This window comes from Mauremys mutica, chromosome 1 (assembly GCF_020497125.1).
Source record: "Mauremys mutica isolate MM-2020 ecotype Southern chromosome 1, ASM2049712v1, whole genome shotgun sequence".
Classification (NCBI taxonomy): domain Eukaryota; kingdom Metazoa; phylum Chordata; order Testudines; family Geoemydidae; genus Mauremys; species Mauremys mutica.
In genome coordinates this window covers 36033178-36105266 of record NC_059072.1, presented here as the reverse complement: position 1 = coordinate 36105266, position 72089 = coordinate 36033178, and positions in this window count along the sequence as shown.

Genomic DNA, 72089 nt, shown 5'->3' with positions numbered 1-72089 from the left:
TATTTATTGCTGCTCTGCCAGCAGCACTCGGCTTTCTTTTTTTTCCCCTCCGCTGGCAGACCCCCCCATCCCATGTGTCCCCATATTTTCTCCCACTCATCTGGTCACCCTAGTCTTGGTCTCTGGGGAGCTTGCTTCTGATGATGAGCATGGAGACATTGGGGGGTTGTTTGAAGACTGGAGGAGGGGATTCAGGAAAATATTTTCGGGATATGGTCCCCATAGAGTATGGGGTGTTATTGTTTAATGATACTCCATAGGATTCCATTGTGGGGTGGTAGGTGATAACTAGAGTGTGTGATTAGAGAAGATTTTACTTCTGTATTGAAGCAGATTCTCTCTGGGTATTTGGATGGCCTGTTCCATGATGCAATCTGCTTCTCTGGTCCCTTGAAATATGTGTAATCTACTTATGCTAAACAATCATTCCACCTTGTATTTAGCTCTGACACTCTGAGTCCCTTTCCCAGACCTGAAGAAGAGTTCTGTATAAGCTCACAAGCTTTTCTCTCTCACCAACAGAAATTGGTGCAAGAAAAGATATTATCTCACCTCCTTGTCTCTAATAAAAGAGCTAGATATTACTATTAAAAGGATGTCAATACATTACAATGGGTCCAGAAAAGTGCTACATGATTTGAGGTTTGGAAACCTGCCTTACAGTTAAAGATTAAAGAAAATCAATCAATTTCCTTTATCAAAAAAGGTGAGATGATATGATCAGTCTATAAGTACCTTAATAGGGAGAAGTTCTTGTAGTAAATTAAATTAAATTACAAAAGCACAACAATATCCAGTCTCTGAAACTTGAAGCTAGAGACATTCAGACTTGAAATAAGGTACAAATTTTTAACAGAGAGGGTAACTGACCGCTGGAACAATTTATCTAGGAATGGGTGGATTTTTTCCATCACTCAGTCTTTAAATCAAGAAAGGATTTCTTTCTGGAAGATATGTTGTAGCAAAGATTATGGGGTTGATGCAGGAATTACTGGGTGAAATTATATGGTCTGTGATATGCAGGAGGTCAGACTACACAATCTTCATAGTCCTTTTTTGGCTTTAAAATGTATTAATAGGAATAACTTTTTAATAATTGAAGTAGGGAATTCAACTCTTTCCTAAGGGCCTCAACCTGAACGCTGCTAAATAGACTTCTCTGAAGATATGCTTAGTGCTGCTGTTTCCATTGGGAACAGTTTCCCAGGTCTTAACAGACAGTCCTGAAACAAGAGTGACTGTTCAGAAATTATTATAGTTTATATAGGTAATTTTAAGGGGCAGGTACATGATACAATGTTATCAACACTGACAGTCAGAGAGAAAAGGTGCTGTTTAAGTTCCAACAAATATGTATTTTAAAAGCAATCATATTTATGATTTTAATGGGAATTCATATAATGCAATTACCTGCACCTTAAATCAACAAATGGTATATGTTAATGTCAGTAAACTGAATTTGAAGTTCATACTCTGTGCAGTATCAGAAAAAAATCAATATTACATTACCCAAAGGCACTGATGAATACATTACATTTGCTAGAGGTAGGTAAAAACAGATTTTACAAGGCAACATCTGTGCTTATTAGTTTACCTGATTGAATTGCTGGGCCTGATAACATGAGTCCATCCAATATGAGCTACCCAAAAACCCATGGGACAAAGCATGGAATGGATAAGAAAGTGAGCCAAAATACATTTTCAAAATTAAGATAATAAGGTCCTCAAATCTCAGATGATATAAAAGAAAACAGAAAGGGACTAAGACATCTTTCTCTTCATTCTAATATGCAATTATCTTGAATAGTTATAGGCAGTAAGTATACAACTAACCACTTCAAACTCTTTAGAATTAATACACACCTGCTATACCTAGGCAAATTTAGAATTGTAACACAATACAGCTAAAGGAAAGCACTTCAAGGATGTGTCAGCATTAACTCTTAAGTGAACCCATTGTGCACATGTGCATTTTGTGCATATTTTAACACGTGGCACATGAATAAAAAATGATAATGTTAAATATTAAAACAGGCTTGATGAGGATGCAGTTTTCATGAGCTATGAAAAGCTTATATTTGTTTTGTCATAACACTTGAATTTTCCCCCTAATTACAGAACATTTTGTATAGGTTAATTATATTCATTCTTTAACCTTAGTACTTTTTGATCATTTTATGTTCAGCATTTCTAAAGTGTCTGACAGTCTAATAGTCATGCTCTTAATTTATCTAGAGCACACTGAAAAATATAGACAAGCAAACATCTTGCTTGTAATCAGTTTATTTTTAATAAATATAAACATGTGGACGACAGAGGTTAATACTGTAATAAAAGAGAGCATATCACCAGCTCATTTTGGGGGAATCGCACAAGCAACATTCTATGTGAAAAGATATAAATCATTTAAAGTTTGCATTGAGTAGGAGAAATTTCAGCAATGGAGATATCAAATCTGTGTAAAGTATAAATCCACAGAAAATTTAGTAACAATTTCTTGGATTAATGGAGACTTGGCTTGATTAGGCAGATTCTAAAACTATTCTGTTCTGCAAATGAAATTGTCACTCTCTGGATGACTGTTAGAATTAAACTGGAAAAGCAAAAGACCTGAAATGAAGTGATCCATAGATTATAAAGGCAGAAGGAACCGCTGTGATTAATCTAGTCTGACCTTCTGGTATGACACAAACCATAGGATTTCCTTGAGTTAATTCCTATTTGAATGAAAGGATACCTTTTAGAAAAACATCCAATCTTGATATAAAAATTGCCAGTGATGGAGACTCTACCTTAACGCTTGGTAACTTGTTCCAGTGGTTAATCTCCCTTCCTGTTAATAAATAAATATTTTAAATTATTATTTTTAGTCTGTATTTGTCTAGGTGCAACTTCGAGCCATTGGATCTTGGTTATACCTTTGTATGCTGCACTGAAGAGTCCTCTGTTACCAGATTACTGTTTGCCATGTAGATAATTCTAGAATGTGACCAGGTTACCCCTTAACCTTCTCTTTGTTAAACTACATGGACCTGAGCTCTTTGAGTCTATCACTATAAGGCAAGTTTTCCAATCGTTTAATCATTTTCATCGCTGTTCTCTGAATGCTCTCTCTCTCTAATTTATCAACAAACTTCTTGAATTGTGGACATCAGAACTGGACTTAGTATTACAGTTCCAAATACAAAGATAATATAATCTTACATTTGACCCCACTGTAGTACTAGGAGCCTCATGTTCAGCTGCTTCTCCATCATGACCCCCAGGTCTTTTTTCAGGCTTAATGGAGAGGCCTCAAATGCATCCGACGAAGTGGGCATTCACCCACGAAAGCTCATGCTGCAAAACGTCTGTTAGTCTATAAGGTGCCACAGGATTCTTTGCTGCTTTTACAGAACCAGACTAACATGGCTACCTCTCTGATACTAAAACTTAATGGTAACTTATATACAAGTGATCATGACATGATCACATTTGTAACGTGCAAACAGAATAAAGTCCCTCTCAGTTGTATATATAGTTGGTGCTTTAAAATAGACAATATCACAAAACTGAAAAAAATTATGGTTAAGATCAGGTGGGAGGAAGACTTTAATCAGAAAAAATGCTTAACAATACCTTATTATGTATATATGTGTGTGTATGTTGTGACAAAGTTCTGTCTTTGACTCCGTGGATGCTGCGTTTCCTGGCAGATTTTGCTAGCCTCAGAGGCTCACTGTGACCCTCCACATAGCCGTTCTCTCTCTAGAGGCAGGGGTCACAGCTTACTGAGCCATTTTCATCATAAGTCAACAACAGAGGTGAGGAGAAGCAATCCTCCCTCGCACAGTCTCTGTTGTCTCCTAGGTCTGGTCTACACTACGGGGGGTGGGGGGTGTTGAACTAAGGTATGCGACTTCAGCTACGCGAATAGCTATTCGCGTAGCTGAAGTCGAACTGACTTACCCGTCCAGACGCGGCGGGGTCGAACTCCGCGGCTCCAAGGTAGACTCCGCCACTGCCGTTCGCGGTAGTGGAGTTCTGGAGTTGACCGGAGCACGTGGGGAGTTCGAACTATCGCGTCTTGATTAGACGCGATAGTTCGAACTCCGAGAAGTCGAACTCACCGCGTCGACCCGCGCGGTAAGTATGGACCTACCCCTAGTCTCAGTGATTAATCAGGGAGGGGAGAGGGGAGTCCAGGCCTGCTCTCTACTTCAGGCTCCAGCTCAGGGACCCTAAAATTAGCAGCTATAGTAGCTGCCTTTTTGGAAATAGGATGTGTACAATTCCCTGGGCCACTTCCCCACAGCGGCCCCACTCAATATCTTCTTCACCGTTAACTCAGGGCCTCCTTTCTTGCACCTGATATGGATTAGTACTGCTTTGTTCCTCCAACAGCACAGCTCCCTCCTATAGCTCCTGACACCCACACCTCATTGACTAACTGGGAGGCTTTTAACTAGTTCCAGCCAGCCCTTGATTGGCTTCACGTGTCCCAATCAATCTAGCTATCTCCACTACCTTTTAGAAGGATCTTAATTGGTCCCAGGTATCTTGATTAACCTGGAGCAACTGCCATTTGATTACCATGGTACCAGGGATTTGTTTAGCCTGGGGCTAAAATACCTCTTCCTCACTACTTTACTGTAGCCATCTGGCCTTGCCCCATCACAGTGTGCATACATACACACATAACAAATGAATCAAAGCAGAGGTTGATAGTAATTAATATAAATCAGTAGCTAGGAATTGTAGTAAATTAATAAGGGAAGCAAAGGGAGACAAAGAGAAACCTATGACCAGCAGAGTTAAGGTCAATCAAAAGGAGTTTTTAAAGTATATTAGGAACAAAAATAATCCTAACAATGTCATTGGTTTATTACTAGATGGAAATGGTAGAATTATAAATAATAATGCAGAAAAGGCAGAAATATTCAATAAATACTTCTGTTCTGTATTTGGGAAAAACAGATGATGTAGTCATATGATATGACAAAACTCTTCCATTCCCCTAATATCTCAAGATGATATTAAAAGGCAGCTACTGAAGTTAAACATTTTTAAATCATCAGGTTTGGATAACAACTGTCTGAGGAGCTCACTAAATAACTAATGCTGATTTTCAATAAGTCTTGAAACACCGAGAAATTCCAAAAGACAATAAGAAAGCTAATATTGTGCCAATATTTAAAATAGAATAGAATTACCTGGCTAGCTATAGCCCCATCAATCTAACATCAATCCTGGGAAAGATAATTGAACGGCTGATACAGGATTCGATTTATGAAGAATTCAAGGAGATTGATATAATTAATGCCAATCAGCATGAGTTTATGGAAAATAGATCCTGTCTAACTTTAGATCCAATCTTGAGAAGATTATAAGAATGGTTGATAAAGGTACTAGTGTTTGATGTAATAGACTTCTGTAAGGCTTTTGACTTGGGACTGCATGACATTTTGATTTAAAAAAATAGAAAGATATAAAATTAACATGGCACATTAAAAAAAGGCTAACTAATAGATCTCAAAATGTAATTGTAAACAGGGAATCATCATCATACAGGTGTGTTTCTAGGGGATCCTGTAGGGATCAGTTCTTGGACCCTATGCTATTTAACATTTTCACTAATATCCTGGAAAAATATAAAATCATATTGATGAATATTGCAGATGACACAACAATTAAACAATGAAGAGGACAGGTAAATAATGGTACATTTGGTAAATAACAAAGAGGACAGATGACTGATACAGAACCATCTGGATCACTTATTATGCTGGGTGCAATCCAATACGTAAGAAAATTAGTATGGCTAAATGTATACATCTAGGAACAGAGAATGAAGTTCATACTTACATGATGGTGGACTGTATCCTGGGAAGCAGTGACTCTGAAAAAGATTTGGAGTGTTGTGGTGGATGATCAGCAGAACATGAGCTCCCAGTGCAACACTATGGTAAAAAAGGGCTAATGCAATCCTTGGATGCATAAAAAAGGGAATCTTGAGTAGGAATAAAGAGGTTATTTTACCAGTGCCATTTATCAAATGAGGAAGAGTTGATGAGCACCTCATCTTCTTATACGAGTGCATTTTTATTCTGTGGCACGTTCAACAAGCAACTGCCATATTTGCCATAAGGATGTTATGGGATTATGAATGGAAGGGATGATCTCCACGCAATTATAAAGAGGCAGCCCGTGGGGCAAAGTTTCATAATGTCAATCCTATATATTTCAAATAAAGTTTCCTTTAACACTTTAAATAACTGTCTTATTTTTAATTTTGACTTTTGTCTATCTTATTTGTTTTCTATTTTATTTTTTAAAAAGAAAGCATTCAACCCTTCCAAAGTATGCAGTCAGGTATGACCAAAGCCTACGGGCCTGATCCAAAGCCTACTGAATTAAATGGACAGTATTCTATTAACTTCAAATCAGGTCCTTTTGTTCTAGTGATAAATGGAAAAGTCACATGTGAGCAGCAGTAAATCAGCTCTGCTTTAACAAAGACTTTCTCAGACCAATATGTGTGAATTATTTTGTATTACATTTTCTCTTCCTTTTTCTGAACTGTAGGTCTGACTTTTTTTATCATGCCTTCCCATTCCCACTGTCATATTTATGTCTCATTTCAAGAGATGAAAACAACATTCAGTACTTATCGTTAGTTACCAGTTAAATAACAATGACTTGACTTGATTTAATAAACCTTTGTCTTAGTCTTTAAATTCCATCAAAGCAGTAGATTGCTTACTCTAAATTCTATTGAAATAGCTAATTCAAATAGTTATTGCTTTACAGTCCTATTCAAATAATGTACTTTAGAAGGGTCTGGAGCCATTTCCTGTTCTGAGACCCATCTGAAAATCTCATTCAAATCATTATCTCCAGACTTGCCTCAGGTTACTCTTTAATGATTCATTCTTTACGAAGACCAGAGACTTGATCTATCTTTTAAAGTTTTTAACCCAAATTCATAATTAGAAATCTTGTACAACTCTCAGAGCTCTTCCATAGTATTATAGTAGTCATTATGTGCCTGAATGTCCACTGTTATACTGGCATAAAAACAGTGTGACTCTATTATCATCATCAAGGTAAAACTAGTGCAAGGGAGCGGAGGATAAAACTGTGCAGTGGAATATCTTGGGGTATTATGAGTAGGCCAGGCACGGCTAATGAATCTGTGCATTTTATGCCTGTAGCCTAAAAACCTTAGTGTGAGATGTAGTAGGAGATGCAAGACTAGAGTGGACTACATCAGTTTCTCCTCTCTGTGGGCTTTTCCCAACTCTCTAGGAAAACAGATTTTTTTTGCGCCGGGGGGCGGCGGCAGGTGACGATGCAGTTCTGGCAGGACCCAACTGAGGGAGCCAATTCAGGACAAATCACTTAAACAGGGCAGTTACAGCCCAAGGCTGGGGTTTTTCCACCTCTAAGGGAAACCAAACCAGCCAGACAAAGAGGACTTTGGTGTCACTCCACTGGCTAACAACAAGTCACATAAGCAATTCCCTTAGACACTCCAGTTTCCCAGTATCACCACCAGTGCCACTCGTCCTGGGGATGAATGGTTATGAAAACCAACACCCCAGTAAAAGAAAATGGTTCTCTCAATCACAAAGAATCAAGCCCCATACCCAGAGCAATATATAAATCAGATCTTACCCACAATTCACGCTGTTGCCAATCCTTTAGAATCTAAAATCTAAAGGTTTATTCATAAAAGGAAAAAGATATAGATGAGAGCTAGAATTGGTTACATGGAATTAATTACGTTCAGTAATGGCAAAGTTCTTAGTTCAGGCTTGTAGCAGTGATGGAGTAAACTGCAGGTTCAAATCAAGTCTCTGGAGTACATCCACAGCTGGGATGGGTCATCAGTTCTTTGTTCAGAGCTTCAGTTTGTAGCAAAGTCCCTCCAGAGGTAAGAAGCAGGACTGAAGACAAGATGGAGATGAGGCATCATCCTTTTATAGGCTTTTCCAGGTGTAAGAACACCTCTCTGTTCTTACTGTGGAAAATTACAGCAAAATAGACTCTGCAGTCACATGGGCAAGTTCCTGCATATTTTGCTGAGTTACAAGGTGTATCTGCCTTCTCTCAATGGGTCAATTGTGTAGCTGATGGTCCTTAATGGGCCATCAAGCAGGCTAGGCAGAGCTAACACCAACTTGTCTGGGATGTTTCCCAGAAGCACAGCACAAATTTGAAATACAGACAGTATAGATCCAATACTCATAACTTTAACTACAAAATGATACATACCTATAGACACTATAATTATAACCAGAAACCCATAACCTGGTCTTAGACACCTTATATGACCCCCTTTACATAAGATTTGGTGCCACTGCAGGACCTTGGTTGCAACCATGTTCTATATGGCCCCAGATTATATCAATAACGTCACAGGGGATGATGAGGTGAAAATGTGAATTATGTCAGCTTTCCCTTCAAATGTTTCAACAAAGTGGTTTTGACTAGTTCTACTTTTGTTTTTCTGACCAAAGAGGATGACATGTTAGAGATGAGCCAAGTTTGTGTTCACAATAATGTCTTCAATATAAGAAGGGGGGAAGCCTGTTGGCAGTGATTCTTTCAAAAAAGAAAAGATGTGCAAAGTATTGTCATCCCAAGTGACTTTCAATGACGCACCTAGAAATGTGGAGCACTACTGTTTTATTTCTTGTGCAATTGTCTCTATTATAAGAAACTACTTTAGAAATTATTCTTTTGAAATGCATAAACTGTACTGTAATGATTTACATTTTTTAGTTAAAGCAAGTGCATCATTTTAAATCTTTATCTTAGTTTCTAATATCTTTAGAAGACATGATAGTCACTGCATATCTGTTTAAGCTTAATTAATTTCTTTGTTGCAGTCAAGATATATGCATAAGATTCCTAAGTAAGTTCATTGTCATATTGTTCTTTCCTTCATCCTTCCCCTCTCCCATCCCTTCCTGTGTTATCCTCTCTTCTTCTTGTTCTCATCTTAATGTATGGGATATTGTCTTACAAATGCTTTCTGTTTGTCTTGGACCAGTTATAATGGTTGTCCCAGAGAGAAATCTTGACTCCAATTAGTTCAGTAGGAGCTTTACCATTGACTTCAATGGAACCAGGATTTCATGTAATAATGGGTATGTGCAAAGTACTATGGTGCTATTTTGAAAAGAATATAAAGCTCTTTGGGGCAGGGGCCAGTGGTACCTGAACCTGAAGCGGGATTTGGATGCTATCACAATACAAAGTATTAATAATAGACAGTGTCTGTCCTGCCATTAGTTCCTTTGGCAAATATTCTAATTTACAGTAATCCTTTTACAGGGCACGCTTTTAATCTTTCATTACAAAATTAGAATTGTAAATACCATAGTGGAACAGCAAAAAGTGATACTTGCAGCTTTCTTTATTGCTACAATTTCCAGAGGACAATCTTTGCTCTTTTAGACAGACTACCAACATATTGTATTAGTGAAAGGAAATCAAGTACCATGACTGCTTCTTCCTGTTAAGGTTGTGACACAGAAAGAAGGAAAGTCATACCCTAATTGGAAAAAATGGTACAGTTAAGGACAGTTTCAGTCTACATTTTGAATTTCATTGCTTTTGTTTGTATCACACAAAGCTTAGGGCTTGATTCTGATCTTGCTTACAATGGCTTAAATCAAAAGTAACTACAATGATGTAGGTCTGAGATAAAACAGTTGTGTGGTCAGAATTCAGTTAATAATGCTTTGTATGTATGCTAATTGAATTTGCTGTTTGGAACTTTTAAAATTAAATCTTTAGACAGTAGATAAATATATCCATGAGGCCAAAATAGTTCCTTTAGGTCATAAACTATCCAGGGGCATGGGCAAGAGGGAGAGGGGGGCAAGCAGGGGCAAGCCCCCCCCCAGTAATCAGTGCAGGATGCAGAACTCCTTCTACCCTGGGGCTGCAGATGGCAGAATGAGAGAGCTCCTCTCCCCTGGGGCTGTGGTGGGCAGAGTGGAACTCCTCCAGCCCTGGGGCTGCAGTGGGGAGAGTGCATCCCCCACCAGGGCCGAAGTGCAGGTGGAGCTCACTCTCTCCACTGCAGCCCCGGGGTGGGAGGAGTTCTGGGCCCCCTGCCTGAGCCCCGGGTCTGGAGGAGCTCTCTCCCCCACCCCCAGCTTTTCTACTATTTCCTCCTAGCATGCAGTGCTTACTTGGTTTGCACATGTTCCCCCCATAACATTAAGGAGCCTGTATTCGAGGTGGAGTAAAGGTACAGTTTCTTGAAATGGTGAGTGCACTGCTGTTTATTTCTTTACATATGAATATGTGCGTGTGTTGATATGGTTTAATGTGTATAATATGTGTGTGATTAATGTGCCCCCCCGCCCAAAGCAGTAACATTTAAATTCCTGGACATGCTCCTAAGACTATCCATAATGCCCCCAATCTCAAAAGATTCCCACATAGTTCCTGGCTCTGTTGGAGGCCCAAAGCCATCTGTGCAGATACTCTGTGACTCTCCACCTCTGTTCTAGGGCTTTCCCAAGCTCCTTGACACCGTGACTCCCCTTTGGCATCTCCTAAGAACTCCATTTAAGGGTGCATTACCCAGCATGTAGTACCTTTCCTGTGGAATTCTTGCAGGTTGGCTGAAGGGTGGTTGATGCAGATTATCCTCAATCCATCCCTGTACCTCCCTAGGACATGGGGCTAACTATCTCCTCTTTTCACACACTTAGATTCAGATCCACATATGGAAAGTCTTACTCTATGCACAGAACTAGGGGGCTCCATCTGGTCCAACATAACCATCATTATTGAAATGAGTAAAACTATTCAAAAGTACTATATTATTTGGCGTAGTTACTCCATAATCTACTAGTGCAGCCCTCCCGTGTCTTGGAGGGTGGGTGGATGGGTGGCAGAGAAAAGACAATCTCTGAGGTCCTAGGAGGAGGGGCAGACTTGGCTTCTCTGGAACCTTCCTCCTGCCCAGACTGCATGTGGAAATTATGCCTGCCCATAGACTGGGGCAGGGGAGTAGAGAGTTCTCTCCCTCTCCCTGATGCTGTTTGCAGCGGTGGGTGAGTTGACTGTCTCTTGCTCCCTCCCTTTCCTGTATGTGAAGCTCTCAGGGCATGCATGCTGCTGGAGTTTCTGCCCTGCCTATGATGGACATATTGTTTGAACTGTCTCTGAGATGCTGTGGATTTGACTGCCAGAGTTTGAGATCAGGAAGGAATTTTTCCCTCAAGACAAGATTGACAAGGAATCCAGTGGTTGGTGTGGTTTTTTGTTTGTTTTTTTTTGTTTGTTTTTTTGTCCCCCCCCCCCATCCTGGAAGTCTGTTGTAAGAGCGTGAAATAGGCAGCAGAGGGTTAAGGGTGACCTGCCTGTCACCGGTCTTAATTGGGGATTTAAGGAAAGATGTGTCCTCTTTCTAGGGCTGAGAGCAGCCTGCTTGGAGCAGGGGAATCACTGGTGTTACTTTGTGAGTTTTTGTGCTTTGAAAAGTAAAGCAGGCACTAAAGCAAGGACAGGAACAAATACAGGTTTAGTCCTGGTCCTTTCCTGGGCTGGTGAGAAAGCCATTCAGTCTACATCCAGTTTTAGGACAATAAGGAGGCAGGTCAAGTCTATAAGAGTTGGCTGGTAAATAGAAATTGGATTTTTTTGTCACCAAGTAGTGGCCAGTGCAGATGAGAGGCTCAAAAGGCCAGCTTCTGGGGTTAAACATGAGACCTAGGTAGTAACTGGTGGACCTTTTGCCTCAAAAGAGAGAGGAGACCTGAAATCTTCAGAGAATGAGTTACCCTTCTTGGTACCCTCAGACCTCCTCACAGGGGAAACAGCAAGAGCATTCAGAATTGGGCTGTATCCTAGGGGCTAGGCTGAAGAGGGTGGATCCCAAGTATTTGGTTGTATGGTTTGTGGCCATTAACCTGCACTGCACTCAATTAAATACCTGATGTGAGAGGGGGTAAGTTGATAATGCCCCTCCTTGGTTAAGTTAATAACATTTGGTGTCCACTAGCGAAAGTGAGAGACTCAAGGGGGCCAGGTTCCAACAGTAGATATGTGATAGGGAGATAACAGGTAGACCCCATTAGCCTGGAAGAAGATGGAGGCACTTTAAGACTATGCAGACTGCAGTGCCCTTCACATCTGTATCCTCATTATCCCTCACTGAGGGAGGGCTAGGGTTAGAATGAAGGAGCCAACCCAGACTATTGGTTTTGGTATGGAGACCATTTAACACCACACTGGAGACCTCCCCTCTTCCCACTCCCCCGCCCACATTAACATTAATTAAGCTATAGCCTTCGGCATCAAAATCCATATCTGTGTCAATGTCTCATTCTTCTGCATATCCTGGTCAATGACCATAAAGAAAAGTTGTAACACTATACTAAAAAAAAAGGCATAAGTGTCCTATTTTGGTTTAGATCAATTCCATATTTTACCAAATTATAAGACACTCCTTATTTTGGAGTAAGAGTATCTATGCAGATGTGTAGAAATAACAAAAAGGTGTGAATTAAAACCAATGTAGATATTTTGGTATAAGTTTGTGTCTACACCAGTCCTAACATAATTCTCTAGAGGCTTTCTGCCCAGAACAGCTGAACATAAGAAGGTGGATGTGCTTCCACCTTCACATCCAGTGATCACTCTCAGACAAACACAATAACACCGGAGAAGGGTAAGGGAGAAGGTGCTAAGTAGCTAATTGTGATTCTGATGAGGTTCTGGCACATTCAGTAGTGTATAAGCAAGTAAATGACTTTGTATTGTGTATTACAGCTTTTATCATCAGCATGCCAAAGAGACAGACAAATTGTCCAGCTGTCTCTGTCATATTCCCAAGTGTGCCTTTAGTAAAGGAAATTGTGTATGACTTTTTATTTGATTTGCTTCTAGCAGTCCTTAATTATACTCTCTATCATTTTCATTTAAAAATCCATGATCCAGAGCTCAAAAATGAACTACTGAAAAGTTAAATTTAGTTGCAGAGGGTGTAAAATTAAAACAGACAAAGTTTTTCTAGCTGAAACTCATTTCCTTTACAATTTTGGTTTATATACTAATTTCATGATTATTGGTGTTATAGAAGCTGAAAAGAGCATAGCTAGCCTGGCTCATAAATTGTTGATCAGATTCAAATGTGATCAATTAAAGTCACTAACCTGAAAATGCCCTCCTTTATTTCTGCAGAACATAGTATCAATGTTTAATTTTCTGTTGTTACATGCAATATACAGTAGCAGAGGAAATGAGCTGGAGGTTTGGAGGAAATTACTTTTTTTTCCATTGGAATTGTATCATTTGGTTTATCTTGAAACGTTAAAACCATTTCACAATACACTGGTGACCTTGAAACTACATTTTGGTATTTCTGCGCTATAAGTGGATAACAAGTAATGTGATCCTACAGCTTACCGGAAATAATGAGACACTGCAGTCAGAGACCCAACATGACATAAAGCTTGTACCTCATCTGCCAGCTTTGGGCCAGATTTCTCCTCTGTAAGGATGGCTTAAGCATCACACCTTCGTGCAAAGCTGCCATAGAAACAGCTCAAGAAGCTACAAGAGAATGGAATCTCTATATACTGGTTCCAGTTTGCACTGGGAGACTGAACAACCATAGAGCTGCACAGGGATCTCTAGCACAAGAGTTACCTCTTTGCACCTCTCTTTATCCAAATTGTCCCAAACACCCCTTGGCTGCAGCCGAGGTTATGAGCCTTTTGTGTTAATAAAATTTTAATTAGAGCAGAGAGAATAAATTGCAACAGATAATTTACTTGCCAAATTTAACCTTTCTTTTTTTCTCACAGAACTCATAGATGTTAAGGCCACTATGATCATCCTGTCTGACTTCCAGCATAACAGGCCCTAGAATTTCACCTGGGAATTCTTGCATAATGATTGCCTCAAATTTACTAGTTAATCGAAATACTCAGATTTCCTGCATTTTTTTTAAATATAGGATGAATGGATCATAAAGGGTGGATTGTACTTGAATGATATTTAAATTTTGAGCTCTATTGGTGTCTTGTGACAAATCACAAGCCACGAAGTATCTCATTTTTACTGGATGATCACTATCTAAACAGGAGTTGGGTTTGAGGAAGCTACTCAACCTTTGAATTACTTAGGGCAGTGCTTCCCCAAATGTGGGGAGTACCATGTTGAGGGTGCAAAGGATAACAAGGGAGGTCCGGATACAGTTCTCCACACTTTCAGCTTCACTTATTTCTTTATATATTTATTTTTAAAATATCTCGCTGTTATGATTGTGAATAAAACAGTTGAACCATGTAGCAAAAGTAGACACCTGCCTGTGTTTGTGTAGTACCTGGAACAATAGCTTTGAGGTGTGAACTGCTTCACTCACTTCAGTGGGTGCCAAATCAGATGCCAATGATGTTACAAACATCAATCATTTCATCAGTCATCAAACTGTGTACTAAAGGGGAAGAGGTATATTTATGGAGAATTACAGCTGCATTTCCTAAAGGGTTGGTTGCCCATGGTTGCTTTCGGGGTACAAATGTATACATTTAAGTTCTGGGGGCTTTTAACTCATGCTTGGGTTGTAGATTTTGGAGGGTGCAACTGGTTTCATTTTCAAATGAACACATGCTTAGCTTTCAAAAGTTTGGGAAATAGTGACCTAGGGAAAGATTGTAGTTATGAAGGGGAGAAACCTTTTCCTCCATAGCTCACTTATATGCCAACACTGTGTTCAGCACTATGCAAAATGGAGATGCTGTCGGCTGCAGAAAACCAATATATAAGGTCCCAGTACTAGAAGCTGCTTCACATGGGTGGATTTCTGAATCCACGTGTGTTCACGTCGACTTCACTATGGCTCACACAGGCACAGGGGGCTGCTTACATGGAACAGATGCAGCATGCATCTGGGGCTGAAAAAAAAATATTGATGGGTTGGGAAGACCAAAGCAACAGTTAACTATAAACACTGAAATATTCAAAATAAGCTATTCTTGTGAGCATCAGAAATTCAAATTTGCTTAAGCAGCAAAACACACACTATACTTGTGGAACTAACAAACTATCATTTATAGCAAATTGTTATATTTAGGTGACACCTGTGGAAAAAGTAGATATTTAAATCTTAGCACATTATATGGTCTTATTTGCCTACCTTTCAGGTTTCAGTCTCCTCCCTGGGATCTATAGGATTGGGAGTCCCTAACCTATACCTGCACCACAGACTCCTTAATCTCTCCTCCCTTGAAAGTTTATTTTCTCGGTAACCCTTATGTGGAGTTTGCCAGTTCCTGGGGCTCTGGACTGAGCCTCTAGGGAGTCCTACCCAAAGGATGATGGCTTCCAGGGACCCTGACCACATTTCCCAGCATTCTTGGCAGGGACAGAAGGACCTAGAAATCCCTTCTGGGCTAATAGGGAGGCTTCTGCATAGGGTAATCTGGACGAGCAGTCCTCTGGACCAATGAAAAACCAGGGTTGCACATCCCCAGATTGGGGATAGCCTGATTTTACACAAAAACATCCAGTATTATAGACGTGTTGTTTCTCCGTGCTCTTTCCTTAGGCCTCTCCTATGCTAGCAGCCAACCTGGACCTGTGCAATATGCTGCACATTAGAGTTTGTAGGCTGAGAGCCATAAGTAAATGCTATTTGAAGCAAAGCTCTGCTGGAACATTTGCCACTTAGCTGAGACAACAGTTCCTTTCCCTCCTAAACCAGAGTTCCAGGAGAGGGGCTTGAATTTGTTTCCTAGGAAAGGCAATGAGGTCATTAAGGGGTCACTCCACTTTCCATGCCCCACAGGAAAGATCCATTGGAGTCTCCTCCACTCACACTAGTGGTGGGGCATTTGGAGTCCTATTAAATCGAACACTATTACTTTTGGGGAACTGAAGGTGATTCAGAAGAGAAAAAAGTGTTCACTTTGGTAATATAACACTTCGGTCTCTGCCTCATTAAAAATATGCTTTCACCTTCTTGGTTACAACGATCACTGTTTGTACAAAGAGAAAAGTAGCTGTCTGAAGTTGCTTAATTAAAGGCAATTAGAGGACAAATGAGAGGGGATATGTAAGATGACAAGAAGGGAGGTGTTGATCATTGTGTGAATGTAAGCACAAAAGTTTCTCCCTGCATTTATTGATGCTCTGATATTAGATCTCATTTTCAGCTATGAGAGGAGTCACTATGCACGCAATGTTAGATGTGCAATTGGGCAGCGCATCTCATTTTCACTTCTGAAATGAATTTTACTTCTTTGGGGTTTACATATCACTGCCCCTAATTGTATGCTGAAAAACATACTGTAAAAATCTAGCCACATTACTGTAGCGAGACTTCATTCATTTTTAACTGGATTGCATTGCTGTGCAATGTATACTCCCAGCATGTGTTTGTGAATAAAATATACACTGTATACACATAACGTGTAATGTAAGTATCTCTTTCAAATGAAATGGCACATAGTGTCCTACATTGGAGAAATTGAAGGACTTTCTCTGAAGTCAGTTGCAAAACTCCCACTAACTTTAATGGTAGAAGATCAAGCCCTTAGAGGAGAAGAAAAGTATGGGTCAAGTATGTGTGCAGTAGAGTGTGAAATTGGTCCTCTGTTAAAGCAGCAAAGAGTCTTGTGGCACCTTATAGACTAACAGACGTTTGGGAGCATGAGCTTTCGTGGGTGAATACCCACTTTGTCGGATGCATGTAGTGGAAATTTCCAGGGGCAGGTATATATAAGCAAGCAAGAAGCAGGCTAGAGATAACGAGGTTAGTTCAATCAGGGAGGATGAGGCCCTCTTCTAGCAGCTGAAGTGTGAAAACCAAGAGAGGAGAAACTGGTTCTGTAGTTGGCAAGCCATTCACAGTCTTTGTTTAATCCTGAGCTGATGGTGTCAAATTTGCAGATGAACTGAAGCTCAGCAGTTTCTCTTTGAAGCCTGGTCCTGGTCCTCTGTTGTGACTCTTTTCTAATGTGCAATACCCGTTATTCTGTCAAGGGTTGACTTTTCTTTATCCTTAAACACAATGGGGGTAAGTTATGACTTGGTTTATGGCCCCCCACAATAGAACAAGAAGAGGTAAGAACCCCTCTTACACCCGCTCTCATGCATGGGCTTCCTGGACCTGGAGTTTGGGGGTGTAAGAGGTGGGGGACCATATGTCCCATTTCAGTCGATATAGTCCCTTTTTTAAGCCCTGTTCCATCCATCCCGACTTATATGGCAAAAATGGGCATTTGTCCCTGATCAAGTTGGCAAGAGCAAACATGCCAAATGCAGTGTGGGAGGCAGGTAGGGCTCGAATGAGCAGTGATACCAGTGTTGGCCCCATGCAGAGTGGGAGGCAGGACTTGGGCAGGGGGCTGGCAGAGATCAAGCAAGCAGTAACGCTGGTCCCACATGGGGAGGAGGGCTTGGGCAAGCAGCTTGGGCGAGCCCAGCGTGGGGAAGGGGCTTGGGCCAGTCCCACACATTGTCCCGTTTCCCTTTGGGAAATATGGTCACCCAGCTTGCCTTCCCCAAATTCTCTCCTTCACTACTGGGCAAGGATGGGCAGGGACTGGGCAGAATTCTGGCAGAGCCCCTTCTCTGTTGCTTTCACAGCTAAGCTGCCAAGAGGGTGTCATAACTTGCTGCTGGTAAAGGTCCACAGCAAATTAGTACACTCAACCCAAACCCACATAAAAAGAGGGATGCAGGGAAGAATTGTGACTCAGAGATATGTATATCAGAGTCACCATGCCTCCCAGGGCTTTACCTAGAGTGATGCAGTTTGCAAACCACCCCTTTCTCAGAGCTATGCTTAAAGTGCACATAAGGACTAGAGTGTGAATTTGTTGGTTGATATTCTGAGTTTTTCTTTAAACTTTGTTTGACACGTATGGAGCTGAGGCATTAAGACAAAAGAGCAATGGAGTCCAAGATTAATGTATAAGCTGAATGTATCTTGGAAATCTGTATTAGTCTGATTAGCTTGAAGTGTATTGATGTAGCTCCAGTAAAAAGCCACATTATGAAAAAGTGCCTTTTATAACAAGAGGCATAGTTGCAGATATGAAGTAAGTAAATCTCAGGTTATAATAAAACCGATATATTGGTAGCAAGGGTATGTAATAAGAAATGATGGAGCTTCTTTTTTTAATTTGACTACCAAATAGAGCTACAGTGAACTTATTGCTGAGTTTCTGCTCACTGTATCATGGAAGGAGCATTGGATCACGTTTAGGATTCTCATGTGTGGCAGGACTGGTAAGCTGATACTGCACCCTTTATGCATATCTAACTCTGATTGAAGTCAATGGAATTATTAGTATTAGTATTTTATTATTTTATTTATTTTAGTTTGTGTAAGTGAAGGCTCACTTTGGCCTCAGAACAAATAATAAAATGGAAAGAACATATATTTTAAAGGGAAAGTTTCAAAGGTTGCACATATCAGTATTTTTCACTGAAGTTTCAAATTCTTATTTGTTTTAGTGGACTGTTCAGCATAGGGTGACCAGGCATCCCAATATTATTGGGACTGTCCCAGTATTAGGGGCTTTGTCTTATATAGGCAACTATTACTACCTGCTGAAAAATAAAAGTGTCCTGATTTTTCATACTGGTCACCCTACTTCAGCAGTGGGTGAAAATCATCACTGTGTAGGGGAATAGCATGAGGCCTAGACATTACTAAGTCCCACTGAAGCCTTATGCATGTTAGCATAGGTGCCTCTAAGGGCACAGGACTGAATTTCACCCTAATTTATTGTTGATAAATGCACAGAGCCCCAGCCAATCATGCAAGGGCTTATTGGGAGCCAATCAAATGGAGGCTTGAAAGCAGCCAATCAGGGCCAGGCTGGACCCTATAAGAAGACTGGAGGGCAGAGAGGAGTGCAGTCCCTCCCTGGAGGGCAAAGGAAGAAGAAGTGGCTCTTAGAGAGAGAAGCACGTAAGACAGAGCAGGTCGGGTCGGGTCAGGGTCAGCGTCAGCGTCAGGGTCAGCGTCCGGAGAGGCTGGGAGAGCTCTAGGCTGATGACTGCCAGACTGGGGCCCTGACACAAAGGGGCAGAGAAGGTGGTAAGGCTATGGGGAAGAGGCCCAGGGAAGCAGGCAGGAAAGGAGAGTCGGAGGAGGGCACTAAGTGGCTGCTGCTAGAGAGTCACTGGGTCAGGGCCTAGAGTAGTGGGCAGGCCTCCCTCATCCCATTCCCCCTGCTCCCCACTTGCCAGTGATGAGTGCTTAAGCCAGACTGCAGTTTCCCCTTGGAGGAAGGGGCTAGACTGAGGACTTCAGTGAGCCACTGAGGCGAGTGATAGAACCAGAAGCTGCCAGCCCCCCGGAAAGGGGGAAGAGCCGGCGGAGCAGGCACAGCTGGAGGGCAGTGTCCAGAAGTGGAGGCTGCGGTCCAGGATTCACGTGGATCCGACTGTGAGGACGGGGGAGACCGAGAAAGTAATGGTGGGCGAGACACCACTAGTGATGGTGCGCTGCTGAAAGAGCTAATTCCCAATGAACCAACCGGAGGCACCTCTGTGGTGAGCCCGACACCATTACATATAGAAATGTATTCCCCTAAAAATGATCTTCCTGTTTCTGTTACACTCTGTCGTTTACAACAGAAATTATTGAAATACAAATGCGTTTGCACCAATTTAGTTTTAAGATATTCATTGATCCAGCCAGGGCTTGAAGTGGGATGGCTCTCAACAGTTTGCCAAGCCAGTACCCTTTCTGAAGCTGCCATCATCTGTTCTTTAATTCTCAGTTTTCATTTTTTTTAAACTAGTCTCTACCCTTTATGATTGAAGAAAACCTTAGAAAAGTTAACTGACCATAGCAATAATATCTGCTTCAGGGTTCAGAGAGCCTAAAACAGAAAGGTTGAGTGGTGTGAATGGTCTGTTCATCTCCATAGTATGTTAAAGCTGATAAATTAAAATGGCAACATTGTTAACTGTTTCAGTGCTGATCAAAACAGACAGAAGAATAGAGGGAGAAACTTATGAAAATCTTCACTATTTATTGAAAAAACAGAATACTTGTGACACCTGATAGACTAACAAATGTATTTGGGCATAAGCTTTCATGGGCTAAAACCCACTTCATCAGATGCATAGAATGGAAAATACAGTAGGAAGATATATATAGGAGTACATGAAAAGATGGGAGTTGCCTTACCCAATGGAGGGGCCGAAACAAATCAATTAAAGTGGGCTATTATCAACAGGATGAAAAATCACTTTTGTATTGGTGATCAGAGTGGCTCATTTCAAACAGTTAACAAGAAGATGTGAGTAACAGTAGGGGCAAATTAGCATGGGGAAATTAGGGTTTTTTTTAGTTTTTGTAGTGACTCATCTCTCCCAATCATTATTTAGGCCTAATTTGATGGTGTCCAGTTTGCAAATTAATTCCAGTTCTGCAGTTTCTTGTTGGAGTCTGTTTTTGATGTTTTTTGTTGAAGAATTGTGACTTTTAAATCTGTTATTGAGTGCCCAGGGAGGCTGAAGTGTTCTCCAATTGGTTTTTGAATCTTATAATTCTTGACGTCTGATTTGTGTCCATTTATTCTTTTGCATAGAGACTGTCCGGTTTAAATGATTTCTGGGTTTGGCATCAGAATGGCAGTTGGGAGATGATCAACTTCTCCTCTCCTCCGCCTGCCCCACTTAACCTCCTCCCAATCTGACCCATTGAGCCAATCAGCCATGAAGACAGAGTGGAGCAGAGCTTGAAAATATGTCTGAAATCCAAGGTCCCACCTGCTGCTCACTTCTCTCTTCCTGCATACACGCTTTTTGCTCCTTTCTGCCCCTTCCCCTTCCTCCCTGTGCGAGCGGCAGGTGGTCTGGGTGCCAGGCCCACAAAAGGTTGATCCGGCCCTGGTGGAGTCTAGTTCCTACCTTTGAGTGCATGCAGGATTATATTTTGGAACATCTGCACAATCTACTAGGTGTCTCTATTTGTCTCAGATGCATAGAAGATTAACATGGCTTTTTCCCTGCATGATTTAATTCCTGAACTTGGTATTCCTAACAGTCTTACTTTTGTCTTTCTAAAAGTATAGTTTTAAGACATTTTAGCTAACATCCATGAAGTAACCTGTTAAAACTACAAATGCCTTCTCTACAATAGGATTGCAGCATTTTAACTAATGTGTTAAAAATACACCTTTTATTTGCTGTATAGATGTGGTTTTAGAGAATTAAACATCATACACCAAGTTGGGTCAGTAAAGAAAACGTACTTGTTAATGTCATCCCTACCCACAGCTGCTGCCACTTGCTTCTTCTTAATCTGCTTCATCAACTAACAAAATCATTTAGAAGCTCAATTCACATTTTGCCATTTTGAATTCACTTTCACATTGGAACAAGTGTTCAGCATGTGTACCATATGTGGGAATGAGGTGAAAATCAGGAGACGGAGACTAAAGAAAAAGTCAAAGGTTATGTTTCAGTGCTTCATTTAAGAGGATAAGCCTTTGACTGTGTCCTTCCCTAAAAATGGTCTTGCTGCAAAATTTGTGTTTATTTTAAACTTATAAATAACTGTGATGGCAATATTTTCTTATGTGAGTAACTATTACTGACATATTATTTACGCTCTCACTGAATCACTAAGACTTTTATCCTTCTATCTACAGAGCATGCTTATGAATAATAAAACTGGAATTGCATTGACTTTAAGTAGGAAGAGAAGTGTATATATAAGTAAGCCTTTTCTCTGCTGCCTGCGTAGTTGATGTGTCATAGGGAGAATGCTTATTTCAGGGTCCCTACCCCTTTCATTTGTAAGGCCTTTAAGCTCTAGCTTGTTTTAAGCTATATCACCATAGAGTTCACCTGGGAATTCTCAGTGAGTCAGATTTTCTTCCTGCTGTTGAATATTTGAGCCTCAGGTAAAACTCCTACATAGACTCACTCAGTGCTGGATTACCTCAGCTGTGGAATGAGAAGAAGCACACCAATTTGTTAATAATGAGTAGAGCACTTAGTTGTGATACAATGTGTAATCCTTCTACCAGGTGGTGTCAGCAGAAAATAGGGTCAGGTCCAATATCTAGGGGTTTCTCTTAACATTACAAAAGAGAACTGGCTTGAGCCCCCATCCAGAAATCTAGGATTTAGGCATTTTAGACAATAGGTAATATTTCACTGCTGGAAATGTAATTCAATCACTTTTGAAAAAATGACCTCAGGGGACCAGTTTTTGTTTACACAAATGTTTGAGGAGGAGGCTTTCTTTTCAAGATATAGTTATTTGTGAGTGAATGGGTCTAAGAATGCCAGAAGTTCTTAATGGTTCCCATATATGAATTCAATTCCCTGGTTTGAAAGTGATAAGATAGATTTTGAATGTATATGCATTTTTCTTTTATCCTCTCTCAACTTCAGGTGCTTAGGGCGTCCACCAGTTTTTTCCATTATTTAGGTCTTGTGCTGACCTGCTCAGGCTTCTGAGTGTCATGTTCATGAAGGTGGCTTCTTTGTCTATTATTCTGTAATATTTCTCTAGGTCACTCTGTTTCTCCTTCCAGTTGATGTCTACATTATCACTTGCTATGAAAGTTGTGTTGATGGCATCCTTAAACCATGTCCTAAATATGTCCATCATCCTCTTCTTACTATGTTTGATGCGTTAGATTGGTTTGTTCTATGTAGCATTTCTGATGTTGCAAGAAACTCTTTCCAATGGACTTGAAGAACTTCTGCAGACATTTATTTTGGAATGAATTGATCGTCTCATCAGTTTTGATTGTAGATCTCATGACTCTGCTCCATAAAGGAGGACAGGCCTGATTCTGGTGTTAAACATTCAGTGCTAATCATACTATTTTCCAAATCTTTCAAGTTTATGAAAGTTGTTTGCTGCTTTTGATATTCATTGCTTGACATATATCATTGTGTCACCATCATTGCACATCTCACTCCCTAGAAAGGTAAAATTACTTTTTCTAGTGTTTCTTCATCCGCTCAAGGGCTACCAATAAATCTGATTTATATCTTGCTCCCTCCTTCCATCAGGAAGCAACTAAGTATTTTTAAAATCTGGGGCTTGGGTACATTGACAAATACAATGTTCTTTTGTGAAAAAGAGATCAGGAAAATGTCTTATAATTTTTAGCTCTACTTATCTCCTGTTCTTTCTCCATAAAATCTTTCCCATTTTTTCCCAGAAAAATTCCACTCCCAATGATTTATTCAGACTCTAGACCCATTAACAAAGGTTAAATACCAATCAGGAGCAGAAATATAGCTGACCAGTCAGACAGCTCGAATACATGAGCAGGTCTGAGCACTCTACTTTTATTTAATGAGTCAATATGTTGCTAAAGAAGGTTATTAAAGCCAGGCATAAGATGAGATTTACTTTAGGCTAGGTCTACACTGGAGGGAGAGGGGTGTCAACCTAAGATACGCAACTTCAGCTATGCGAATAGCGTAGCTGAAGTCGGCGTATCTTAGGTCGATTTACCTGGCTGTGAGGATGGTGGTGAGTCGACCGCTGCTGCTTCCCCATCGACTCTGCTTCCTTCTCTCACCACGGTGGAGTTCTGGAGTCGACAGCAGAGTGATCGGGGATTGATTTTATCATGTCTACACTAGACATGATAAATCGATCTCCGATAGATCAATCACTACCTGCCGATTCGGCAGTAGTGTAGACGTACCCTAAGTGACATAAGGACTTCATGCATAGTCTTTAAGATGTTTCCTGTTATACAGTGAACTTTCCACTGAATGCCACCTTTTGTTCTAAATCATTGCAATCACAAGAGATTTCTCTGTCCATAAATTCTTGATTCTTGAAGAAAATAATTAAAATATAAATGTTTCAGAGTTTTTTACATCTCTTGTCTAATGCTCTTTTTGACCTTGATAATTTAAACTTGTTTAATTTCCATGAGGTCTTCTTTGGTTTCTGTGAGATGTGTAGGCTTTTTTTCATGGAGAGATGCCAGAAACCAATTAATGCTATCAAACAGGCTGTTTCAAATGTGAAACTTTTGCTGCCCCTTTACTGTGAAATTTCTCATTAATATAGTTATGTAGCTCGTTCAAATCAGTGTAAAATACAAGTCATTTTAAATTAAGGTGCTGGCAAAGAATTCATATTTTTCCCCATAAACAAGTTTGATTTGATGCCATCAGTATTGTTGGAATTGAGCTGTTATTCATTTGTCAGTGCTAGTTAGTTAAAAAATCTTCCAAAAAGAAAGCATATTTCTTGTTTGTTTTTTTAAATTGGATGAAATGTTCAAAAAAATGAAATGAAGTTCAAGTGTATTTTAGAATCTAATTAAAAGCTTTGATGCAGATTTGTTTGAAACATTAACTTATACATTTGTTTAAGTATTATGAAAAGCTTTTGTTTTTCTTGGGGAGGGGATTGTATATGGCAGGTATTTTATTCAGGTTATACAATTTTTAATATCTTGGGACATCATGATTTTTTGGTATGTTATTGGCAAGATTTTTAATACCTCTTTAGTTGTTTAAGGCAGGTCTAAATCTCTTTTTCTATTTACATGTGTTATATTATTGATCTTATGGCTTTATAATTCTAATGACAGATTTTAGAAGATTATGGATGTGACAGTGCCTAGCCTGCCTGAGATTAATTTTACCTACTGTGTAAATATTGTTGATTTAATATGCGGTATTTCGTATTTGTGCTTCTTTAAAATACTCTGATTCAAAAGTAGAAGTGTAAGCTAAATGAGACCTGTAAGAGTTATTTTATTCAAATAATATGAGTAAGTACTAGAATTCAGGATAAATCTCATTTTGCACATAGATGGCATAGTGAGGTGCAGTGGGAATGAATTGTAATTTGCTCTCTAAATACTTTACTGGTTATATATACCTCTGTGATAGCTGCAAAATACCAAAGCAAGACAATGTGTCAATGGAAGACTTAAATGGTTGTTGGCTGCAAATGATAACATACTCTAAAAATGTTGTACATGCACCACAATCTACCAGTGTTGTGGCCACTTTCATAAGAGGCACCCAACAGCTACAGCAAATTCATAGCACTTATGGAAAGGAGCTGTAATTGACCAGACCACAGTGATGCCATAGTGGGGAGTTCAGGAGAGACATTGATGATTTTGCTTGCCATTCAGACATGTATTTGTCTTTATGGGCGAAAACTACAACCTGAATTAATGGCTACTGAAGCAGACCTCCTAGTGATTCTGTAGTTAATTAAAATTGTATTCAGAGCTTCCCTTCTGATCTTACTACAAACCCACATAACTTTAAAAATACTAGAAAGATGAAATTAAAAAGAAAATAGGGGGATCTGTTTTCTGATAATGGTCAAAGCCAGACGTGATAAGTAGGAGGGACACGGGGGTCAAGTGCTCTGCCTCCCAGCCAGTTCTCTCAAGCAGAAGCGGCTCCGTCCCACTCCCCACCCGGCTGCCAGGGAAAGCAGCCAAATGTGTGGGGCAGGTGGGAGGTGCAGGGAGAGAAGGACAGAAAGCACCCCACCCCTCGCAGGTAATGTGGAGCGGGGAAAGAACTGCAGCCCCAGGCTGGTCACATGTCCTCTCCTTTAGCTTGTTCCTCCTCCCCTCCAGCATGGGGAGGCACCACTCGTCTGTGGTCAAAGCTGTTGCAATATGTCCCACTTTGGATATGCCTCTGGATTTGTTAATGCAGCCAACCTACAGTGCTGAAGCGTGCTTGCTGCCTTTTGGTCTTTTAGTAACTCTGGTGAATGTCCATGGGTACTACTTTGCTGCCAGTGTGAAAAAGCCACTTGAGCTATGGAATATGAACACCACTAGTAATGAGTCATGTAGTGCTGGGTAATAACATGAGAGAACTCCATTTTCATTAAAGTGGCTCATTATTAAAGCAACTATTTTAAGTACTATTCCAACTGTATGTAGTTCCTAGCTATCTGCACACAGATTGACTCCCTGCTGCCTCCTCCAAATTCTTCTCCCATGCAACCCAATCATCTCCCTCTATGCCCCATGTGGGAGGCTACAAATAGCAGACTTGGCAGCTTGTTACTACTTCCTCTTTATCCATTAGTTCTTCATTAAACAACCCAGAAGAGGTTTTGTAAAAATAAGGGGAATAATCCTCACCACATGGAACTTGGGCAAAACCACTGACTTCAAATGGGTCAAATTATAACTCAAGTATTCAAACTACTTGCAACTTGAGTTACAGGGGAGATTATTGGTAGCAATCTAAGCATGTCTGTCATAACATGAATTCCTTGCATCTATTCTCTCTCATACACTCATGCACAAAAACTTAGTTAAGTCTAAGATATGTAAGTAACTTACATATCAATAATTTAGGGATACAATTCCCTACAAGGACATTATAGTTGTTATTTTTAATAACAAGACCAGAAGGTATTCTAGAGCCAACAAAACCTTGTTATTGCAAGACCTTGGAGAAGCTGGAACTAGTGATATTCATTTCTCAGCGAGAGTTGTGCAAAATCTGCTGGTAGACAAAAAAGGCTAGGAGAGGGGATAGAGGGTTGAAGTGAAACACTTTGGCTGAAGCATTTTACACACAAGTGGCTTAATACAGGAGATAGGTTAAAATCAAAACCTTGGATTCAAACAATTACAAACACTGGAGGGATTCAGAATCCAAACCTGAATCTGAATCTTACAGCTGTCCCTGATCTTTCTAATAGACTGAATCAAAAATCCTGTTTTGAACACCCTTGAATATTGTATATAATTTATGGTGTTATAGGGAAGTCTGGCACCAAAACTGAAGTGTGCAATTTATTCCAATCCCCATTTACAAATGTGGGAAAAGTAAGCACTTAGGAACAGTTTCTGCCACTCTTACTCATGTTGAATAGCACCCTACTTCACCATTAGTCCCGTTGATTCTGATGGTCCTGCATAAAATAGTTCATGAGGATTTGGCTGTAATCAGGTATTATAGAATTACACCTACCAGCAAAATACTGCAGATAGTTAAAAACAAACAAAAAACCCACTTCAGAACAAAACTAGATTTTAACAAGTAGTGTGTAACCCATGTGCCAAGTGGAGTCGGCAGCAACAAGGGCCAGTTTCAAAAGCTATGGGCCCCTCTTAACAAGACAAATCAGAACCATTTTAAGGCCTCATCCAGTAATCTGGGAAAATTAAACATTACCCCTGGGCACTTCTAAGAGGCAATACTTTCCCCTTGAAAGCATTGAGTCTATGTATAAAAAAAGAAAACTTTTATTAAAAGGGAAAGGGAAGCCAGCATTAACTTGGAAAAACACCATAACCACCATTCAAAAGCATGTAATCATAAACAAACAAACACCCCAGAGTGCACTGGGTAGTGTGTTTGCCTCAGTTTCCCACTGTAAGGCATGAAAGTCTGATGAAAGAATGTCTCTTTAATATGCCACTCTCCTTTCCTTCCACTGCATCCCATGCAGTTGGTTGTCCTTGGGCAGAGAAGACCTAGAGTTCACAGGTACATTCACATGGGTTCACCTCCCCCCTCGAAGAGGGTAGGGGAGCAGTGGCTCTACTGCTGCCACCACCTCTGCAACTGGCTTGCTGCTGCTGCTGCTGCCTCTGCCATGGTTATGACTGCTGTTGCTTGCAGCATTCTGAGGTTTCACCACACAATCCAACTCTTAGTGATTTAACTTAGTAGCAGGGAACCCCACTGCTAGTGCAGTTTCTGTATTGTCTTTCACTGCACCACGGTCCCCACACCAAATCTAACCTCTTGACCTGCTCACCAGTGGTTATAGCTCTAGTATTCACTGGACAGGAACAAGTATTTTCAATTGAGTCTAAGCAGCTCTGTCTTTAAACCTGGGTGGGAGTGTGTGAAGAGGCACGGGAAGAGTCGAACAGTGTTGAGGATGCTTTAGGAAGAGCCTACACAAATAGATAGAAACACTCATCTCCTCCTCCTGTCTCTTTCAGTGGGATTTGGCATCCCTACCCAGGGCCGCCCAGAGGATTCTGGGGGCCCGGGGTCTTCGGCAGCGGGGGGCCTTTCCGTTCCAGGACCCGCCGCCAAAGTGCCCCGAAGACCCGCGGCGGGAGCCCCCCGCCGCCGAATTACCGCCGAAGCGGGACCCGCCGCCTAAGCGCAGCCCAGTCTTCGGCGGTAATTCAGTGGCGGGGGGGTCCCCGCCGCGGGTCTTCGGGGCACTTCGGCAGTGGGTCCCGGAACAGAAGGGGCCCCCCGCCGCCAAAGACCGGGCTGTGCTTCAGCGGCGACGGCGGCGGGTCCCGCTTCCCGCCCCGGCCTCGGCCTCGGCCTCAGCCTCTTACCCGTCTCCGGCGGGGCCTGAGCTCCGTCCCGCTCAGAGCCGCGTGGTGAGGGGGCGGGGCTGTGAGCTCCACGCCGAGCGGAGGCAGCTGCCCCGCCCCCTCCCCACGCCGCTCTGAGCGGGGCGGGGCTCAGGCCCAGTTGGAGCTCCCAGCACCGCCCCCTCACCACGCGGCTCTGAGTGGGGCGGGGCTCAGGGGCCCCGGCGGAGACTCGGCGCTTGATGCGCTGAGGCTCCAGGAGAGGGGCGGAGGCGGGAGCCTCCGCTCTTCTCTTGGAGGCCCCTGCAGAGCCCGGGGCCCGGGGCAAATTGCCCCCTTTGCCCCCCCCCTCTGGGCAGCCCTGTCCCTACCCCCTGCTTAGTAAATCAGGTACAGATTAGGTTGACACCCTCAATCAGGGCATGCTAAGTACAGTTCTGCTGCCCTTCATTCATACAATTAGAATAACATTTCATTACCCCCGCATTCAAAAAGTGATTTGTAACCCCAAAGCAGCCAAAATTGATTACTTTCGCAAAGCAGTTCTGTCTGTTGTACACCCCCATAGAGGTGTATCTATGCAAATATGATCTCCTCATGAAGTTCCCTCCCCCATTTTGTCACTAGATGTCAGAGGAAAGCTCATCCAGACCCTTGTCTCATGTATTATACTAGAGAGCATCTATCATCATTTTTGTTATATACCACATGAGAATTTGTGCTGTGCAGTCTTCTAATTGTATTGGAATGTACCAACTTCCTAAAAAAAGTAGGGGGGGGCTTAACTGATCTTCTAACTGATTTAAAACTATTGTTTTCCTGTCTTCATTAAATGACCTGTCTCAGTACACTCTCCACTGACAACGTTCAATTCTGAAATTTGATAGTCTTCAAAGTAGAGATGTCAGTCACCCATTATTCATTGTCTGCATTGAACTATCCACACAAACAGTAGAGTGATAGCAATCCAGCTCATCTCTAAGCTATTGCAAAGCCCACTTACATGTTCTGTGAAGGACTGCAGATTGAAAAGAAGCAGTCCCCTCAAAGGACAGTATTGATGATTTAGAAAAAAAAAACCCACTTTTTTTTTGTTACCACCCACTCAGTAATAAAGAAGAATTTGTAACACGGTGCAGAATTTAACTTCGCTTGCAGCTGGAGAAGCTTTTTGTGTCTATGCCAAATATTTTCCCGCATGTTCTTAGAGGAGTAGTCTGCACCATTCGTATCTTCCTCTTGAAAAAGAAACATACTTTCTAGATTATACAAGGTTGATTTAGACTAATTTATGGTTTATCCCAATCAAAGTAACTAGAGTTTAGGCTTCATCCCTTCCTTTTTAATTTCACTGGGGATCTTATTTAATTGAACATATTAAATGTGCAATATTCTGCAGCCTGAAAATCAGCAGTGGTATGTTAAGGGCATGTGGGTGAGTTAAGGCTTCTTGTTTAAGCTTTGAGGGGAAAAGAGGAAGAAAAATATATAAAAGGATTTAGTCCCTTTTTTGCTATCATAAGGGAGCCCCATAGTACCACAGGCAAACCTGCTCCAGCTACAACCTGTCATTTCCTGTCCTTTCCACACTTGCTACTTGTACTTTTAGTAAGAGCCTTGTGACTGCTAGAAAGCTTCCTATTTCTGGGTCTCCAAGTGGTCTATATATGCCATAAGCTGATAGTAACATGAAGTTAGATCTCAATTGTGACAGGCTGGGATAGGGACAGAATAGCAAATGTAGGGGTCATCATAATATTAAGAAGACAGAAAAAAACTAATCTGAATTATGCTGCATGTGCCCATCTCCCATTTAACAGAGTGAAAACTAAGCATTTAAGGAATTGCATTCAATAGCAGAATACTGCAGTTGTTTAAAAATAATTAAACAAAAAGATTTAAATAGTTTATTAGAAAGCTACCATACTGCTTTTTTCCCTTATTCATTTGGGAACTCAAATATTATGGTAATTTGTGGCAGCTCAGATATTATGGTAATTTGTAATATGTAAGTAGTTCAGATAATTAGATAGAGTTGTTGTAAAAAGAGGATAGAAAACAGAAAAAGACCTGCTATGCTGAGTTGCATAGCCATTTTCTACTCCTAAAATATTATATGTTTTTATGTATTGCATACATGAAACTACATACATTTGTAAGTAATAGTGTAATTAATCCTTTTTTATTTTGTTCTTGGTTATGTTAGCTTTTTATTAGAAGTATTACATTATTTTATAGTAAGGTCAGTGGTTCTTTGTGTTTGGCAATGTAAAAATGCTTCTTTGTGCCCTTAACTATTCAATCGCATGCTCTGGAAGCAGAAAATTCAATTATTAGACAAAATCAGATTGAAGCTTTATTTTGCATTTGCCCAATACATGGCAGAAACTAGATCTGTTTGAAGATCTTGTAGAACAAAACATGAGCTTGCTTTGCAAGAGGAATTTTTTAGAACTATTATCTCTTATACTTTCATATCAAGCACAGGTATAATTAATTCTCTAGAAAAGATTCTGAAATGTCTTTTAGTTCTAAGGGATTTTGTAATCTTGATTCTGCTCCAATGTTATAAATATTTTTTGACACTAAATAAAGGGTTTTTTTCCCTTTTACTTACAACTAGTTTTCTGTTTCAAATAAATTTTTAGATCATATTTTAAGCTCTGAATTCAGTTTTGTTTTCCTCTAAGTGAGAGGCTTTTTAATTTTGGTATTTTTTCCTTTTCTTTTTTTTTTCTGAAGGAGAAAGTTGTCCCATCTGATGTATTGCCTGAAATGGAAAAGAGTGCAAATAAATAAATAAAATAAATAAATAAATAAAAATTCCATAGCAGCACCATTCCCTTCTTAAATGCCTGCCAGCAATATGGCAACTGATAGCTAAAGATGAAACTAGGGCTGGCCAGATTAGCTTGTGTAAAATGAAATCTCCCTCATCTCTCCAAACCAAATATTTTTAATCTGGAAAGGTTCAGTTCACATTCTTTTTCCTGCATTTATTTTAGTTTTTGCTCACATCTGTCTTTCCAAGTTGGACCAGAACTAGAGGTTCTGAAACAACACAAGTTCTTGTAATATTTTTGACCCTTCTGGACGTAGAAATACTATGTTTACTCAGAAAGGCTCTTCTTACAAGTCTCCCTGAATTTTCAAATTGAAGAGGCTGCATTATTTAGCCTTAACATCCACATGTGGGAGCTTAGTTAAACTTAGCTTGAACTCTTAACCTAGAGAGTTTTGTCCATCACCAATACTAAACTTCCTTTTCTTTTCCAGATCTACATTAAAATACATGGAGAGGAAGACATTCAGTAGTGAATAAGAGCTGAGCAGCAGCCAAGAGACTTTAGTTCACTAATGGCTTTATGAAAAAGACACTGTAGTCAGAATCTTTCAATTGATTCAGTGGGTTTGGGATTGGGCCCTGATTAGCAAGAACAGCCCTCAAAGAGGGATATGGCACCGGACAATAGTATACCACACCATTTGAACCTAATTTGGAGCTCTCTTCACTAGGTTGGTAAGTCAGTACATGAAGATGATCTTCCCCTTCTTGGTCAGGTAGAGCCTGTCTTTTCTGTCTTCCTGGAACAATATCCTATGGTTGAGAAAGCCAAAGCCCTCCTGTCAAAACCAACTGCACAGCCATGTGTTCAGGATGCACATGTCCCTGCCTGGGCCCTTACCCACTCCAGGGGCGGCAGGTTATATGGGCTCGTGGTGCCTGAGCACCAGGAATATTCAAGGCTGGGGGCTGTGCTCCACCAATATTTGGAGCTGGGTTTCTTCCCCCGCCCCATCTCGGAGCTTCCCTGCTTGAAAAAAAAACAGTCGGTGCCTCTCTCCCTTGCTTGTGTTGCCGGCTGCCTGCCGCTGCTTCTGCCTAAGGCTATAGAGAGCAGAGGCGGGCAGACTGTTGGAGCACCTCAGGAGGGGGAGGGGGAGAGGGAGAGAGGAGGGAGGAGGAGGCACACACATGCTTGGGAGCCCTTTCTCCCGTCCCCCGCACCCACCAGGAGGAGACACCAAGGGGACTTCTGGCCAGGAGATGGACATCTGGAGTGGACCTCACTCACCTGAGCAGCTGCTCAGGCTTTGGTGAGGTTTGACCCTGTGATTCATCCCCTCCCCTCCGCAGCCCCCACTCCTGCCCAATGCTGGGCAAGGGGCAGCCCCATCCCCAGTGAGGCTGGGGTGAGGGGCAGCAGGCTGCAGCAGGGGAGGAAGGAAGCCACCTGTGATGGCAATTCCCCCCCCTGCCCAGCACCCACCCACCCATCCACCACAGGGGAGATGGGGGAGGGGGGGTTTCCTAGACCTGAGCAGCTGGGACTTGGGTGAATTTTGTGACACCCTACCCCACCCCCAGCCTCCACCCTGCAGTTCCCACGCCTGCCCCATGCTGGGCAAGGGACAGCCCCATCCCCTATCCCCAGTGAGGCTAGGGCGAGGGACAGCAGCAGGGGAGGCCACACGTGATGGCAACCCCCCCCCCATAGGGGAGGCGAGTGGGCTTTCTGGACCTGAGAGAGGCCCTAGGAGCATGGGCAGTGACTGTGGTGCAGAGTGAGTGTGCTGCCGGAGGGGGGGGGGAAGAGGAGGGGTCCCTCCCCTGAAGCTTGTTGCTGCCAGTGGGGGGGGGGGGAGGGAGTCCTCTCTGGCCCGAGCCCTGTCAGTGCCTGTGCGGACTTCCGGGAAGTGCATGGTGTGGAAGGGGATGCTGGGATGCTTTGGAACTACTCCATACAAAGCCAGTCAGGACTCTGGGGGAGCCTCCTCTCTCTGAGCATACTGTCTCCAGAGCAAGAAGCTTACACCTTCCTGGGTCTGACCCCGGAGCATTCAGCATGCCCTTCCACATCATGCACTTTCCACAGCGAGTCTGCCCAGGCAGGTCCTGGGGCAACCAGAGGTCCCTGCACCCCAATTCTGCAGTCAGACGTGACTCTCAGCCAGCCAGTAAAACAGAAGGTTTATTAGATGACAGGAACACAGTCTAAAACAGAGCTTGTAGGTACAGAAAACAGGACCCCTCAGTCAGGTCCATCTTCGGGGGTGGGGAGCACATACCCAAGTTCTGGGCCTCTCCCCATTTCCCCAGCCAGCTCCAAACTGACACTCCCTCCTCTGGCCTTTGTGTCTCTTCTGGACAAGGAGGCCACCTGATCTCTTTGTCTCCAACACCTTCAGTTGGCACCTTGCAGGGGAAACTGAAGCACCCACACAGTATTCAGAGAAAACATTCCCACTTTGTCACAACAGGTGCAACAAAATATAATATCGTATATTGAAGCAGGCAAGTGCTGCTTCTGACTTTCCACTTTTAATTGACCCTTGTAATCTTGTGGTGCCGACATGTTGTAGCTTCATTTTATATCGGCTTACAAGGCAGGAGCAGGGGCGGGGAGGCACCACCATTTTGGGCAGCACCAAAAATTATACAAACCTGCCACCTATACTACCAGAAGGATGAACAAGAACACCACTCGTGACCCCGGCTCCTTCACTCACTCCCAGAACTGTGTAGACACTACTGATTTGCTCAGGGTCATGCCTGGCAGTATCATTAGTGCCCACATGGATGAGCAGCATGGGGTAGTGGTCAGAGAGATGGATGATCTTCAGCAACCTTTCCGTAATGTCTCAGAGGCAGATTCCAGGCAGGCAGCACACATTTGGGGACATTGTGTCAGGTTGATACATGGATTCCTCAGTCCCCTCAGAAGGGAGACCCTGACCATCAGCACCCTATACCTCCTCCTCTTTGGTGCGGGTGGCCAGGAGCCTCCCAGCCTTGGGACCAGCTGGCTCCTCATTCTCAGCCATTAGGGCCTTCTGGTTTTTGCTTTCAGAATGCTGCACATAGTATGTATTTCTCTGTGGCTGTGTGTCTTCCACTGCCAGAAGCAGAATGCTATTGTTAATGACCCAGCAGTTTGCTCCAGAATGACAATCCCTATATGAAATCCCTGTTATGAAACAACAAATAATTCTATATACACCATACATAATACTAATCCACTGTAACCAAAAGCTAATACTAGAAAGTTCACGTTGAAAAATTTTTGAGTTCTTAGAGTTTTGGTAGACACATCAATTTTCTGAAGCTAGCACAAAAGTAGTTAAAATAAGCAGGAACTGGCATTTGCCTGCTAAGTCTGTTTACGTTTGCTAGTAAACATCTTAAAGTTGATTTGAAACCACAGAGTGTTTGCAGCCACTGTTATAGATAAGGGGAAACATTTGGAAGAGAAACTCTAGGGTTCCCGCTTTAATTAAAACAACCATAATCATAACTGAACATATTGAAACATATATATTTCAGTTTCTAGAATAAACAAATTCTTGTCTTGAAGAGCCTGTCAGACATCAATACTAATATCACATCTCATCTGTTTTGCTCCCCATACTCTTTGCAATCTTTGATGTTCCTTTAACAAAATATTCCCTGCAGTGGAAATTTGTAAGTTTAAATAGCAGTGTTACACTTGCTAGCTTGTAGAATATTGGATTCAATTTAGATATTGCTAGTTTCAATTAATGGGAGCAAATGTGGTATTTAAAATTTGTCTGACTAATTGCATGTTTTGAAATCAAAGTGTGATAGACTTTTTTTGTGGGTTTTTTTTTATTGTGAAATTGCTTTTTTAGGTGCTAAACTGAACTAACTACACAATGAATAATTACTGTCTATATGAATGTAAATTTGTTAACCAACCTAGAGGTCAAAGCCCAAGCTAGACAACCAGCCCAGAGTGACTACATTTACTTGCTACACTGTATAGCTAGCCCAGCAGCTCTCCGTGGGTGATGGTTATTGAGTCTGGTGGAATCAGCATGGATGTTGGTCCTTTGCCCATGACGACAAGGAAGTTGTCATTAGAATGATTAGTGCTCCCTGATGTATTTGGGTTTGAACCAGGCAGACCTGTGACAGTTGTTGCCTCAATCATGCCCTTATCATACATTAAACAGCCATGGCATGGTACATGTAAAAGGATTTGTACCTATTTTGGGGTGGGGGTAGGAGAGGAGGCAGAGGAGAGGGAACTGTTTATATGAACTAGGCTTCAATCAGATAACTATCCATTTGCCCAGGTTTAAATTATTTTTTTTTTATCAAGTCAGTGTATAGCTAAGCTGCTCGGATTAAACTTGATTAGAAGCTATATTGGTAGAAGAATGTTTCTATGATGAAAGGCCTATATAGGTGTCAAGAAGGCCTTGTAGTGTATTAGAAACTGAATAGTTAGATGTGTCTAACTCTGGCATCACCTGTAATTTTCCATCCTATTTTGCTTTCCATCCAGCATGTATTTAAAGCACATTGTCAGTGCTGCTGATGACATTTTTGTACAAAGAGGGTCTATGCATATTACAACAAATTTTGAAATGTATATTTCTCACTGACTAAGACAGCAATCTGTAAGATTTCCTGAAATATACATGCACCCCTCTAGCCAGGGAATGCAACTAAATGTATTCTCAAGGGGTGTGATTCTCTCTCTCTCTCTCTCTCTCTCTCTCTCTCTCCCTCTCCGACTGAAACACTTTTAGGCAATCCCTCTGAAAACTTGGCTGCTGACTGGTTTGATAGCAAATACAATCTGCCACATTATTGTGCTAGTTATGCACAGCTGTGTACGTAGGCTTCTGCAGAATTCCTTATGCTAATTGCTTGAATCAGAGTAAGCTAGATGGGAAGATGTATTAGAGAAAGAAAGACAATAAAAGGGTGTTTAAGCAGCATTTTTGTTCTTTTCTCTATTCTCCGCTTGCTATCTTCTCTTGCGTTTCTCTGATATAGTGCGTCATGCCTACAAGATTAAATATGTGAAACTGGAAGCAGTAATCCCTTTGAAGCCAATACCACTTCAGGGTGTCCATGTGAGCACTATGGTAAACCAGCCCCCTCTAGACATCTGATACCATATTGTGTAGGTGCTCCAAATACTAGCATCTCCAGGCCCGAGCCCTCAGTGGATACGTCTACATTGGAACACAAGACTCCTGGCATGACCACAGCTGGCCTGGGTCAGCTGACTTGAGCTTGCAGGCCTCAGGCTGTGGGGCTAAAAATTGCAGTGTAGACATTTAGGCTTGGCCAGGATCCCAGGCTCTGGTACCCTCTTTCTCACCAGGTCCCAGAGCCCGGGCTCCAGCCTGAGACCGAATGTCTAAACAACAATTTTACAGCCCTGCAGCCTGAGCCTTCAGACTGCAAGTCAGCTGACCCTGACCCAACCATGGGTGTTTAATTGCTGTGTAGATGTATCCAGTGGGTCCCTATTAACACTCATATACTGAGGAAGTATCAGAGGGGTTTCCGAGACTACCAGAAAATAAAAATGCAATTACTCTGTGCACAATTTCTTAGCAGTTACAATAATTCTCAGTCAACAGTTTATAATGCAGCTCCTCTGGAGGAAGACCAATATAAGGATAATCATGTCTGCTTGGGACTGCTCCACACTAGAGGTGGGCAAATAATGGATTTTTCAGTTGCCAGTTTTTAAAAGTGAGGGGGGAAATTGTTTTGGTTCAAATCAAAACTAATTTATTTCTAGTTGAAATAAAAAACTTTTAAAAAAATGTTTTGGGTTGAACATTACATTTTGTTTGACCTGCAGGTTTTTTGTTTATTTGTTTGTTTATTTGTTTGTTTGGTTTTTATTTTTCATTTCATTTTCTGGTGTTTATACCCTTCCTTTGTGGGGTTGGGGAGTGGGGAGGGGAATGTTAAAATAAATATGGCTAAATTTTGAAATGAAATGTCATTTTAAAATGACAAGTCAAAACACTTCATTTAGAAATGGTTGAAAAAAACATTTTGATTGTTTCACAAAAAGTTTTCATTTTTTTCCGTCTGAAAGTATTTCATGAACTCAACATGAATTCACAAATTGTTTTGGTGCTTCCCAAAATATATTTTTGGGAAAATTTACTATTCACTGAAACAAAAAATCATGATAATCTCTACTGCTACTCTGCCCGTTCAGTTTTCAGTCCCAGTTCTCCGCTACCCGGACTTTCCCCTGCAGCCAGCTACCAACCTGCTGTCTCCGGTAGCCCATACAATGGGTAATTTCCCTAGGAAACAACCATCCAATCCAAACTTTTTAATTGATCAGTAGCATTTCATTACCAGAACTACCTGATCATTCCTGGATATATTTGATGCATTGATGAAAAGTTCCAAAAAAAGGGGAGGATTGAGTGGGGGTGGGGAGGGAGAGTGCTTGAATGAGATGACATGACTGAACTGACAGAAACAGAGGTAAATGAGCTATCTGAGAAGAACACTGATGAGAGGCTTGGAGAGCTGTCGGTAGCAAAATCAATTAATGAAACATAGGAGATGGGCACCTTTGAAAAAGAGTTTCAGTCCAGAAGAAAATAGGCAGAAAAGACTGAACAGCTAAAGGAAGCTTTACTGGTCCAGATTTACCATTACAAGCTATGGTTTAGTGAACTGTAATATTAGACTATCTGATTCATATACTATTTACAGCAGGACCTGTACAATGTGACACATATCAAAACCAGTAATGAGCTTATTACCATGACAGGCGGCAATCTTTTCCAAGAATCCCCTTGCACAATGGGGCCTTGTGGAAATATTAATAATTTTTTAAATGTGAATAAATTCACAGTAAACTTCATTTACTAGCAGAGTAGGTACATTAACTATTAATGCAAGTAGGTAATGATGAAGTTTATCCAATTCTTTGTTCCTGTTCAATAATGCAGTAATTCAAAAAACATACTTATTATAGAATCATTATAGCTCATTATAGAATCAGTTAACCGGTTATAAGTACAACAATATTAGAAAATTAAGGGACACACAGGCAAGCAGGCAACTACTTTCATTATCTTAAGGGCAATATTTAAACCAGTAATATTTGGGTAAAGTAAACTTTTAAGGGACTCATTTTTAAATTAGCCTTTAACCTTTTGTATGTGTTTTTTGCATTCTCACCCAGTTTACAAATAGTTACATGCACAGTTAACCAGTTGTATTCACAATTGTTTTCACATGCAAAGAGATATATTTGTAAATGTTCTAGTTGTATTTGTATGGATGCCAGCTCAAAGCATGTGTAACCCCTTTGTCAGTGGGTGATATAAGACTATCTCTGTGCTGATCTGTATTGAATTGTTACAGTCTCATAGGACATGTCTACACTGGCAGAATTTTTTTCGCTGAAAGTTTTGTCAATGATCAAAAAGCGCTGAAAGAAAACTGTTGTTGCATATTCACACTGTCTTCCTCTGTTGGCATAGCATGTCCACACTTGGGGCAGTAGCATCAACAGTGAGAGTAATGCACTGTGGGTAACTATCCCACAATTCATCTCTCCACCTTCTGCCTCTAAATCTTGAGGGAAGGCGGAGTGCATGGCAGCACATCATGGGTCCACGCGTAATGACCCATGATGCATTGCTTTCCATCCCAGCATTCCATGTGCTTCCATCTTTGGTTCATGGCATTATTCAATGTCCCTTGTTTTCTGCTCACCTCGCCATCTGTATCTCAAAGAATGGATCCCGCACTGCCCTCCAATGCTCTGCTACCTGTCAGTAGCACATCATGAATGGCAGTGCAGTTAATTGTGAAGTTCCGAACTCAACAGGATTCACAGTTGCCTGATGTACTGTCTGACATTGATCAGCGTAACTTAAGATAACTTTTGGCATTCACAGAACAGCTGAACATAGTGGACTTTCGCTTTTGGGTTAGGGAAACTAGCACTGAGTGGTGAGATTGCATTGTTATGCAAGTCTGTTACGCTGAACAGTGGCTGCAGAACTTTTGGATGAGGAAAGCCACCTTCCTGGTACTGTGTGCTGAGCTCACCCCAGTCCTGTGATGAAGGGACACCCAAATAAGAAGTGCCCTCTCAATGGAGAAGAGTGTGGCAATTGCAGTGTGGAAGACTGCTAACAGGAAGTGGACCATTGGGGTGGCGTTAACACAAGTGTGCAGGGCCATTAATCACATCCTGCTATGAAGGACTGTCATTCTTGGCAATGTGCATGAAATAGTGGATGGCTTTGTAGAAATGGGTTTCCCTAACTGTGAAGGGGTGATAGATGGCACACATATTTCAATTTTGGCACTGGATCATCTTGTGATGGAGGACATCAATAGGAAGGGCTATTTCTCCATGGTGTTGCAGGCACTTCTAGATCACTGTAGGCATTTCACTGACATCAATGTGGGGTGATCTGGAAATGTGCATGATGAATGTATCTTTAGGAACACTGGCCTGTGCAGAAAGTTGCAAGACCAGAAGTTACAGTAGGGGATGTTGAAATGTCGATAGTGATCCTGGGAGACCCGGAGTACCCCTTAATGCCATGGCTCATGAAGCCTTGCATGGGAAACCTAGATAGCAGTAAAGAGTGGTTCAACAATAGGCTGAGTAGGTGCAGGATGACCGTGCATTTGGCAGACTATAAAGGTGGGCTGGTGATGCCTTTATGGCACGTTAGACCTCAGTGAGGATAATATTCCCATGATCATAGCCGCGTGTTGCATGTTGCACAATATTTGTGGAGGAAAGGGTGAAAACTTTGCTCAGGGGTGGACTGCTAAGGCAGAATGCCTGGCTGCTGCTTTTGAGCAGCCAAATACCAGGTCTATTATGGGGGCACAATGGGGCAATTCAAATCAGGGAAGCTTTGAGGCAACACTTTGAAGAAGAGAACCAGTTATGTATGTTGCTATGCTTTGGACTAGAATGCTTAATGAAATCGTTTTGCAAGTAAGCAATTGTGATTTTTTTGTGGCCCAGGATTCAATATAAGCAAGTGATTTAACTGCTTATTTATTTGTTGCTGCCATCTGCTATCACAATTTGCAGGAAACAAATGAAGAGTTCTTATCATTCAACAAACTTTGCTTTTATTGCACAAAAAACTACATCATCCCACGCAGACACACACACGCAGACACAGTTGCTGGGGGTGAGAGGAGGTATATGGGGCAGGTCAGCTTTCAGAGCTGTGCATAAGTCCAGCTATCATTTGAAAAGGTGTCCATGGGGGTGGAGTGAACTGGAAAGTGAGAAGTCCCAGACAACGGAAGGGAATTCACGGGTGGAGTTTGGGGAGGGCATGGAAAAGAGTTCTGAACGTGGCTGAAGAGGAAGGAGGGCATGCATAAGCTCAGTCTGGAGGGTTATGAGGGACTGTAGCATCTCAGTTTACTTCTCCATAACTTTCATCATCCTCTCTGTTGCATCCTAGCATAGGCCTCATTTTCTTTTCTGTCCTGCCTTTCAGTTTCCCTCCACTGCCTGTGTTCCCTGTTTTCTGAATCTGAGCAATGCATCACTTCCCGGAATATGTCTTTCTTGCTTCTTATCGGGCACTTTCTTATCTGGCAGAGGTACTCAGCCTATGTGTAGGGGGTGCCTCTGAAGGCCACATCTTCAGAAGCACAAGGAACAATACACAAGCATGATTGTTAAGTATACGCACAGCAGTGAAACAATATAGTAAAATACACCTCTTGTAACATATCAATCACTTTCTCACTGACTCTTGACAAGCACACATGCCAGCCAACACCCCAAGCATGGTGAGTTTGCCCTGGGGTGGGGGACATTGTACATGGGGGTGGGAGGAATCAATATGAAAGAGTCATTGTGCAGTTGACTAGGGACAATATTCTAAATTTTCCACCCTTTTCCACAGGCGGGGCTTATTGTACCGGATATCTCACTCCCAAAGGTAAGCAGGGAAGAAAGGGAGGATCAACTATATGCTTGCAGCTTCCACCCCAGTTCCTGTCTTTCTCGCCTGTGTGCTGCTTTGGTCCCTATGCGAGTGATTGTAGAATGGCACAGGAAAGTTTCCTTCAATGGGAAAAGGAAAAAAGCAGCTCTGCCAAGGAACCTTTGGCAGAGGATTGCTGAGTAACTCCAGGTATGTTTCCTAAAGAGCTCCCTGGAGGATTCCCGTGAAATCTCAGTGTGCATAAACCATACTGCTTATCTGCACAGAGAAATATCCAGGACACAGAAACACAGCCAGCCTTGTGCATTTCTATGCCCTCAACCCACCTCCGCACTTCACAAAGCAAAACCACTTACCAGAGATGTCCTCTCCAGCTTCTTGCACACCACAGTACAATGGCGAAGACTGGCTAGACACCTCCGGATTGGAGAACAGCTCCTGCCTGGATACGCTACTGGACGACCCTGCCGTGGGGTCTACATAGTCATCTGTCTCCACCTCTTTGTCAGTTACTTCATCCTCTGGGTTTGGTCCACTTTCCACCAGGTCCAGCCCTGCTAAAGTATCCACAGGGCTCCTTGTGGTGGTGGTGTGGTCACCACTGACAATAGCATCCAACTTCTTATAAAAACAGCAGGTCTGGGCTGCAGCACCGGAGCGACGGTTTGTCTCCCTTGCTTTCTGATATACATGCCTCTCAGGTCCTTGATCTTTTCTCTGCATGGTAGTGTATCCCGATCATAGCCCTTTTCGCACAAGCTTCAATAAATCTGCTTGTAGGTATTGAAATTTCTACGGCTGGAGCGTAGCTGGGGCTGCACAGCCTCCTCTCCCGAAATACTCAGCAGATCCAGCAGATCCTTATTGGTCTAAGTGGGAGAGCATTTGCCGTGTGGAGCTGCCATGGTCAACTGGGAAGATGCAATGTGAGCTCTCCACACTGATAAAACAGGAAGTGGAATTTAAAAAAATCCTGGGGCTTTAAAGGAGGGGCCGATGGTTGTTCACCTGGCTGCAGGGCAGAGGAGTTGTAACTGCTGACCAGAGTGGTCAGAATGGGCATTGTGGGACACCTTCTGGAAGCCAATTACAGTGATAAAATCAAGTGCGGTGCCTACACTGGCAGTTTGGTGACAAAACATTTGCTATGACTCTTGTCGAGGTGGTTTTATTTTGTTGCCAGAATTGAGGAGTGTGATGGGTTCCCCCTGGGGTGCTACCTGGAACTGGGGTACCACTGAGTCCCCCTGACACACCCTCCTGGGCTCCCTGTACTGCTGTGACCAGTCTGCCAAGCCCTCTCCCAGGCTCCAGCCTGCACTTTTACCTGCACACATACAGGTAGGGACACACCCAGCTGCAGTTACGTACAGATACTGTGATCAGCTCTGCATGGGGAGACTTCAGCTAAGGCACTTCCCAGTTACTCAGGTACATCCCCCCCAGGGTATAAACCCAAAATGTTACCATCTTGTGCTGCACAGAGAACTGTACAGCACCCCCCTCCCTCAATGTGGAGAGGGAATATACAACAGCTTTCTGCCTCAGGTTATGGTTTCACAAACACTGGTTTTAAACAAAGCAACAAGTTCATTAACGACAAAAGATAAATCACTTAAAAATCTAAGGGACAGCAAACAGATCAAAGCAGATTTCCTAGAAAATAAACAAAACACACAAACTAAGCTTAATATACTAGAGATTGGATATGAATAACAATTTCTCACCCTAAATCATGATACAAGCAGGCTGCAGGCTCTTAAGGGGCAAGCTGCATTGGCTTACAGCTTAGAAACCCCAGTTGTTCCATTAGCAGGCTAAAAATCCCTTTAGCCGGGGTCCAGCACTTTCCCCCAGCTCAGTCTTTGTTCCTCAGGAGTTTCCAGAAGTCTTCATTGGCAGGGATTCAGTGAAGAACCACAATGATGTCACTCCTTTGCCTTAAATAGCTTTCACATATGGTGGGTACCCTTTGTCTCAAAGCTTGTTTCCCATGCCAGTCAGTGGAAATCACTGGTATCCCAATATGCAGTCCAGCACCAGGTAACCTGGTCTCATGTCCGTGTAGTGTTGTAGCAGCCATAACTCGGAGGCTGTTTGTAGTGTCCTCAGGAAGGCCCCGGGTGGGAAATAAGCTTTTTCTAAGGCCCATTATTCTCCCTAATGGTTCATTAACTTGAATGGCCCCTTCCAAGCCAACCATCTAAGCTGAGAGCCTTTTGCCTAATGGGCGTTCCCATGTGTAAACACATTTGTAACACAGATACGGAGTCAATATTCCTGACTTCAGATACAAAAATGATACATGCATACAAACAGGATAATCCTGTTCAGCAACTCATAACCTTTCCAATGATCTCACATGACTGATCGTGCATAAAACACATTATAATTATGCCATAATCATATCGTAATATCACGGTGAAGAATATGGGGTGCAGTGTCACAAGGAGTTTTGTCACAGAAAGCAGCATTGCGGTTTGTACACCTCCACTGTTTTTTAGCCAAAAGCAGCCTTTTGGCAAAAAAACTCCACAGTGTAGACAGGGCCTTACTGTAGCAGCATGTCTCTTTAGCTCAAGCTGTAGAAGCTCATGCCTTGAGCTCTGCTTGTCTCTGGTGTGTTGCCTGAGAGAGGAGCCATTACTCATGGTCTTTGGCTTTAAAATGTACAAACAAGATTGTGTTGTGACTTCAGATCTGTGAAATGTTACTATTCCAGAAAATGTATTCTCACAAATTACATGAATCCTAGTAGCTTAGAGATTCAGATAGGATATTTTTGCTTTGTAGAATTAGGGGCTTGATTCTTCATTCACTGAAGTCCATTGACTTTAATAATGCAAAGTCAGGGCTTAGGACAGTCTAGAGAATGAAAATAAAGACTGATTATAGATAGATATGAGAAAATAAGGAAAAATGTTGTTCGCAGCTGAGGTAAACACTAGAGATTCAAAATGGGTAATGTTTAGATAGTCAATATTTGTAAAATAAAAATACAATGGTGCTGTATAAATAATTATCCTCTTCTGATATGACTAGGGGGAAATTTTGCAGTGTAAATGTTTTTGTTTAGTGCATCTATATTTTGCCTAATGGTAGATATCTAACAATCATGCAATAAAACAAATGTAATATATATATTTTTAAAAATCAATTCAAATATACAGCAAACCTGAACCAAAGGGCCTAGGGCACAGTATACCTCAGCTGGCAAACCTAATACTCCTCCAGGCATTCACTCCCACAGGGCTAGTTCCCACTTAGTACAAAAAAAACAGGGATGAAAAGCAAAAGGAGGAATCTAGATTCCTGATCCAAAGCCCACTGAAGTCAATGGAAAATCTCCCATTGATTTAATAGCATTTGCATCAGATTCTATGGAAAGAAAGTGCTACAATTAGCTAAGTATGGTAAAAGGATTGAATTACATTAAATGTAAATGACTGTGTATCTGGGTTGTTCCTGCTCCCCCTGTTTCTGGTGGTTTATAAGGCTGACATTGGCAGGATTATGCAGGGAAAGATTTTTTATTTCACTCTATTAACTGCTAAATGGAAAAACCTCAAGACTGGGACTTCAGAGTTGGTTAGGCATCCAAAAGTTAGATATTACTTCCCCAAATCTTATCAATTATTCTGGGATCTGCAATCAAGCTCTGAAATCTTTCAAGAATGTATTATTTTCAGCTCTTCTACTTTTGGTAAAAGACAGATACAACAATAGCAGCTTTTCCAGTGTTTCTCTAGTTCTCGTACCACTAGCTAAATGGGAATGGGGAAAAAAGCAGAGTTTAATTTGTGCCAGGGCTTGCTGAAGCTCTGGCCTGGCACCTCTTTTGTGCCCCAACACCTTCTGTCATGGCATATTTCATGCACTGTGCATATGAGTGTGATGTTATTGACATGAACTGTAACCATATAGATCATTGTTGCAACCAGGGTCCTATGGTTGCACCAGGTCTTGAACAGAGGAGGTCAAGTCAGGTGTCTATGGAAAGGTTGTAGTTTGCTGGTTATGATTATACTGTCTGTATGTGTGTATCACTTTTGTATTTGAAGTTATAAATATTGGCTATGTACTTGTATCTCAATGTGTTTCATTTTAAGTAACCTCAGTAAAGCATTTGGTCAGCTTCTTGAGAAAGGACTATTCTCAGTAAGTGCCCAATCAAGAAACACTTAACTGACACTGGACTTTGGGAGACGCGAATCCACATCTGAGCTTTCCTGGGAATGTTCAAACTAACATGTAAACAATGGCATCAGCCTGCAAAAATCTGAATCATTCATGGACTTGTGACTTGCCGAGGTGGCTACAAACTCCAACTTGTTGCTGTGATTTTGCCCAAGAGAACAAAGGGGTTTCCACCCACAAGAGAGAGAATTATAAAAGGCCCTGGAAACCCCTTCATTTTGTCTTCAGCTGGCTTAAGAGATGGTATCTCCACCCCAAAGCGATGCCTGAAAGAAACTGGAACAAAGGACAGTAACTATGGGGGTGTGAGTGATTGGTGGACCCAGACTGGGAATGAAGCCAGTCTGTGAAAGAATCTTATTAGAACATCTCAGGGGCTGAGATTCTGTATTCAGTTTCCTACTGTATTAGGCTTAGACTTGCGTGTTTTTGTTTAATTTTGCTTAGTAACTTACTTTATTCTGTCTGTTATTGCTTGGAACCACTTAAATCCATTTTTTTTAACTTAATAAAATTACTTTTGCTTATTAATTAACCCAGAGTAAATAAGTAATTTCTGGGGGGTGGAGGGGGCAAACAGTTGTGCATATCTCTCTATCGGTGTTATAGAGCACGGACAATTTATGAGTTTACCCTGTATAAGCTTTATACAGAGTAAAACGGATTTATTTGGGGTTTGGATCCCATTGGGAGCTGGGTGTTTGGGTGCTAGAGACAGGAGCACTTCTTAAGTTGTTTTCAATTAAGTCTGCAGCTTTTGGGGGACGTGGTTCAGACCTGGGTCTGTGTTTGCAGCAGGCTAGTGTGTCTGGCTCAACAAGGCAGGGTTATGAAGTCCCAAGCTGGCAGGGAAAACAGGCTCAGAGGTAGTCTCAGCACATCAGGGAGCAGTCCCAAGGGGATCTCTGTGACCAAACCCGTCACAATGAGATCCTGGATGGTGGAGCAGCACAGCTCTGGAAAATGGCATCCTCCATATGGTGCATGCTCTTTGAGCCTCAGCATTTCTTTCTTTACAAATTAAGCACTGGATAAAAGGTATTTATTTTCAGAGTCATTTAGAAAAAAAAACCTATTGATTCTTCTCAAGTTCAGTATTTGAAATGGGAAAATGTGTGTGTAGGAGACTAGAATGGGAAGGAGTGTCTTTTTAACTCCAAACCAGTTTGTCAATCCCTACCTCTGGTTTGCCTGATACTTTAAAAGTGATACTTAAGCTAAACATAGTCTCTTAAAGAAAGTTTGGAAGTGACATTTTTCAGTGCTTGGCACATCTCTGTTTTTTTTTTAATGGATTTCTTATGTAAATGAGTATCAAAGAGACTAGACCTTTGATGTCCAAATCTCAAGAGAACTCATTAAACTGAGACTGTTTTTAATTTTGTCCTTGAAGCTAATGCACAAGTATCATTTTGTCAGTGTTCTATCACAGTATTCCTCTGTCACACTATGCACAGGTGGCCAGACTGTAAAGAATGCATACAGCATTAGCCATAGTAAAAGAAAAGAAACATATGTTCTAGAATTAAAACCCAGGTTTTCATCACAGCCAGTACAGTGACACTGGGAGTACTAAAATTGAATTGGCTTTTCTGTTATAGGCAGTGTTTTTTAAGGTTTACTATTTTGGCTATATGAAAATGGCATAGAGATGAAGCTTGGAGCTAAGGCATGGGTGGATAATTTGTATAAATCAAAAAGTGATCTCAATGTATTGAGTTATTTCTTTTTATCCTTCAAGCAAGTAACCCACCCAACCTCAAATCCCGAGTTCTGACCCAGCTGTTGACATTTTGTTGCCAGGTTGTAAACCAACATCAGTTTGTTTTAACTGTTGTCATAAAATTCTCAATGCACTGTCATCTCAAATCGGAGGATGATGTTAAGATGTCAAGCTAGCCAAGTGGTGTTCATGCAAATTTATGACAACATTGCTCTGATACCATGTGAAAATTGAAAAAAATAATGTCACTATATGTCAATGGAGAAGAAGTCATCACAAAGATGTTTGCTGCAAGAATTGTTTGTAAGCCATATTTTACTCTAATTCCAATTCTTTCAGAAAATTGTGGTACAGTTTGCTGGTGTCATTTGAGTGTTTTGCTGTAGTTCTACAGCAATCGGTCCCCTTCTTAACGTTTCCCAATCCCTTCCATCTATTCTCAAAGTCTCTTTGGTCCTGTTGTTTCATCTCCTCTACTATCTAGCTCACCACACCCCAGCTGCCCTAATAAATTAAAACAACAAAACACTTAGAAACAATGATTTTTTGACAACCCTCACCGTAATGAGTTTGTTTGCATGTTGTATCCTTTTCCCTTCTGACATTTTTCCTTTTTTTTTCTTTTAGTCTAAGGTTACACTGCCCCACAGTTTGGACTGTGGGGGTGTGAATAGCAGTGAGCACCAAAATGTTGTGCTGTAACTCCCCCATGTGGACTCTGTGGGTGCAAACTAAAAGGTTCCTAGTTTACATTAACGTATTCCTATTTGAACAGGACTATGTTAACATGATCTAGAAGCCTTGTAGTTCACACCCACGGGGTCCATATAAGGGAGTTACAGAGCAGCACTTTGATGTACATTGGAGTTCACACCTCTGTACTCTGAACCATGGTCAGAATAGCCATAAACAGACCCTGAGCAAGTTGGGTCAGGGGCTCTTGCTTTGCTATGTGAATGTAAAACTCCTAGCACAACAGGGATTGTTGGAGCCTAGGAATTGCCATTCTGGATCAGACCCAACACCTAGTTAGCCCACAGTCCTGTCTCTGACAGTGGCCAGTACCAGAAGCTTCAGAGGAAGGTGTAAGAACTCCACATTAGGCAGATGGGGGAGGGGGTAATCTGCCCCCAAAGTAGGTCTCATCCTGACCTCTAATAGTTAGAGATCAGTTTAAGTTCTGAAGCATTAGGTTTGATAGAACTTCCTCAACATTTTTGTTATTAATTACAATATCTCTGAATATATAATATCCATATAAATATCAAATCTCTTTTGAATCTTCTTAATTCTTGGCCTCAGTGACTTCCCATGGCAAGGAGCTCCACAGTTTAATTCACATTATGTGAAAAAGTATTTTTTTTATTAGTTTTGAATTTCCCATTTTTAATTTAACTGAATGTACCTTTGCTCTTGAATTTATGAAACAGGGAAAACAGATGTATCTGACTTACTTTCTCTAGACTATTCATTATTGAATAGATTTATATCATGTTCCCTCTAATTTGTCACCTTTGTTCAGTAAACAACTCCGGTCTTTTCAATCTCTCTTTATATCAGTGTATTTCCAGGACCTTGATCATTCTTTTTGCCCTTCTATTATCCCTCTCCAGTTATGTAATATCTTTTCTGAGATGGAGTGGCTCAGTATGCTGGAAGAGGCTGATTTATATGAAGGCATTAGAATATTATATATATTCTCGATCTCATTTCTCTATCTCATTCCTCTTCCTCGCAACCTAACCACTTGCTTACTTTCCTGACTAAAGCTGCACATTGAGAAGAGATCTTCTTTGAACTGTCTACAAGGATGCTCAGGTTCCTTTCTTTAATTTATACAGTTAAGTTAGAATCTTGTAAGGAGTACAATTCACTTGTATTTTCCCTTCCAATATGCATTATTTTGCATTTATGGACACTGAATTTCATTCCCATCACTCTGAAGTTACTCATAGTATGCTCTGCTCCTGATTAATCTTAACTTTGTGTCATCTGCAAAATTTGCTTCTTCAATACCCACTCTGCTTTCCAGATCATTAATAAATATATTAAACAAAATGTTCCCTAATATAGAATCTTAGTTATGAGTAGGTAACTCATTTCCATGATGAAAAACGGCCATTTAATCTAAATCTTTGCTTTCAGTCTCCAAACCAGTTTTTGGTCCATGACAATATTTTGCCTCTCACCCTGGTGACTACTTAAATTATTTAGGAGCCTCTTGTGGAGAATCTTATTGACAGTCTTTTAAGATGTGTCTACACTGCAATTAAATTCCAATAACTGGCCCGTGCTAGCTGACTTGGGCTCACGGGACTCAGAATCATGGGGCTGTTTAATTTCATTGTACACATTCAGGCTTGGGTTAGAGTCTGGGCTCTAGAATCCTGCAAAATGAGAGGCTCCCAGAGCTCAGAATGGTGCCAGAATGTTTTTTAAAAGGAACAGGGTTACTATGGTGCACATGGGAACTTCTGAAATGAGCTTTGTTTCATCAGAATTGCTTCATATTACACACCAACAACTGAGATGTGTTTTTCAGTTTCAGTCAGGGGCTCTGAAACTACTGTACAATAGCTCATGCTCCAATACGTTTGTTAGTCTATAAGGTGCCACAGAACTCTTTGCCGTTTTTACAGATCCAGACTAACACAGCTGCCCCTCTGATACTGTACAATAGCAGCTTTGGATCTGAATCTTCAGATCAAACCCTTAATACAGCAGGAAAACAAACACCAGGAAAACTGAAGACTTATGGCAGTGTAATTTCTCCTAAAAAAATTTCTGCTACTTTTATGTCGCCTTTGTGACACAAAAGTCACCTTTGTCCGTCTTGTCCCTCCATGAACTCAAGTCAATGCCACACCATTCTATTTTGTTGTGAGCATGTTCTTTCCATTTCTGGCCAAAGAGTTTTTTGCCATGGGATTGACCCACGTGTTTTCCATCTGTGGTTGCTTGTGGTCTCTGGGGATCCAGTCACTGATGCAGGTTAGAATAATAGAATATCAGGGTTGGAAGGGACCTCTAGTCCAGCCCCCTGCTCAAAGCAGGACCAAGCCCCAGCTAAAATCATCCCAGCCAGGGCTTTGTCAATCCTCACCTTAAAAACTTACCTCCTCCCTAGGTAACCCATTCCCGTGCTTCACCACCCTCCTAATGAAAAAGTTTTTCCTAATATCCAACCTAAATCTCCACCACTGCAACTTGAGACCGTTACACTTGTTCTGTCATCTGGTACCACTGAGAACAGCCTAGAGCCATCCTCTTTGGAACCCCCTTTCAGGTAGTTGAAAGCAGCTATCAAATCCCCACCTCATTCTTCTCTTCTGCAGACTAAACAATCCCAGTTCCCTCAGCCTCTCCTCATAAGTTTTTTTTTTTGTTGAAACTTGCCCAACCTGCCTTTCACTTTTATGTGACCCCTTGAAAATCTGGTACTAGCCTATACTGGTCATATTTTGTTAATTTTTTACTCTGTTTGGTTTCTAGATATTCCTGTTTATAATAACCTATCTTTGTGAGTCTTCTCATGATAGGCACATGCATCGGGAATAATTTTAAAATTTCCAAACACCATGCTAGACAATCAGTATACAGTAAATCAAATGTCTTAAAGGAAATGCAGGAAAGAATTACTAGTTTATGTTGGGTTAAGGGGAGAGACTGCCTTTTGCTGTAACCAATACTAATCTGAGAAAATTATTATCCATAGTAATACATGTTAAATGGATGTAAAAATGTGTCCATTTTTTTAAAAAGGTGTACCTAACATCAGGCTTTTAAGAGCTGATTAGCACTATAGAAATTATAGTATTATAGCAGAGCAGTAGATTGGCTACACTTAAAGTTAAGACCAGCTTTCTGTTTAAAGGTCAACTGCTTTACAATCTGAACAGTTTCTTGGATTGCCTTGAAATTTGGTGTGCCTCATGGCAATTTATTGTAGGGTCAGTGATCCATATTTGGGGATATTTGGCCCAGGGGTTCCCAAGCTATAGTCCATGGAAAATATAGTTTTTATTAAAGTTGATCTATTCTTGCAATGCTTGTTTGCACACAGATATCTAACCAAAGTTCAAATTATCACACCAGGATCTCCAATGTTCAAGAGTTATCCCAACAGCGTGCCTGGCATCCACTAACCCTTTGGGGGAAATCAGATTAAAGTAGTATTTGAAAAAAGTTTGCTTCTCCAGTTATGTGTCTGCCAAGCAGTTCTAAGGATCGTGTGCCGAATGAACAGGTATGGATAAAGGCGTTAACTGGACTATTAGTCTTCAAAGTTTCACACCAGCTGGGTAGCTCAAGGGGTAAGCAGTAGTTCTTTAAACCTGACCAACCGACTGTTAGCTTGAGTCCATGTTGGGCAGGTAGCTCCTTTTGTTTACAGTGAAAAGGCAAACTGCAAGTATGTGTAGTATGAATGTTTTGGGGCATCACTCAAAGAGGGCAGAGTGAAGTTTACATGGGCATGTACCTTAACTCTGTATTTCCTAGTTTCCCAATGTTTGAGGTTTTCTGAATTCAATGCTCTGGAAGGGCAGGAGGTATCACTGGGCAACATTAATTCTGCATTAAGGACATTTTTGCCTTTGAGTAATCATTTATATTTGTGAAGGATGAGTGAGAAAGTGGCTACAAATGACTACTATTCTGCTATGGTGGAACCTTAGCCCCACTTGTACACACTTTGCACTGGTGCAAATGAATGGACAAAATGCAAGGCAGTGGAGAATCAAGGCCCTAAATCCTTATGTAGGTTTGTAAATAGATGCAGCTCACAGGTTGCTTTAAATTGTGCTGGGGTCCACTTGAGCCCCAAGTTGTGCTAAGGTCATGGATAGGCGAGTATAAACCACCTTTTCCTCACAACCACCCCCATATCCTCCACCAGGTACAGCTCCTACATCCAGAGATCTAATCCCTCATATCAACACACTAATTCTATCATGCAAGGACATTGTAAGGATTTGAGACATTTATTAGAAAGGTTTGTACTTTTAAACTAATGAATTAATTTTAGTAATGCACCTGTACAGTTGGCATTATTAGGACAGATACAATATGAATAACCATTTTATATTTCATAATGTAATTTGTTACACCAAAATTATATATTGCTACCCTTCCATTTTCTTCCTTCTCCCAAATACCTGCAAGCTCTAAGCACAACCATGTCCTCACATTTTAAGAGCAATGTATTTCTACTTTGAACACTTCCTTGAAAAAAGAGAATTTAGCCCATTGTAATGCAAACAATGCATATACTTGCAATGTGACAACATTCTGCTGAGATTAGTTTGAGAAATTAGTAGCAAAAAGCAAGGAAACAATATTAATTACTAATAGTATCATAGCATAACTTGATTGACAATCCAAGGCATATTAATGAATATATTACACGGCAACTCATCATTCAAAAGACTGCAGAAATACAGCAATCTCAGAACCACATTTTTAACATTTTAAAAAGAAGAGCTCAAAACATATATCTGGAACTTACCTGGAACAATACAGAAATTGTACAAATTATACAAATCTACATTAGAATTACGCTTACTGTACAAGTAAACATCCACATTACAATTACTCTTATTATACAAATAAACACAACATTCTTGTAAATAAAATAATCTATCTACTAACAATTAAAATTATAATTTAGTCCATCTTTCTAATTTATTGTAATATGCCCCATACATAACTGATTAAGTTTTTCTTCCCAGTAGCAAAGATCAAGGTTACTGTAGATAAAAACAGAAGAAAGTAACGGAATCTAACTATATCAACAGCATTATATATAGCCAAAATGATTGTACACCTGCAGATGGTGCTGTTCTACAACATTTTCCTCATAAAATCAGATTAAAATGCACCAGTTTGTCTAACCTTTGAACTTCTATTATATATAGTCATAGGGTATATGCAAGCCTTTAAAAATATAATGTGAATGTGGGTTAAGCCCAAACTAAGTAAAAAAGATACACAAAAATGTTTTCATATTACAAATAGGAGATATTCCACACACACACACCACCACCACCACCACCACCACCACCTCTGCACTGTGCTAGCAGCTAGCCAGACATTATTATATTTCTTTTTATATAAAAGAACATGTTACACCACTGTCTGTGGAGTAAGAATTCCTGAGCACAGAAGCAGGTTACATTTTTATTGCTTTTGCATTTAGAACTTGCTATTGCATATAGCTGTTTGTTAAGAAATTTCTGGTACCTGGAATTATTATGTATGAGCTGCTGATAAAGAATTATATCATACTAACTCTGACTCTGAGGGCAATAGGAATAAAATATTGCTCCATAAAGAGAGAAACTTCCAAAGACTGAAGACTGAGGGTAATATGCACTGTCTAGGGAATTATTTCATCCCTTTAGGTTATAAATTTAGTACTATTATCCTTGGAACCAGTTGGTATTTGTTTTATTATCCCTCTAAGGGTTTTATTTTATCATGAATGAAGAAATCTTTTTTAATCATGATTCATTGTCCTGTATGCAATGTTTTATTTACTGAGGGCTAAATTCTGCTCTCTACTCCAAGGGTGCAATACCCTTTAAATTAGTGAAACTGCATCTGTGGAAATGAGATGAGAAACTGGTACCATTTTGCGAATGATGATAAATGAGTAGAATTCTTTTGTTTTTTATACAAGTTTAGGATATTTGGGGGGGGGGGGGATAGAAGTTAGAGCATTTATTTAAAGTATAGAAAATGTAACATTTCAGAAATGTGTTTAGAGAATATTAATAGAGATTGCAGCATATTCTGTAATTATTTCTTCAGTGATTTCTGTAATTTTTAGCAACTGTCACAGAGAATAAAAGCATGATAGTATTTTTTAAAGAAAAATAGTAAGTAGTTTTGTATAAAACTGCACATATCCATTAACGATTTCTGCAATATAAAGAAAATGCATATTAAACTTTTTACAACAGGAACATTTTTGCATAAATACTGACACATTTATAGTGAAGATTTCAACATTTCAAAAACTTATTTTTGTTAAAGGTATAAGATAGGGGAATAAGGGAGGTTTTTAGGTTGAAATAATGTATGTTAATAACTCTATTCTCAATGCTATGGTTGACATCCTCAACCAGTGCAGTCAATGGGAATTTTGCCATAACTTCAATAGACTTCATGCATGGTATATTTCTAGCACAAACAAAACTCTCCTTAAAGTCAATGGGAGTTTTGCCTGTTGGTAATTATGGTGTGAGTTATTTTTAGGGATTAAATTGCACCCTCTTACAGAAAAACAAATACCTGTGTGAGAGGACAGAGGGGGAGCTGTAATTAGATTGGATTTGGGAGTGAAGCTGTCCCTTTCTTTCTGTCTGTGGATGCGGTTCTTCTGACACTGGTGAAAATTCTCAACAGATGTAAATGGGCAAAATGTACAGTGCTTGTCTCCAAGTGTTCTGGTGGGATGGGGGGAGGAAAAGGTAGAAAAATATGTCCATCTCGTTTGCTTTTGTTTTCAGAAGTTTATTGGTATTTGTCATTCAATGTGAATTCTTCCTACCTTCCATTTGTGCTTGCATTTAGGGTTTTGCTTGTGTCTACCTGTGTTCTTCTGGGTTACTTCCTGGTTGCCCGAACTAGCAATGGTACCCGAGATAACAGGATTCTCACTCAGTGGCTGGCTGACTTGGCAATGTATGATGGTTTTGGTAAGCTGAGAGAAAGGTAAACATTTTGTGTGGAAGAGTTATGCTTTGTATTACCATACCACCTAGACACCCTAGTCACAGAGCAGAACCCACTAGGTGTTTTACAAATACAGGACAAAAAGAGTGTATAATCTCAGTGGAGGACATGAGACAACAGATGGATATAGACAGACAGGGAGCACAAGTAAACAATGAGAAAAATTAGTCAGCATGACTCAAAATAAATTAATCCATCATATCTACATGGTGATTTTAGGTAGTGCAGCTCTCAGGAGGCATCCATGCTGGGAAACAAAATGTGTTCCTACCTCATGTTAGCTAACATGAGGTAACTAATATCAGGTAAAATCCTGCTGAAGACAAGGCAGTTTGTGGTGTTCACACATTAGCAGGCTGAGTTAAATATTAGGGATTGGGGATTAGGGAACCTAGTATTTCCTTGAAATGCCAGCACTTATTAATACTACAACTTCCTTCTCTTCCCTGAGTTTTTACCTCATGTTAATTACCACCTCTTAGCCAACATGAGGTAAGAACCTGCTTTTTTTCCTGGTGAAGACAATGCCATAGTGGCTATTGGGAGGGTGGAGACTGATACAGACCTGATAACCTCAGATGTGCAAAATAGTTATTTGTCCCTGGTGCACAGCATATTCCCTCAGGTATCTGTTACAGGGGCTCTTAGTACATTTTACTTTTTCATCATGTGTTCTGTTTTTAACCAGTCTCATTTCTTATAAAAAGTCAGGTGATATATAATTTTCTTCTTCATGGGGAGGGAGCATGAGTGGAACAAAACAGGTTCTCATTTTATGTTTAAAACAGGGCACCAGGAAAGAAAATGAGATGACATTTGTAGAAAATGATGCCATACATCAAACAAGAATACATTTCAGTTCAGTTAGGTGAAATGCCAGAGCAGGTTTCTGTTTATGTTGTGCAAATGACAGCCTGCTCTGTCCTGACAAAATGCCACTCTATCAGTGTGTTTATGTATTAAATGTGCTGTACAGGTGACTTTTGATCACTTAAGACTGTGTAAGTAACATATATTCTCCTTGGTTTTAAATTCAGCTTTATTTTTAAAAGGATCCATCTGTTTCTTCTGTTAACATTTTATGTGCATATTTTGCTTATGTAAATATCAAAACAACTAATTACAATTGTAGAAAAGCTAAATTAAATAATTAATTGAGTCACCACATATCACTGAATATAAGTTTCATGTTTAGTTATATATCTTGAACCATTTCAAATATTGTTCACTGGTAAACATTTTTATAGACATTAATCTACACAGAAGAGGGAACTGTTGTCTTCTGGATGCATGTGAAACTTGCACTTCTATTCATGGGATTAGCAAGTACACGTAAACAAGAATAAACTCCAGTTTTTTAATTGTACACTACTCTCCAATAAAACCTCAGTTTTACAAACACCAGTCTTGCAAACAACCAGTTACACAAACCATTTCTGCCCAATGGGGGAGGGGGAAATCATGTAATGAAAGTGATATTGATGAAGAACAACTTAGCATTCCTTCATATTCCAATGCCTTCAATGTAATGGATATTGCTTTGCATCAGTTTGAAGAACAACAAGAAAGCGATAGAGTGTACCCAACTGCAACTTGTGCACTATATCTACTGTAATTTTGAGATTATTTATGATTTCTTCTTTTTATGAACTCAATCCCCATTCGTTTATCAAATAGGGGTTCTACTGTACATAAAAAGAGAACCGCCTATTTCATATGCAATATCACCTAGTTAAGTACAATCAAACATCATTGTCTGAAAATATATATATTGGTGGTTAAACAAAATATTGAATTGATTATTTTTAAGGGTGCATTTTGTTCCATCTGTCAAAAATAACGAATTCCATTTGTTTGGGACGTTAAGAAATGCCATAATAATCAGATCATTGGTCTATGTAGTCCAATGTTCTCTCTGACACTACTGTATTTTGGCAGGGTAGTGTGATTGCTTGTAATCTCTAATGTTCTTTTTATAGGTAATGGTTTCTGGTTATTGCCACATGAATATAAAATTGGCATGAAGTGCAGGTTAGAAGGTGAAGTATTACATCACTGTGACATCATTTACAACCAGATAGAACATTAAACTGTAAATGATGAATTTGAATATTTTCTGATTCACAAAAAATAGCTAAAATATCACTTTTTGTTATTGAAATTTCACAAGTTTTCACCTTAAATCTAAAGAACAAAAACGTGTTTGAGAGAAGAGATTACCATGGAAAGATAATAGGTTAGTCACCCCATGCAACAATTCACAGGTAAATGCATATTGGTTACTTTATCAAATATAAGTTTTAATGATAACCACCTCCCTAATACACACAATCAGAAAATACTGTATGTGGCATACAAGGAAAGTGATTTTATACTTAAATAAATTCAATCTTTCATATGCAGAAGTGTAACACAGCTCATGTATTTTGAAGTCTGGACCTGATTCTTATTTCCACCCACTGTAGGGCCACTTTATTTTGCTAGGGTAGTATTAAGGAATCTTAGTGTAAAGGAATGGGAATCTGACTATCAAAAGTGTGTAGGCAGGTGTGTGTTTTAAATACTAATACTCTAGTTGGAGAAAGTGATGGTGATAAAGATATTTTAGTTCTTAATATAAATAAGCCTTATTTTATTTATTTATTTATTTGAAGATGCCTCCCATGACACATCATTTATAAGCAGCTGAAAAGGAATTGCATACAGCATTATAACAGAGCAAGCTCTAAAATACATGCTACTTAATGAAAATTCTATTTTCTATAAATAACATTCCCCTGTGTTTTTTGTCCTGTTGTTAAAAGAGAGAGTTTTAATAACTGATCAGACAAAATTGGATTAAGAGAAATAACAAAAATGCCCTATCATCTATCCTAGATAATGTACAGCTAATAAGTATGGCCTGACACATTTGAATTCATATCATAAACACAAACTCTGATACAAAAAAAAGGTTGGTGAAGACAGTTACGGTAATCCCAATTTTGCTTTCAAAAGAATATATTACTGCTCTGATATTTTATTTCCACCCCCCTGGTCTCACAACCACTATATTCTAAGGGGAAATAGATTTACTTGTGTTCCCTAGTTTATCAATATATTTTCAATATGACAGGTTCAAAACAATCTGCCACTGTTTTGTGTTCTGCTCATGTTCCCGTATACGTGGGGTGAGTTGAGTGAACAAGGGGCTTTCACGTACATATTTTCAGTTCTGTGAGGAAATGGTCCCATCCAAGATTAAATACTATCTGGTGCCAAAGACTTGTCTGCATTGCTGGAAGTATGCCAGGTATAAAGTGTGCTCCTTGACATCTGTTTTAAATGTGTCTTTAATTTTACTTGTTTGTCCTCTTGCTTTCTCATTGTTACCATGCTGAAAATAGTAAGCAATATTGACATCATCCATGTAAATTGATGCTTATGTCTCTATTTTATCCAGCTATCTATGGATAGATATACAAATAAACATGCAAAAATGTTAAAAGTACATTATTAACATTGGAAAGTCAAGCACTCAAAAGTTAGGAAATGCTAGAATTAAGGTTGTCTGTGCAAACTTAATTCACGTCTTTTTGTGTGTATGCATTACAATACAGTTGTTAATTACATGATCATATACTATTATTTCCACAGAACCCCTCTCTCATTCAGTACAAAGGATGGGCAGTGCTCAGTTAAGGGGCATTAAAATGGATGAAAATTATCAATACACCCACTGTATGGCCCCTTTGTACTTCCAAAATAGTGGCCTTAGTGGAAATGGCCCTCTGAGACCTGTTATTTATTTGGCTTCACTAATCCAAATGTCAACCAGGAGAGTGAATATAGGTCCAGATACTAAGCCTGTGAAAATCCCCTTCAAAGTGAGATTAGATGTAAATTAAATTATTCACATGCATTCACAGCTTTTGTAGGATCTGGGCCTGATCCAATGCCCATTGAAGATAATGGAATAATTTCCATGGGCAGTACATTTTGGGTTTTTGTTGTATTAAAAACTCTTTGGGTGGTGAATGTCTCTCTGCATATGTTTGTACACTACTTTGTATGATAGATCCTGACTGAGCCCTTTAAAGTATGTCTATGTTGCAAAGAAAAACCCACTGCATCGAGTCCCTCTGAGACTGGTTAACTGGCTCAGGCGGCAGGGCTAAACATAGCAGTGTAGAGGTTCGTGCCCGAGCTGGAGCCTGAGATCTGTGACACTACCACCTCATAGGGTCCTAGAGCCCGGGCTCTAGCCTGAGCCCAGAAGACTACGCTGTGATTGAATAGCTCCACAGCCTGAGCCCTGTGAACCTGAGCCAGCTGACACAGGCCAGTGGTGAGTGTCTAATTGCAGGGAAGATATACCCTCAGACTCAGTACTGTAGGGTTTTGTTTATTTGTTTGTTTGTTTGTTTGCAGGGTAGATGCCTTAGATGCTCCCATAATACAGAGAAGGTCATACTTTAAAGTAAGGTTCCCTTTATAATTAGTTTATAAAAGGTTAATATTATAAGGGTGTTATTTACATGGCATGTGTGAGTTATAGATGGTTATAATCACATCAAGAGCAGGAGTTACAGATGGTTGTAAGCCATATTTACAAGCCTATTGACTTGTTTGATTCTATACAAATCTATGACTGAGTATTTATTACAGATCTAAATGAGCTGCTGTCGAATGTTTTGTCTATAAAATATATAATCTCTATAAGTGGAAGCTTAATATAAAGTGTGACTGATAACAAACAATAAAAACAAACAATTACAAAAATATCTTTTCTAAAAAGGTCAGTAAGAAATTCAAGTAGTGGGCATTTAGTACGCACATCTGTAAAAGCACAGAAGTCATTTTTCATTGCCAGCATGCCTGATGTTTTATCTATCTACTCTTGTTTTTTTTTATTTCTTCTGGAATTCATTCTAATTCTCAGGAGTAAAGCACATTTCTGAGTAAGTACTGCTTGACATTTACCTTTACATACATGATAGATATTTGAAAATGAGCATCTGTCAATGCTATAGCATTAAATTGAAGTGTATCTTATTAGCCATGCAAATAGCTTGGTCCTGGACTGGAATCTAAGCAGCATCTCTCTGGTACTCAAAAAACTCGTGATTAAAGAATCGTCATCAATTTACTTAACTATTACCATAATTCAAAAGACATACAAAAAAGGATGTTAAAGGTTCTGAATATATTAATTCACCTTTTACTCTAGTGAGTTTCAACTGATAGTGTAAGAACATCAATTTACAACAGTGGACAGAGAAATGACGTTAGCTGTTGAAGATGTAGCTTGATGAAAATCCCACAATGCCGTTTTAAGATTATTTCACTCTATTGTTTAACCAACAGTTTTTAACATATTTTGTTTAACACTCTAAAGCTGTATCTCAAAAAAAACATTCAGTATGAAGTTGTTGTTTTTTTCTGATGTATAATAACTTTTTCCCCCAGTTTTTTTTTAAAACTGAAGGGAGAAGAGGAGTCTTTCAGAAACCATTTGCTACTTTGGGAACAAATTAGAAATGTTCTGAAATGCTTTATTTCCCTCTTTATATGTTATATTTGGTGCTTCTAAACTTTTTGAGCACTCATTTTGCAAATCTCTTCTGGAATGGGAAGACAAGCAGTGCTATTCAGAGAGAATTAGGGTTATTTTTATTAATGAGCAATAATTGAACAGCTATCTTCTTGAAACGTCACCACAAGTAATTGGTATACATAACAAGAGCCTAATTCTCTGTTTCATTTCAGGGATTTGTGCCTCTATTCCAAGCACTTTAAGTCATCTTTGTTCTTTCCCACTTTCTCAGGCTATTTGGGAACCTAGCTGGCTTTCAGATTAAGTTAGAACTGCTCTGAAACTGCTCTAACCTGCATTCTAGCTGCAATGGCCTGAAGTACCCAGAATTTAGTGAGTTTTAATAGCACCACTTCCCTATTTTGACATTTTCCTTCCCTGCTCCTAGTGTACCCCCATATGCTGATGTGGGGGTGATGTAGGGTTGCCCAGGTATTTTCTTTATCATTACCTTTCCCCATATTACCTTTCCCCATTGGCTTTCCCCACATCTTTTCTGGGTCTTTTATAATGCCAGAACAGCATCAAGGGGCCAGAGTGCAATGGAAAATCAGCCCTCCAAGAGTTTTCAGAACACTTGTACTTTATACAAAAAAGTCCAATTTGGTTTGTGTTTTTTGTTTGTTTGTTTGTTTGTTTTTCCCCTGCAGGTTTGGGTAAGTCCAAGAATTTCTTTAGCCTGTGGATGGAGAAGGAGTGGAGGAGAACAAAATTAAGGGTACGTTCCAGACTAATGAGTAGCTATCACCTGTGCCTCTAACCTTTGGTGTCTTTTACAATACTTTGCTGCTGTAGCTTCCAGTCTGGACTGCTCACAAATGGTCTTCAGTAAGCAAGTCACTCCCATCTATGTCTGTGTATGCTGCAGCCAGCCAGCTATACCTTGGTTCTTACCAGCCTTAGTTATACTGCAGGGTGACCACAATACACCCTCAGTCCTAGATTTTGTTCTGTATTGCCCAGCTGTCTCCTGGACAATACAAATGTATATCAAGTCTGTCATTTTATTAATAGAAATGGTATGCACACGTCTTTTGTTACTCCAAAGCTTCCCATGCACTTCAATCCAAACACACTTAATTAGATAAAACAATAAAACACATTTATTAACTACAAAGAGAGATCTTAAGTGAGTAAATGTAATGAGGCATAGAAGTCAGAAATGGTTATAAGAAAAATAAAGGTAAAACACAACTGGTGCCTAACTTAACAAACTGTTAAACTCAAAGGAAGGTTTTCTCACTATATGCTTTCAGCAGTCTTACTGACCAAACTTTGGTCAGGACCCTTTCGCCATTTCAATTGCTGCTTCCTTTGTCCCTTCAGGTGCAATGAATCGATGGGCAGAGAGAGAGGGGAAGATTTCCTTGGGGTGTTTGTCCCTCATTTTTTATAGTGTCAGTCCCCTTCTTAGTAAACATTTCCAGCTGAGACTCAGGAGGCAACGAATCTATAGGAAAGCATGTTCCCTGCTGCTTTTCCTCACCCATTGGAGCTTCATTTTTGTTTCCCTTCTTGCTTGATGACTCTGTTTACTGCTTAGCAGAAAATTAAGCAGCACACATTCCTTTGAGACAGACCTGTTTGTCAACTTCAGTTCAGAACACATGGAATCTTATAACTTCACATAGAATGTTATCACGCGTTTTCACCAGGACAATATTGACGAGCAAATTATGAGTTTTCAGATGATAATTTACAAGGAATACTTTGAACAAGGATTATTACATCAGTGTGTAGAGTGTGGAAACAGGTGTACATTCTGTCAGAGGGATATAATGTTGCACCATAGGAGAAGAGGTCTGCTGAAGTAGCCTGGTGCATAGGAGAGAATGGGAACTTCAGGATTTCAAACTACAACTCCCATTAAGAAATTATGTCAGAATAGGGGCATGAAGTTTAATGTCGAACTGACCCAAAACATGAAATATTTCATTTTGCATTTCCCTGTACAAAATTTAAAATTCTGATAAAATTGAAATTTTCCCTGGAAAACTTCAATTTGCCCAAACTACATTTTGAGTTGAAAAAATAATTTTAATAGAAATTTCCCAACCAGCTCTAGTTATTATTATTGTTATTTATTATGGTAGCATATCGCAGTCTCACATAGGGATTGGGGCATGATGGTACACGTACATAAGAAAAAGACAAAATGCTTAAAATTTAAACATAAGATGAGAGACAACCCATAAGATGGGTACAAACAGATGGGAGGAGAACAAGGTTCCAATTAGGTGATCATGCTACAGGCTTGGAGCACAAAGTGGAGGCATTATATTAACTTCAGGTGTGTGTGTAGAATCCTACACAGGAAGGTTGAGAGGGTTGTTCATAAATGGGGACCCCAGTCCAGAAAGCAAAATTCCTGTTGTCATCTTTTCCCTTACCCCACCTCCTGTTTATTCCTTCCCTTTGTGTGCTACCTCTACTTCCTTTGCTGTTTTTTCCTTCCTCCTTGTTTTCTGCCCCTCTCATCTCCTGCTTTATGTGTCTCTCTTTTGTTGTTCTGGGATTGGCTTGCAGTAAAACGAAAGTGACCAAAATCTTGCTTTTGCTGCTGTAAGAAAACAGTGTGCTTCACACAACGGAGAGCAGCAGGGGTGTAGAAAATGGGTGGGGGAGAAAAGGACAACATAGGAGGAGGAAATGCTTCAAACCACCTTTTTACTTTAAACTCTGCTGTGCTTATGATGCCCTCGCTCTTTTTAGTCATGCAGTCGCCATGTCTTTTCCAGCTGTATTTCAGAAGTAAAAGCAACATTTTTGTGGATATTTTTTAGCCTGTGGAAGTGCTTAGATGCATGCACACTTTGAGTCAAATCATGATCTGTGGAGAAGGGCAGGGTGTTACTCCTCCCCTCACCCTATGTAGGAGGCTTCCTGTGTTTCCTGAATACAAGTGGGAGAACCAGCTAGCAGTATTGGTAGCACTACAAATCCCAAAGGGAGATGCTAGGGCAGTACTCTCTCTATGCATCTGCTTGCACATGAGGGCTGGAACATGTTTCTCCTTTTGTACCACCATGATAATGACCATTGCTGTCACATTGCTCAGAGTTGTCTGGTAAACTTTATGCCTTACATAGGCACAATGTCTTTCTCCACTGCCAGCCCAGCAGTGCAGCTGCTACCCACACCCTCAGCACTGCACACTTGTGCTCAGTGCTGTGATTTATTCCTTTGTGTGGACATACAATGTTGATCTGGGGATTCCACTTTTTTGTGATCATAACTGCTGTTTATTCAATTGAGTAAGCAGCATTTGTATGCAGCCTTAATCATGGATGTTTTGGAGACTGGCATCAGGCACTAAATACAATCTTGTCAGATAGCTGGCAGTGGATTAACTCTGACACCTAATGACATGCCAAAGTGTGACAGAATAAGAACTCACTGTATACCCAATGTCAATCATTCACCAAGTGCCACTTCAAATGCTTATCCTGTTAGTGATGACATCCATCTGCACTGGCATTCAAAATGCTGCTGAACTTTGAATGTAGAAGTGAAAGTGAATGTATGATGCTCCAGATTTTTTTTTAAAAGCAATCCAGAATGTACATCTTTCCTTAAGAGTTACAGGCCTTCTGAGATATGGGGATGCTGGCTTCACCCACTGATGGGCTGATTTATTTTGTACCAATAGTAGTTAGACATCATTTTGCAGGATGAAGGAAAAAGAACAAACATCTTTATCAGATGGTTTAACATATGCTACATAGACAGTCTCATGTGCATGCAATGCAAGCAGAGTTCCTTCCCTTCAAAATCACATACAGGAACAATAGGTATTAGGGGCTAATTCTGCTCTCATGTCACTGTAAGAGGCTGAGTCAGCAACTTCTACAATAACAGTTGTTCACCTGACTAAATGCTACTCAACATGAACAGGGGTTGCTGAGTCTGGACCCATATTATGAGAAACTCTCCAGCAAAGTTTGTGGAATTACACCAGTGTAAGTGAGATTGTAAACTGGTGTTTGAATGTACAATTACCAGCTTTAGAACCTTCTTTGTTCATTTGGGGTGAATGCATTACAGGGAACTCAGAGTGAATAAAGGAAAGTTAAAATGTCACGACAGTAAAATAACAGATGTATGTAATTACTTGGAGATATAGTATGTCCTTTTTTGTTTAAAAAAAAGGGGGGGAGCTTCAGATACTTTCATCAGATCTTGTCACAATATAACAGCAACAAAATGTTGAGGACGTCACACCCTTCAAGGATCTTAGATTTGTGTTTGTAGATTTGATGGTGAGAGATGGATGGGTGAGCATTCTACAGCTGCACTGCCACTAAGCAGGGCACCCATCAAGTAATATCTATGTCATGAGGAGTTAGACATTCTTGTGAAAAAATCATGCCTTGACTCCTGCAGGACTTGCCAGCATAACTAATTCCTAGCCTGCCAGCACTCTGGGCTGGAAGCTTGGTTATGCCAACAACTGAAAATTAGTCACAGCTTCAAAAACTGATATATGAGGAGGAGATTGGTTATCTGCTGTTTTGAATGATGCTGTTAATTCCCCATGCCTATAGGTGGTAGCTCTGCTCTTAGACCTTGCTTGGGCTATTGCTGATTTTTTTTTTCCTTTCCTACTCCTTGAGCTGAACTATGCTTCCCTGGAAATATATTAAGCCCTTGTTCCCTGGAAAGTCTTGAATATGAATGTTGTCACAGAGAAGTTTGCTGTTATCTGGCTCTGGTGTAGCATAAGAAGGGGATGCTCATGGGAATTTATAGTATACTGTAACACAAGAAGTACTACCAGCTTTCAGTGAATGTAATGGTTTGCAATACAGAGGTTGTGGGGTTTTTCTTTTTTGTTAAATTGCTTGGGTAGAGAGTGTATGTTAAACCCCCACATCTCCAAAGTGAATCACTTTTCTTTGGCATGCATATTTGCTCAGCAGGTCCAATCTTTTTAAGGACATTCCAACAATCCTCAATGAATGAGAAGAAATTGTTACATATATAATCTATTGGCCCACACACATCTTATGTACTCATTTATACCTATGGAAAATGGATATAGATTGTAGAATGCGACCAGATCAGAATGGTATTGGTTTACACCTGCTTTCCACTGATGCAAATGACTACATAAGAGGCAGGCATGGACAACTAGGCCCTTCCTCTTCATTTCTCAATGTGCTGTGTATAATATGCTTCTTAATTGCCTGCATTGCTTTTTAAAAAGCCCCGACTCTAACCAGACTCCATCTGCAAACATAGGGCCAGATCCTCAGAACTCCTAGTCCTCTTCATGCTCCTGGATTTAAATATTCTTATTTTTTGTTTTACAGTTTTTAAATAAAATAAATGTCTATAAACATTTTTATATTTAAATTAGAAATTAGGGGAAAATTTCCAAACATCAGAGAACTGAGGTTCTGGAACAGCCTTTCAATAGGCGTGGTGGGGATGGGGGTGGGGGTGGGGTGGGAAACAGGTGGTTTTAAGGAGTTTAATAATTTTTTAATGGGATTATCTGATGGGGTTGCCTGAGATGGCAGGGGATTAGACTTGATTACCCAGAGGGTCTCTTCCAGTTCTATACCCCACATACTTATGAAAATATTTACAAAAACCAGCAGTTTGTGAACAATGTCCATATTGACCCAAATACAATCCATTGCCTACTATCAGGCTTTGAACAGGACATTCCTCTGGGATCTGGGGAAATGACAGAAGAAATTCTTTGTAGTCTCTGCTGCACCTCATGTGCTGCAATAGTCTCTATGGCTGCTGTGCCCCTATGCTAGTTGATTCACATACTCATTGATCAGCTGGACCCATCCACAATTCCCCCTCCATTGGTGCAGATGGAGAGCATGGAGAAGTGGCCTCTGCATATGTAGGCCCTCCACATCCTGTTGCTAACCCTGTACTGGTTCTAAGGCCAAAACATAGAATCATAGAACTGGAAGTGACCTCGAGAGGTCATCTAGTCCATTCCCCTGCACTCAAGGCAGGACTAAGTATTATCTAGACCATCTAGACATCTAGTCCAACCTCATGTATAACACAGGCCATCAAACTTGCCTGGAATAATTCACATCCAAACTGGAGCATATCTTTTAGGAAAACATCCAATCTTGATTTAAAAATTGCCAGTGATGGCAAATCCACCACAACTTTTGGTACATTATGCCAATAGTTAATTACCTTCTGTACTAAAAAATTATACTTTATTTCCAATGTGAATTTGTCAAGTGGCCTTCCACTGTCCCCCTTGGTCTGGATGATTTGGCTTATTGTACATTCATGTTACAATAGGTGAGGAATCATAGAGAGAGAAAGGGGAGATCGCAGTGATCATCATTACAGACAGAGAATTTCATCTGATTTGATGGTTGGGTTAGCAATTATTGATCAACAGATGGAACCTGAGAAGTAAGGAGAGGAAGACTCAAGGAGCAAACGTCATATATTTTCTTTTGATTGTATTTTATGCCAAATAGAATTTAACCAGCCTTCTTTTCCTGAAGTATTTATTCAGTGATTATGTTATTAAAAAAAATAAAAATAGACACTTAGTCCTTGATGTGCAGTTCATCTTCGATGGTCCTAACAGTCAGATTTCTACCATGTGGAGGTCAGTGTTATCTTTATTAGTAAACAGCTGTGATAAAAAACCTATAGTATTACTGGCTTGCTCAAAATTCAGGCAGTGTGGGGCAAATGCCATAATCAGCAGTTAGGGTGCCTTAAAAAACTTTAAAGGTTAACTATAAATTTGTTTTAAAAAAGAAATCAAACCCTTTCCTCCAGTTTAAGCTGCAAACCTGATAGCAGCCAGCCGATTATCATTTGTACAAGGGCATGAGACACTTGACTGTAAAGAGTTTGACACTCCTAAAGTACAGAAAATAGTTTTATTAAATGCAGATTATTTTAAAATGTTTCTTAAAGAGGGTTTTAAATACTGTATGCCCTAATTTGGGGGCTGGCTTTGGGCATTCAAATCCTGAATTTGGAGCCTGATCTAAAGCTCATCAAACTCAGGCCCTTGATGGTTACCCTAAAATAGGAAGAAAAGAGAACATTCTATATAGCAAGAGACACATCCTATTTGTCTAGGATTCTTTTTGTATTTGCTATGCCTTTATGGAAAATTTTTCTTTTAAAATGAAGCCTTCACTTTCATAGACCAGATTGTCCTTCTGATAAATCCTGCAGGGAACAAATCATAACAACTTATTTTTTCCTATGGTAAAGATTGTGCTGTCACAAATGGACCACAATGGACCAAATTCACTACTCCTTTTAAGGAAGTTGAATCAGTTTATGCTGCTGGTGAATTTTGCTCTGTCACCTCTGACACAGTGCCTGAAATTGCTCATGGCTAAGAGCGCCAAACTTAGATCAAGTATCAGAGGTGTGGCCATGTTAGTCTGTAGCCACAAAAACAACGAGGAGTCCAGTGGCACCTTAAATACTAACAGATTTATTTGGGCATAAGCTTTCATGGGTAAAACCCCCCACTTGCATCTAAAGAAGTGGGGTTTTTTACCCACAAAATCTTATGCCCAAATAAATTTGTTAGTCTTTAAGGTGCCACCAGAAACTTAGATCAGACTGTCAGAAACCATGGCAGACACCCCAGACTGGTGTATATTCTGTGATTAGATTTCACCAACCCAGTAACAAAAGTGTACTCCTGGATTACTATATTAGTTTTATCATGGAGTCACAGACTCCTTGTGCTTTCTAGCTCCTCTTTACCACCCAGACAAACTAGACTTTGTGATAAAATGTTATTACAACCAAAAATCACATACATTAGGTTCTTACAACCCCAAAGGATTGGTGATTCACCCCAAGTCACTGGATGCTTCTGGATCTCACATTAAAGACATTCCGTAGCCAATTTCTTTGGTAAATTAAACTAAATATTTATTAGCTACGAAAACAAATTAGAGCTATTAAAAGGTTAAAGCAAATAAAATATATAACAAGTGAGTCAAAGTTTTGTAAGTCCAAAATGATAGCAGAGATATAGTAATCTGTCAGTCTTTTAGAGTTTTTTCATAAATTCCTCAGGGCTTCAAAAAATGGCTTTTGATGACCTCTGTCTGGGATCTGGAATGTCCCCTGATAGCATTCAGATTAATCAGAGATGCAGAATTGCTCCCAGTGTGCCTTTTTATAGTTGAAAACAATGTAGCAAGCATTTTCATCACCACTGGGTCTTGTTTTGTTGACTAAACCCAAACAAAGTTTGTGGATCTTCCATTGACCATCACATACTGACCCCTGCTTTGGAGCTAACAACATCTCATTCAAAATTTTAGGGCTTCAATTCCAATTGATGGGCCATTTAGAGATAATGTAAACACAATGTAATACCCAGGAACAATTCTTCATTAGATTTTACACATCAGGTAACTTTACATCTAAATATTTAAATACAGGCCTTTTGACCTAATGCTAATTAAGTAGAATTGCATACATAATGTAAAGGTAATTACAGAGTTACAGGACATGAAAAAGGATATAGCAACAACAGGTAAATTGAGTTACACTAATATACATTCAATAGGATATATGTAGATGAAGACAAATACAAATTAACATATATGCTAACAAGTGAATTGTGTAGCTATACATTAGTACCTTTTAACATTCCCTTGAAGTTCACCCACCAGTAAACTGGTACACTTAACACTTATCATAGAATATCAGGGTTGGAAGAGACCTCTGGAGGTCATCTAGTCCAACCCCCTGCTCAAAGCAGGGCCAAGCCCCAACTAAATCATCCCAGCCAGGGCTTTCTCAAGCCTGACCTTAAAAACCTCTAAGGAAGGAGATTCCACCACCTCCCTAGGTAACTCATTCCAGTGCTTCACCACCCTCCTAGTGAAAAAGTTTTTCCTAATATCCAACCTAAACCTCCCCCAGTGCAACTTGAGACCATTGCTCCTTGGTCTATCATCTGCTACCACTGAGAACAGTTTAGATCCATCCTCTTTGGAACCTCCTTTCAGGTAGTTGAAAGCAGCTATTAAATCTCCCCTCATTCTTCTATTTTGCAGACTAAATAATCCTAGTTCCCTCAGCCTCTCTTCATAAGTCATGTGCTGCAGCCCCCTAATCATTTTTGTTGTCCTCTGCTGGGCTCTTTTCAATTTTTCCACATCCTTCTTGTAGTGTGGGGCCCCAAACTGGACAGAGTCCTCCAGATGAGGCCTCACCAATGTCAAATAGAAGAGAATGATCACATCCCAGCTGCCAGCCTCACAACTTCACTATAGGAGCAGGTGAGGGGTTCAGCTGAAGTTGGAAGTAGCAAACCTTTGCTTTAAATGTGAATAGATATTGCTGATTGGAAACACAAGTGAAAGAAAGGTGAAATATATATGTAGATCAAATGGATCTGCCTGATATATTTGAAAGCTTTTCCCAGTCTAAAAGTCCCTTTAAGACTAATGCTGCAGTGCAATTTTATACTAGATCTTCCAAGAAAGTAGAGCATCAGCTAAATAATGATAACCTTTACTAATCTGGTTTTCAACATCATGGCTTTCCCTTCCTACCAACACCACTGCTTTTCCTCCCGTGAATATGGAAAACTATTCAGGAACTCTATATGTATTACAGTTATTTCTTTAGCGTTTACTGTGTCATATGAACAAACAACTTTACATGTAGTGGTAGCAATTTTCAATAATTATAGTGTCACAGTAGAGAAGCTATTGTTAAGGGTCTATCAGTACTTCCATAATACCATAAATTGTTATTTGTTGTGGGCTGATAACTTCATGATAAAGAAAACTCTCCTCAGGGCTGACACTCTGCAGTATAAAGTCCTAGCCTGAGAAAAGGTATTTTTGTAAAACTTCAGAAAATACTTTTGATTAGATTAAAAAAAAAACAACAACCAGGCCCAGTTCTTGCAATGCCTCAAACTTGCAAGTAGTCTCACTAAAATCAGTGGAACTATTCACATGGGTAATGATTAATCACAGGTGTAAGAGTTTTCAGAATCCAGTTTGGATTAGATGGTGGTTTCACAGGTTGGGACTGAATGTATAAACCCCACACACACTGTTGTGTACTTACATTAGTATGGTACTTATCATGATGACGGGCTCACCAATGTGATGAAGGGCTGCGTTGGAAGGTCCTTTATTATATCGCCTATCGAAAAATCTCTACCACTTCACCCACCCTTTCCACTTTGATATCTCCCCTTCAAAACCCACTTGCTCGAGCTTTCCAGGACTAATCTATTCTGACTATTGGCTTCAGTTCTCACATCTTTAACGGCCAGTTTTTTAAAAAAGTGTTTGGCATGCACAGTTGGAGCCAAATTTTCAAAAGATCTCTGAGCAAGTTTTGCGATGAGGGCTTCTGACAATCTGGCCACAAGAGCTACTGGATACAGAGTGTGTTTGAGATTCTGCCCTTATATCTCTGTAGTGCATCTGTTCCAATTAGCTTGTAAGCACTTTAAAACACGGATAATTTTTGCCCATGTATAACATAATCATATAAAGGCCTCACATGAGACTCACATGGGGAAAGGGAGACAAATAAGCCCAGCCTCTTTGAGGTCAGGAGAGTGCCAACCATTTGAAATATTTTTAGACAAATATGAGCCCAATTTTGATCCCCAACCTGAAGAAGAATTATGGGGAGAGACTCCCAAAGAGGAAATCAATAAAGAATAAAACCAGCACTGAATCCCCTCCTCACCCACCTTCACTGAGTACAGCAGAATTGAGATAGAAATTGACATCCAAGGATTTGCGTTTGTTATCACTAGGTGGAATTTATCATGTACTGCAGTAGGAGAAATTGTTGCTTTTTACTCAGAGTCTGTTTAACACAATCTGTAATTGAGGAAAGTAGATTTGAATTATTCTGATTGTGAAAGTTATCTCAGTTGGAAGAAACTTCAGAAGATGGGACATGACGGTGACTGACAGTTCTGGTTATGCCCCAAGCTGCAAACAGGCTGAAATACTCATAACAGATCTGTGGACCTTATTGCTCGTAGAAAGGAAACTTTCAGGTAAACATGGACAAATTTTTCCATGGGTGTAGTTAGGGGGGCATAGGAGGATATTCCCCACCCGCCCAAAACTGCAAGCCTCAGGCAGGCATGGAATTTGCCCCCCACACATTGCCTCATTGGCTTGACTGGTGCTTCCCCCCCGCTCCCCCCTGCCAAATATAGAAGTTAATCTACACCTCTAAATTGTTCTAATCATCTTTTCATTATATCAGAGCTCAACTTTGGAGCCAGATTACAGCTGAAACCTGTATAGACATGCAAGGGGATGTGGGTACAAAAAGGCTTCCCCCTGAAGAGATCACCAGTATCTTGGTCCTCTTGTTCCACTAAGTGCAATTACTGCTCCTAGCTGGCACCACTATCAGAGCTAAATGCTAAGGAGACGTTTGCTGGTTGTGGCAGGGTCTGCAAGTTGCACTCTATCTAAGGAGGGTACCAGTTGGCACACTTCCAAGCATGTCAGGGAGCTCTAGCAGGTGTTTCTCTCTGTGGCAGAATGCCTCCTGGAGCTCCCACAAAGGCTTTGCATCTCCACACTACCCCCACACAGCCTGGTGCTTCTAAAAATGCTGGAGTCTTTCATTAGCATAACGCAGCAAGGGCCAAAGCAGATTAAGGATTTAACATTGCATCAGTCTAATTGCATTTGAGGGAGATCCTCAGAGGGGCAATATGTACTGTAGTTAGACGGAGCACCCTTAATTACGGGTTCTGATAATTGTTTCTGTTGGTGTCCCTCACTGTTAATCCCTATGGTCCTTATGCTTCTTTAGATAGAGAAATAACTTGAAACAATGGCCATTTGGTGTTACCTACCCTGATCTT